This window comes from Triticum aestivum, chromosome 1D, assembly GCF_018294505.1.
Source record: "Triticum aestivum cultivar Chinese Spring chromosome 1D, IWGSC CS RefSeq v2.1, whole genome shotgun sequence".
Taxonomy (NCBI): Eukaryota; Viridiplantae; Streptophyta; class Magnoliopsida; order Poales; family Poaceae; genus Triticum; species Triticum aestivum.
Window position 1 is genome coordinate 10,947,232 of NC_057796.1, and position 72,089 is coordinate 11,019,320.

At 43.2% G+C, this 72,089-nt stretch overlaps 2 protein-coding genes, 1 long non-coding RNA gene and 1 pseudogene across 3 annotated transcripts; 2 read left to right on the plus strand and 2 right to left on the minus strand.

Annotated features, from left to right (window-relative positions):
* Positions 1 to 8,257: 8,257 nt before the first annotated feature.
* On the minus strand, positions 8,258 to 11,890 carry LOC123156944 (DEAD-box ATP-dependent RNA helicase 41-like; annotated as a pseudogene).
* A 9,262-nt stretch (positions 11,891 to 21,152) lies between these two features.
* LOC123162813 (uncharacterized) lies at positions 21,153 to 21,993 on the minus strand. The gene is made up of 3 exons (XR_006481481.1): positions 21,654 to 21,993; positions 21,501 to 21,559; positions 21,153 to 21,407 (listed from the first exon to the last, which is right to left on the minus strand). It is a non-coding gene; the product is annotated as an uncharacterized lncRNA (long non-coding RNA).
* Positions 21,994 to 50,437: 28,444 nt separating this feature from the next.
* On the plus strand, positions 50,438 to 51,346 carry LOC123156952 (ankyrin-1-like). The gene has a single exon (XM_044575152.1). It carries the CDS (start codon positions 50,438 to 50,440, stop codon positions 51,344 to 51,346), a length of 909 nt encoding a protein of 302 aa, XP_044431087.1.
* A 10,269-nt stretch (positions 51,347 to 61,615) lies between these two features.
* LOC123162820 (protein ACCELERATED CELL DEATH 6-like) lies at positions 61,616 to 63,027 on the plus strand. The gene is made up of 2 exons (XM_044580582.1): positions 61,616 to 62,138; positions 62,251 to 63,027. Exons 1-2 carry the CDS (start codon positions 61,797 to 61,799, stop codon positions 62,965 to 62,967), a joined length of 1,059 nt encoding a protein of 352 aa, XP_044436517.1. The 5' UTR covers positions 61,616 to 61,796; the 3' UTR covers positions 62,968 to 63,027.
* The last annotated feature ends 9,062 nt before the right edge of the window (positions 63,028 to 72,089 follow it).

Consider the following 72,089-nt stretch of genomic DNA (forward strand, 5'->3'; position numbering starts at 1 on the left):
CGTATTCGTCCATCTGATAACAATTTCTGATTGTGCTTCTTGCCTTCCTCATTAACTAAAAAACAACAGATTTCTTCATTTTCTAAGGCCCATATTTTGCTCGGTCACTCATTTCCCCTGCTTTGTCTTATATCATCTTCTTCTCATCCAAAAAAATTAATAATAGAAGTTTGTCTTAGATCATCCGGTTTATTCCCCCTCAAACACAAAAACAAAAGAGGTTTACTCTATATAGTACTCTATATATTAATCCGGCTTAGTTCAAATTTGAACTAAAGCCACAACACCTTTTTTGAATCGGAGGGAGTAATTTTTATGTCATGCATTTATCCCAATGGCATTACCACTCTCTGGTTTACTTTTTAAGAAGGTTTACCGTTCCGTTGCATTCATAAGACATGAAATAGCTAAGAATATTTTTAGAAAGAAAACTAGATGTAAATGGTTCGATGAACCCCCTAACGTAGTTTATGGTGTACTTGTGGATGTATCTACATTTGATTATTATAGTAACATGCGCCATGATAGCTTTCAAAAAATAAGAATAAGGTCAATTTCCAGTTTGCTCTTTGAGGAGGTACGTTCTAATCATTTATACCATTTCCCGAGAAGCCCAGGGCCATATTTAAAATTGTCCCACCTTTAGAAGAACATCCTTACATAAACAAAAAATTATCACACAAGTCGTTTTGTATATCGATGTCGTCTTACTCCCACACTCATCAGCGGCGCGTCGTGAGTAAATCTTGATGCCACTTCTATATTGTAGAAACAACCTTGGAGTCAGACTAATGTAGTTGACGCACTGCTCGGGAAGTCGCCGATCGTACCTAGAAGAAGCAGGCAAAGGAGGCAATGAAAGGGGCTAGACAACCATCGCAGATCCGACCAGACAGAACCTGAGAGGCGTGACCTCACTAGCTTCCTGATGAAGAGCAAGCTGCTCGTGCATCGCTGAACAGAGAAGAAGCCAGAAGACCAAAACACGAACCTACAAAAATGAAGCTTCAACAGAGTCATGGTAAAAAAGATAAGAGCCCTTGCTATTGCACGTATCTCATAAATGACTGAGTGATTAGTCCTTCCATTTCCAACGTCATATTTGAAACGAAAGGGAGAACACATAGAAACTTAGTGAATAGTACTTATGAAACTAAAGCATTCCGACACATAAAACCTAATTTATTAATTGGAATCGTACCAAAATGCTCAGCAAAATCAACAGGAAGTAGCACCCAGAATGCTCTATCAAACGACAATGGGTGATTAGTGGCAGAGGACGGATTAAAAAATTTGCTATCACAAAAACAATAGCATAAACAGAGCATTACTATGCAAAAAGTTGAATTGCATGTACTGCATTCAGTTGTTCAGTAAAAATATTATCCACGCAAAGCAATGTCCCTTGTGACCAATGATTATCATACTAATCCAGTGCACATCACAAATAATTACTAACTAAGCATCTCGTATACTGACTAAGCTTAATGAGAGTATGAAACACAATACACGTACTTTTGGCATGTCCTTACCAGAAAATCTACTCAAACAACCTGTGAATGAATCAATCCAAGTTCAGACACTCCAGACTGCCACAAAATTCGGCTTAGCATGAAATCAAAATCAGTAGACTGAAAATTAGCAAAATTGGAAAATAAACCATGTTTTAGCTAGTCCAGTAGACTCAATAGAGCATAATTTCTCGGCAAAAGAATAATAATAAAGCATAATTTGTATTTGGATGGTTATTAGTCCAACATCATGCTTAGAAGAATGGTTGTTCAAATTATAACTAACAAACTATTGTTCAACTGAAAGAACAAATAAAAACAAAGGTGACTTCGAAGAATTTCCAGTGGTCCACTCAAATGGGAATTGTTAAAATCACACGGCTAGTTTTTGTAATAAGAAAATGTGCAGTCAGTTATTGTAGTAGTTAAAATGGAACCACACTACGGTTGTAATAAGGTGCCATGGCAGGACATATTGAAGTACTTGTGGTTGAAGGATGCCTATAGAGAATGCCATACTACTTTGGATTACGCTAATTTGTTTATATGGTTGGTTTGGTTCAACAATATAGTTGCACTATTGAGCTAGTGAATGTTTTCAAAGTAAAGAAAACAAACAAGAACAAGAAAACCATCAGTGTAATGTTGCAAAAATGAATCAAGGAAAATGCAAACCATGCCATTATGACATCAATCGCACCATGTGTTTGACTAACATTTTGCTGGAATCTACACATGAGGTAGCTTGTTTTTGTTTTCTGCATGATCTGATTATTTCCAGAAACATGCTATGAGGAATCGCCTTTAGACTCATTGGTAAAGCTGTGAAGTTGCCATATATTTCAGGAGTTACAAATTCCGATATATTTTCAGGACTGTCTTTGTACAAAACTTTAACCTTAACTAACAAACAACAAAGCCATATAATCGATACAGTACATGCGTACAGGCGTTTCCTCTAGGGTTTTCCTAGAGTCCACCTCTTCCTCCGACGGCGACATCGAAGTCCACCAAAAAACCCTACCATCGTGTGCCTGGCCCTGACCGGCGATCGTTAGGCCTAGGGTTCGTGAGCAAGAGTGCGTGATCCCATGGAGGATCCGGTGCAACTTGAGGCAGGAGGGGGTAAGCAGGGAGACCAGATGGATTTAGGGCATCTAGGGGAGGAAACAAATCGGGGAGTAGTTCGAGGGGGAGGATCTTCGTCCAACAATCCGATCTTGGACGAATCTGCAAAGGAAGCGAGGGAGGAGGAGGAGGCGGATGTTCACCAGGAGGAGCAGAAGTGGGATCAACTTGGCCACGATCCGGCCCTGGAGGATGTTTTTGAGGGTCTAAACCTTCATGGGGAGGAGGAAGACTTGGATCTGTAAGGGGAAGTGGAAGAACTGATCAAAGAGGTTCGGTGGCTGTGTCTATTTAGGGTACATATGATGAGGCCGTTTAGCCATGCGGCGCTGTTGAACTCGATGAGGAACGCGTGGTCCTGTGCCCAAGGCGTAACATTCAACATCAAAGGACCAAATCTCTTCCTAGCTCAGTGCCATTGCTTGGGGGATTGGAAACGGGTGATGGAAGGGGGGCCTTCGCAATTCTGTATAGATCCGGTCGTCATTGTGGAGTATGATGGTTTCACTAATGTTGCCGAGTATGCTTTGGATATGTATCCTTTATGGGCTAGAGTCAAAGGCCTACCGGATGGCCTTACGAGGAAGAAGGAGTTGGCTGAGAAGTTGGCTAAGAAGATGGGCATGCCGCCATTTACTGTTGCTGTCAATGAGGGGAGGATCAATCCCTCGAGCTTTTTGAGGGTCAGAGTTTTTGTTAATGTTCATAAACCCTTGGTGAGATTTGTACCAATCACGTTGAAAGAATACAAGAGGTACCCTGTTAGCTATGAGAAATTGCCGGACTTCTGCTATTATTGTGGGTGCATGGGGCATGTGGTTGAAGAATGTGGGGATGGCGTACACGATCCGACAGTATGTGAGTGGGGTGACTGGTTGCACTGGAGTAGTGAGCCGCCTATGGGAGGTGCTGGGGGCGGACGAGGAGGAGGGTGGTCAGCGGGAGGCAGAGGTAGAGGTGGGACTGGCGGAGCTAGTAGGGGAGGGGTTGGAGGTAGAGGAGGAACCACAACACGTACAGGGGGGCGGGGTGTGGATGTTGTACCTACGGTTGTTGTTGGCCACGACATGGTGTTTCAGGAGCAAAACTTGGGTGATGATGATCTTCTTTCAACGTGCAAAATACTTATTGTTGGGGATGGTATAGTAAGCGTACGTGGACAGCCGGTCCCAAATCTCGCGGGCAAGGTTTCTAGTACTGTTCTCTTGCTGGAAGGAGGGAGCGCATCAGAAGTTAATGGAGTTGGTCCCTCCTCTTCCACCCCAGGGAAAGTGCCGATTGTCAAAAGGAGGAAACAAGGTGATGATGGTGCAGATGTGGATACAGATATGACATCCGAGGCGGCCTCTGACAGGGAAGGCCGCCAAGCCCAATGAATGTGTTAAGATGGAACACCGGGGAGGGGGGAATTCCCGGACAGTTCGCGAGTTAGCGACTATCTCTCAGTCGCATTCCCCCAGTATGGTGTTCTTATGTGAGACTAGACAGAAAGCAGATAAGATGAGGAGAATTCGTGGACGTCTTGGCTTGAAGGGGTTCACAGGAGTTGATACTAATGAGATGAGTGGTGGGTTGGCTTTGTTCTGGCACGAGTCATATGAGGTGGAAATATTGGAAAAAGAGGAGCGTTATATTGATGCCCTTGTGCGTGTCCAGGAGGGTGCGTCTCAGTGGAGGATTACTTGTGTGTACGGAGAACCGCGAGTGAAGAATAGACATGTCATGTGGGAGAAGTTGCAAAGTTTGAAGAACACAAATGATCTACCTTGGCTAGTGGTGGGCCATTTCAACGAGGCAATGTGGAACTATGAATACCTGTCAGTTACACCGCGTGCTGAACCACAAATGATTGCCTTCCGGGACGCCTTGGAGATTTGTGGTCTAGTGGACTTGGGTTTTGTCGGTATACCTTTCACGTATGATAACAAAAGAGGAGGGTCGGGTAATGTGCAGGTCCGTTTGGATAGAGCGGTGGCCACAAATGCATGGAGGAATATGTTCGCGTTTTCTTCAGTCCTCCATGTTCCCTCAAATTGTTCTGACCATGTGGCTTTAATAGTAAAAGGAGCAGCAGACCCAGGGCCGAGTGGAGGCAAACAAAGGCGATAGGAGATGTTCTGGGAGAGGGATTCTACGTTCCCAGAAGTGATTAAAGAGGTATGGGAGGCGGTGGGAAATGTTCAGAGGCCCAATTGCGGGATGCTTTGTATAAAACAATGTTAGCCTTAAGTACTTGGAGCAAGAAATTTGGCAATGTAACCCGTGAGTTGGCTAAATCGCATACCCAGTTGGAAGAACTGATGCATATGAATGTGGATAGAAAGAATATTAGACGGGTGACTGATAAAATGAATGAACTACTCTATCAGGAAGAAATGCTTTGGCTGCAAAGATCTAGGATCACTTGGTTGAAAGAAGGGGATAGAAATACCAAATATTTTCAGAGCAAGGCCGTGTGGAGGGCGAGGAAAAAAAATACGCGAGCTTACAGATAGTATTGGTGTGGTACATTCTGATTTTGCAACTATGGGGAATATGGTAAATGAGTATTTTCAGAACATCCTTTTGGCTGACACCTCCCTAGTTGCATCGCCTGTCCTCGTTCTTCTTGATTCTAAAGTGTCGTAAGAGGATAATATCAAACTTTGTGCGCCCTTTACTGACGAGGAGATATCTGATGCGTTGTTTCAAATCGCACCGCTCAAGTCCCCGGGTCCGGATGGTCTCCCGGCCAGGTTTTTTCAGTGTAATTGGAGTACCCTCAAGGAGGGTGTTTTGGCGGCAGTAAAGGATTTCTTCCACATGGGTATTATGCCGGAGAGAGTAAACTCTACATCTATTGTCCTTATCCCTAAAGTTTCGAGTCCCTCCAATTTGTCTGATTATAGGCCTATAAGCCTTTGTGATGTGATTTATAAAGTTATCTCGAAGTGTTTGGCGAACAGGTTGCAGCCTCTTTTGGACGATCTTATTTCTCCGGAGCAGAGTGCTTTCATCCATGGGAGGATGATTACAGATAATGCACTTGTGGCCTTCGAGTGCATTAATCACATTAAGCAAGAGAAGGATCCGGCAAAGAGTTTTTGTGCTTATAAGTTAGATCTCTCCAGGGCTTATGACAGGGTGGATTGGGTCTTCTTGAGGCAAGTGATGCAAAAGTTGGGTTTCTCTCAGCGATGGGTTGACTGAATAATGTCATGTGTCACGTCGGTGAGATACTCTGTTAAATTCAATGGAACTCTCTTGGATTCGTTTACGCCGTCGCGTGGTCTTCGGCAAGGTGACCCTTTATCACCGTTCTTATTTTTGTTTGTGGCGGATGGTTTGTTAGCGATACTGAAAAACAAAGTGGCATCGGGTGAGATCACCCCGGTTAAAGTTTCTAGAAGAGGCCCGGGCATCTCACACTTATTGTTTGCTGATGATACTCTATTGTTCTTTAAGGTGTCTAGAACACAGGCAGAAAAGGTGAAAGCAGTGTTGGATTTATACGGTAGTGCCACAGGTCAAAGTCTCAACTACAACAAGTGCTCAATGCTTTTTGGGGAGGCCTTCCTAGGTCCGGTCCAGGAAGAAGTCCAGGATGCATTACATGTCACTAGTTTACCCTTTGAGGAGAAGTACTTGGGGTTGCAACCCCGGAGGGGCTTATGTCAAAAGGTCGTTTTCAGAATTTGCAAACAAGCCTCACAAAATGCTTAGTGCAGTGGGGTGATGGACATTTGGCACAGCCGGGACGAGAGGTTTTGATCAAGTCCGTAGCTCGGGCATTGCCAACATATATAATGGGTGTTTTCAGGGACCTTTCTCGGTGTGTGATGATCTTACACGCATGGTAAGAAACTTCTACTGGGTTCAGCGGAAGGCAAAAGGAAAGTTCATTGGCGGGGTTGGGGTTATTTGCTTCAGCCCAAGGATAAGTGAGGAGCGGGTTTCCGTGATTTCCACATGTTTAATCAAGCGTTATTAGTACGTCAAGCATGGAGATTATTAACCAAACCTGATAGTTTGTGTGCTCAAGTATTAAAGGTGAGGTATTACCCTGCGGGTAAGTTGGAGGATACAGTTTTTTCGGGGAATGCTTCGTCGTCATGGCAAGCTATCAGTTATGGTTTGGAGCTATTGAAGAAGGCATTGGTGTGAAGAGTTGGTAATGGGAGAACTATTCGAGTTTGGCGTGATAACTGGATCCCTAGACCATTTTTCGTATAAGCCAATATCCCCCCAGGGAAGGTGTCGTATCCATTTGGTATCTGACTTGCTAAATGAGAATGGTTCGTGGAACATTGGGCTTCTCACTGAATATTTTGTTGATGCGGATGTGCAAGAAATAGTGAAGATCCAAGCTTCCCCTAGGTTGGAGGATGATGTGATTGCTTGGGGCACAGGCAAATATGGTGTTTTCACCGTTAAATCAGCATATACATTGGCTTTTGAGGAGGCTCGCCGCGGTACTGATGTATCTTCAAGTTCATCACCGTCAGGGCGCAGAAAAATGTTGGAACTTTATTTGGAGGAGTTTGGCACCGCCCACGGTACGTAATTTTGCTTGGCGGCTGGCTACTAACTCACTCCCTACCAGGCAGAGGAAACATAGAATTGGTCTCGAAGTCATGAGCAGGTGCCCGGTATGTGGGGTCGAGGAAGAAGATAACTACCACCCTTCCGTTCGGTGCCAGTTTGGTCGCGACCTTTATCTAGCCATGGCCAAAGTGTGGATGATTCCAGAGTTAGATTCTATGGTGAATAATGGCAAGGAATGGCTCCTTCATGTCCTGGCTCCTTTGAATGATGTGGGTCGGATGATGGTACTGATGATATTTTGAAGGATTTGGTTTGTCCGGAATGAAGTGGTTCATTGTAAACCTGCACCACCTATGGAGGCCTCTATTAGATTTCTACGGAGTTACGTCGATTCCCTAATTGGCATCAAACTGAATCCCCACGCGGATCTGGCCAAAGGTAAATCATGCATAGTTTACGAAATACCGGCTCCAGCTGTGAGATGCACTTCTGTGACAGATATGAAGAGATGGTGCCCACCGGTGTTGGGATGGAACAAGCTGAATACGGATGGCTCATTTGTTTCCACGAGTAGCTGGTGTTGGGATGATTATGCTTAACCACCAAGGGATCATCAACTTTTCAGCTTGTAGAGCTTTGCTCTCATGTAGAGATGCTTTGGAGGCGGAGCTTTGTGCATGTATGGAAGGGTTTTCCCTGGCAATTCAACGCAGTGATCTTCCGGTAGTTGTGGAGCTGGATTCTCTTGAGGCAATAACCATGATTTCATGTGCGGACATCGACCGCTCAATTTATGCCTCTGTTGTGAAGGAGATTAAACACCTGCTGTCTCTTAGACAAACTTGCATTACTCATGTTTCTAGTCCTCAAAATAAAGCTAGTGATAGTTTAGCGCATTTTGCTAGAACTCGAGGTAGGACCATGACCTGGCTTGGGGCTGGTCCTGTAGAAGTGATGGAGATAGCTTCTGATGATTGTAAGGACATTTTGGTTGAGTGATACAAGTTTTTCACCCGCAAAAAAAGCCATATAACCGGTAGCGCATACAGTTGACATCTTAAGAAAATTGACCACCTCCCTGGCATGCATGCTGGTCAAGAAGGTGGCAGAGAATTCAGTTTTCTCTTCCCAAGAGAAATACTGCTGGTGAATTTTGAATTAGAGAGTTCCTGGGGAATTGGAGCTCCTGCAGTCTTCAGAACCTGAACAAGCTCTCTAAAAAGTTTCCGATCCTTCTCATTCACAAAGACAATAGGCACACCCTCCTCACCCATCCGAGACGCTCTTCCAACTTGGTGAATATATTCATCAATGGAAATTGGCATGTCAAACAAAATCACATGATGTACTTTTAGAAGATACATTCCACGTCCCAAGACCCCTGTACAAACAACAACAGATACTTCCCCTATGAGAAACCGTCTCAATCTTTCTCTTCTCTCTTTCATTGTTTTCACGCCATGAATAGAAACAACCTCCAACCCAGTAGCGGCAGTAATTGCTTCAGACAAGAGACCAGCACCAACTCTGGAACTCACAAAATACAACATCAGGAGATTTAAACTGCTTCTTACTCTTCATTATCTCAAAAAACTTCTGCTTCTTGTGCTTAGACTCCACCCAGACTACCACTTGCCCAACTGATTTGTTTGGTTTACCTGGGTTCCCGCAAGAAATGTGTATCAAGTTGTTAGACAGTGAGTTTGACAATTCCTCAATTTCTGGATGTACTGTTGCTGAAAACATCATAACCTGTGGACATGAGAGCGTGCGAAAGATCTGCATGGCCTGATCTCTGAATCCTCTCTCTAGCAAGCAGTCCACTTGATCCAAAACAAACATAGAAACATCTTTAAGGTCAACATTGTGTTTCATCAGAAGATCAATTAGTCTCCCAAGGGTGCCAACAATTAGCTCGACACCATTTTCAATTCTATATATTTGGTGAGCCAAGGGGTCTCCACCAACAACTAGAGCAGTTTTAAATGGTAAACCCTTTCCAAGCACATTTGATTGATCCTCCACCTGTAGGCGCAGCTCTCTAGTTGGAGCAAGGACTATAGCCAAGGGCCCACGCTTGCTTGTACATTGCTCTCTCTGTGAACAACGTGCAATTATAGGAACTAGAAAATAAGCTATTCTCCCTGAACCAGTATCTCTAGAGACAAGTAGGCTTCTATTACTTATTGATGAAGGAATGACTTGCATCTGCACCGGAGTAGGCATAGTATATCCTGCAGCCTCAAGATTGTCCCCAAGCTTCTCAGGAAGACCACATGATTGGGTTAAGAATTGCTTCACCCTTGACATACATGTCAAGTTTATTTCTCGGTGAAGCGATCTGGCTCGCATGCAAACTTAGTATATCAGGAAAATTATTGTCTGACACAGAAGCTCTCATCACAAAAAGGGACTTATACGCGTGCTGGTGCTTTTACTTGTATCTTCGTATCAGCGGCAATTCTAGCAAGAAGAGCAATCTTGGATTCCACACTTCAGATGTCATCATCAGTTTGATCACATATATATTCGCCGTATCGAGCACATATAACGAAGCGAGGCTCCCCAAGAAGAGCTTCTCTCTGCTCAGAGCATCTTTCCTTCACACATAGATCTGTAAGAGTCAGCTAGTATTCTCAAGAAAGATAAGATGTCATGTATGAGCTAACACTATTCAATAAATAACAAAATGACAGAATCAGTGGTTCAAGCATTCAGGAAGTGTACCTACTAATATCAAACATATAAACTACTGGAATTTCACACTACGCCGAGTGCCAGAAACACCCCAGCAAAGGGCCAAATAAACTCGGCTAGTACTTTGCCAAGAATTGTTCTTAGCAAAGACTACCCGGTGTACACCTTTCAGGCAAATAGAACTTTACCGTGAACCAACCGTCGGGCACTCAGCATAGAGTTTGCGAGAGCCAAACATTGCATCTTGACAAACAAAAGTGACTTCACTGACGCTGGTTCCATCAAGTCTTTGCCGAGAGCTCCCACTCGGCAAACTCACGCAAATTGCCGAGAGCGTACACTCGGCTTAACTGAAACAAGCAGCCCCAACAACTCTCCTTTACCGAGTGACTTTATCAGTGAATCGGCAAAATCACAACCAAGTGCCACATTTCTGAATTGAACCGCGGTCCTGTTTTGAGTAAATATAGAAAAAAGTTTTGTTTTTGCAGAAAACCCGCCAACCTTTCGACTAATCGACCCGCCCTCCTACTTAAGTCAGTCCAGAAAACCTTTCGTACGTGTTTTGCAAAAAAACCCTGATATTTTTGTTAATAAACCCGCAGTCCATGGACAGATTAAAATACTTTTCAAAAATGTCCATATCTTTTAAACCCCAACTCCAATTTGGACAAATTATGTGAATTGATTAGAAAAATGTGTAGAATCTGAATATGATGTTGTTTTACCTGTTTTTTTTGTACCAGTGTAGATCCGTATTGGAAATCAACACCTCACCAAAACCACATCGGAGATCTATAACCTCGCATGCACGCCTTGGCGCAAGGGGAAAAAGAAAGTAGATTTCTCATCTTATGATGAGAGCGACACACATCTTAGGCTTGATAACATACAAAAGCGTTATAATTGTGTGAGCACAGAGGCCACCATCAGGGAGGGTGGGAAGGAGGACAAGTCACAGCACTGATGGGATGCACATGGACCTATTGTGGTCTTGTGTCAAAATTATTGGATTAGGAGCGTGTGGTATTATTTTTTCATCATGTTGCAACGCGCAGACTCTTTTGCTAATGCCATGTTGAAATAAAAGATGTGGACCTATTGTAGTCTTGAGCAATGTTATTGTATTAAGGGCGTGTGATATCTTATTCTCCTGTTGCAATGCTCTTTTGCTAGTAACTACGAAAGTGAGGAGATTGCAGGCACGCCTGGTGCACCAAATAACTAGTTAGGAAATTTTGGTGATTTTCAGCCCAATAGGAAAAAGCCTCTAAAAGCCCCCCAAATTCATGCCTAGCAAGCAAGGCCTGGCATGGCCTTTCCAAGGGGGGTATATTTGGAAACTATAGGGGGGGGGGGGGGGGGGGGGGTTGACATTTATGTGCTAACATTGGGCAAAGGGTTAGTTTAGATAAACACACATGCATCCTTCCTTGATTTGTTCGGTGCCCAATGAGCAGAACCAAACCTTGTCGTACCTATTGTTTCAAGGAACAAGTTCATCCAATGGTTGCAACACGACCATCTTAGCCCTGAACTAATAAGTAGCTCTCTTGTTGAGCTGCTAGAAAGACAAATATTATGGTACAGAGGGAGTGCATCAGTAGAGTATAAGGCCCAATAACCCTAGAAAAAGTAGAGGAAGGCACAACACGGACACACATATGTAGTAACGAGCTCACAGTGTTATGAACGTGTACAGTCAATAAGTAAGTGCTGACGTTTTGTATCACTAGTACGTAAGTGCTGACATTTTGTATCACTAGTACGCTAAATGCTGAAGTTAGATGGTTGTCCCAACAAAAGCATTAAATCCATGCCCTCGGGGAGTGGCACGTCATCACCAACACCGTGTCGAAGCATTCTGTAACCAGGTTGCCTTCGTAGCGAAGCATTTTGTTGCATGTGTCGCCCAGTTTCTCTTCCTCATCCTTCCTTGATTTGACGCTGGTGCCCAATGAGCAGAACCAGACCTTGTCATACCCACTGTTTTGAGGAACAAGTTCATCCGATGGTTGCAACACGACCATGTTAGCCCTAAACTAATAAGTAGCTCTTTTGTAAATCAGTAGAGTAAGGCCCAATAACCCTAAAAAAAGTAGAAGGCACAACACGGACACACATATGTAATAAAGGCAATGTACAATGCATAGCCCGGGAAGATGCGAGAGGCAATGTATAATGCATAGCCCGGGAAGATGCCTCGCATGTCATGTAGGATCGGATATCAGATAACGTAGGTTCGGATAGGGAAGCGGGATCCTCTGCAGGAGGCGGGTGCTTGGAGAGAAAAAATATGGTCCTGTGTCAAAAACTGAAAAGGTTGGAGTGAAAAGTAGAGATCCATGTGCACTAGAGTCTTTATTTTTTATTTTTGTTAATGAAGCCCACTAACGATAGCTTGCATTAGTGAGAAAAAATGTAGATGCCTCAAACTAATTTTTGTCGTGGGCATCTGTGTCCATATGCCATCATTATACATGCCTTAAGGAGCTCAAAATGTTATGCACGTGTACTTACAGTCAATACGTAAGTGCTGACGTTTTGTATCAGTAGTACGTAAGTGCTGACGTTTTGTACCACTAGTACGTAAATGCTGACATTAAATGGATCTCCCCAACACAAGATCCCCTCTCCTATAAGTATCCCCTTCTCTCTTTTTCGTCTCCCAAAAATTATGTCGCCGCCGTCGGCCACTTCCAACATAGCCACCAACCGGCACGGCCTCCCCAGGCTACCTATCTCTAATCCCCACTATTGCCTAGTTGTTCTGTTCCCAACATGCATCTTGTAGGTAGCCCTAGCCACCTCGACTGCCGATGCGGTTGCATGACGGCTAACCGTGTCGTCTCCGGTGGACTCTTGTGGTGTGTACTAGAGGGACTGCTGTGCCTCAACAACCGAGACCCAGTGGCGATTTGCTGCTAATTGTTGCCTCTTAGACTGGAGCTCATCAAGGTCACCCGTCACCAGTGGCGGAGCCAGAACTTTTGTGGAGCCTGGGCAAACTAAGCCTAAGGGTATAATCTAGAAATCAAAAATCAGGTATTCGAATACACAACATATAATATACCGCCATGCTTCGGCATCAGAAATTCGCATTAATAATGAAGTGAAAACGTAACTAATAATAGTCACACAAATTTTAATTTTGAAGTGAGCTAATATATAAATATCCACTTCATATAGACCAAATAAAGTTGAGACATGACAACAAAAGATACATAGCCAACCTTGCTGAGGCAAACTCACCATGTTGCCAACAAAAGTAAAGCTATACCATATGTCACCAGATGTGATCATGCAATTTCTTCCACCATGGTCAGAAGCATCTCGTTCATTTTTTGCCAAAAGAAAGACATACAATCAGTTGCGTATAGGCAAACTCGCCATGTTCCCAAATTCCTAGAAGGCAGTATAATATAAAAATGGACTTCTATTTAAAAAAATTAGTTGTGAGATTTGAAGTCAAAAGCTTGCAACAATAGAGATGTCCAGATGGAACATACCAACAATGCACTAAAGAAAATCACGAGGCAGATGCCCTTTCCGAGATCTCATTGCAGTAAATGTTTGAATAATATCCTTGTCGTCAACTGACTTGAATAACTCCCACTCGGTGTAACATATCATCAAGTCATTGAACCATTCATTATTGATCTTGCTATGCAATTTAGTCTTGATAATCTTCATTGCTGAAAAAGCTCTCTCAACAAATGCTGTTGACACCGGCAATATCAAACTCAACTCAATAAGTTTGTATACCGATGGAAATACCAAATGTTTCTCAGTTTCAGCCATCTTCACGGCCAAACTTTGAACATCATCACAAGAAGAAAAAGAAGCATGCCTTTTCACTTGACTTATATAAGTGAGAAGTCGCTCTCTTATTGTTCCACGATCATCATTGGAAAAGTATCATGATAAATTTCAGCAAGACGTGCAAGCTTATCAACATTAAACTTGGAGAAAAATTATTGGGGTCAAGACATGAGAAGCAATCAAGCACACCATTAGCTCCTTCACTAAAGCGGTGATCCATCTCCACACATATTTTGTCAATAGCAACATAAAAACTCTCTAGCCATGAATTCATGATCACCCCCAAGTATTATCCCCCTAAAATTAAGCCCTACCTTGAATTCTCACGGGCCAATAGCTCCTGTGCGACGTTTTTCATGCGAATTGGAAGGAGTGCGACGTTGTTGGAATGAATGGCTGTGATGCGATGTTTTAGAAGCAAACAATAGCTCCAATGCGACATGGCTCTGTTTAACCATGAAATGAAAAACACGAGGGGTTAGCGATTCGAGTTATGACATGCGGGCCCTAGCAGTTACTCGCATGCGGGTGGGACCCACAACTTATCCACGCAAGCATGCCCGTGCTCATCAGCGTGCCCCGACCCAAGCCAGCCACGAGCCCGAGCCAGCCCACCCCCGCCCTCCATTGCTTGCCCTGCCCCTTTCCTTTCCCACCTTCTTCTTCCTCTGCTCCGGCAACGAAGCGCGCCGCCAGCGAGTGATGTCTAGCTCGACTTCGGCCTCCCGCCAATCATGGACGCAGTACGGTCCACTGCCGTTGACAAGATGCCCCGATTGCCCGCGCATGGAGCCTCTGAAGCGTTTGACTTGTGTGAGGGAAGAAAATGGCAATTGTGGGCGCGAGTTTGTGAAATGCTTGAGCAAGCCACAGCCGGGGCAGGTTAGATCTGTGTTCTTGACCAATCCTATGGTCTAATTTCTCCCGATTTCTTTCTTTTTTTCCTCGAATTAGGGCGGTGGATCTGGGTGGTGGATCTAGGATTCATGCGCCGCCGGCCCCTTGTTTTTCAGGTTCTGAAGAAATGTGGGCATTTTGAGTGGCTCGATGACTATGTTGAAAGGTTGAAATTGGAGGCATCAACCGGAACCCAAGAGCTCAATTTTGGGGGGCGGCTTGCCGTGGAACAAGCCCCCAATTTGGCGGACAGAGCCGATCCGATGATGCACAGTGCAGAACTGAAGTGTGAATTGAAGAAAATTGGCAAGCAACTAAAGCATCTGATCGATTTGAAGCAGCAAGCAAATATGATGGCTGGAGCATTTTATGGTTGTGTCATTGCTATGGGTTTATTTTACTTGATGTTCATCAATCGCTAGAATTTGCTAGAGTTTCAGTTAGTGTGTCAATTAGTTTCAGGGGTGCCCAGTAGTTTGAGTTAGCCAGGGATCATTTGTTAGATGAATTTGAATTAGTGTGAAGCAAAACTTGCTTGAATTATTGTAATGATATTCTCAGGGGCCCTATTCAGTGTTCATGCTCTGTTTCCTCTGTTTTTGTTCTTCAGTTAACAGAGTACACACCCAAATTCAGTTTCTAGTAAAAAACAAAACTGGGCTGCCGAATAGATGTTGGGTCGTAAGAAAATGGGCCCTGAGAAAATAACCATGGCCAAGACCAGCCCACCCGCGTAGGGGCACCAGCCCACCTCTAACTCCGGCAAATAAAATGGGGCCCAATAAAATGTTACTTGTTTTTATTTTGGCCTTTTTCTTGCACTAAATTTTGTGATGGATCATTTTTTGATGCACTAAAACTAAATGTTAATTGTTTTTATGCATGTCTACGGTTCCATGAACTAAATGAGTTGCATGCTTGCATGAAGTGCCCGAAGTAAATTAGTTTGCATTTCCTAGTTGCACCCATGTCCATAGTGGATTTGCAAGGGGCTCCTAGTTGCATGTCCATGGTTTGGCCAATATTTTGAAGATGGTGTGTGTGGTGATTGGGGTGTAGCAACCCGGGCCCGTAGCAACCCATAGCAATACACGAATAATAAGCAAGAACAACCCATAGCAATCCACAAATAATAGCACGAAACACACAATATATATAGTAGCATAACGATTATATAGAAGCATAACGATTAGCAAACCCATAGTTCCACGATAAGCCTTACAACTCCATGATAGCCTTACAACTTAAAGTACTAATAAAACTTAATAATAGTAGCATAACGATTACAACTTAAAAAAACTAATACAACAGATCTATAGCAAGCTAGATAGATAGATAGGGGGGCACCAAACGCGGGTTCTTCGGGTTCTTCTTGTCCTCCTCCTCTGGGGCCAGCTCGCTCCTCCGGGCGCCGCCCTTCACTCCTCCCCGTTGTTGATGGGGTACGGGAGCGTGTGCATAACGCCGTTGTTGGGGAAGATGCCGTTGAAGTCGGTGAAGATATTGTAGGTTGTGAAAGCTATGAACTCACAACCAACCCAATACGCTCGCCCGAGGAGATGGAAAGCATTGAAAGGGTTAGTGAACGTGGCGAGGAGCCCAACCACAACGCCGTTGTGGTTGACCTCCTCAAGATGGTACATCCGAGGAGAGCCGCGGGGGAGGTGGTGGAAGCCGGCCGCAAGGAAGAACTCCGTTAAGTCCCTTGCGCCCCTCCACCTCGAGATCGCCCAAACCCTAAGGGTTCTCTCTACATACACTCCGGCCGGGTAGAGCCTTTCCGGCACAGTTGGGGGGAAGCGGTAGGTGGGGCCGTTGTACTGCATGGTGGCGGGGTGGCTCGAGGGCTCGATCGGGTTTGATGGAGAAGAAGGAAGAAGGAGGGCAGAGGAGGCAGAGGATGGGGTGTGGATGAGGAGGGAGAGGAAGACGATAGTGCCCGGCTTAAATAGCCCAAGTGCGACATGGTTTCACCCCGTAGAATTAATGGGCGGGCGGCGTTTGGTGGCGCCCCATGAAAGTGTGTACACGAGCGTGGGAAACGGGCTGCGATCCTTCTGTGCAACCGGTCGCGGGTCAAGGGGGACGGGCTCACGGACGCGTCTGTGCCGTCATGGGTCAAGGGGACACGCCTGCATGAAGTTCTCTGCGTGTGCCGCCCATGCATTCATGCCGTAGCCCATTAATTTGCACATCTTGCTAGGGCCTGGCTAGAGGGCAACGTTTGGTCGATGGGAGACGTGACAATAATGGACGCCTTCATTTGCCCATCTTGTAACGGGCAGCACGCCGTTTGAACTGGGCATCGATACCCACATCGATACCCCATGCCAGTATTGCGTCCTCAAAGAGGAGCACGCCATGTACAGCACGCAATGCAACGTTGGCTTTTTGGTTGTCTTCATCGGGCTGCTGCGTTGTGGCCGGGCGCATGCTTTCATGCGACGATGCATCAATTGTAATGGTAGGCATGCGACAGGTTACTGCGTCGATAGGGGTGGCGGAACAGGGCTACGTCGAGGGCATGCATGCAACGCACGGGCGCAGTTCTGTGGGTGGGCATGCATGCTGCGGGTAGGCACGGGCACGCATGCAACGATGGAAAGGGCACTGCGTAGGCTTGGTCCATGCACCGCGTCAACTCTTGCCGTTGGATTCAAATGAACGGTCCTGATGCCCCAACGAGAGAGGCTGATCCAAACCCCACTGATTCAACCAATCAGCGCGTCTCATGCGGATCGATGCACACTGTAGCTAACCCTAGCGCCTGATCTCAACCGTCCACGCACAACGATCGACGACCCGGTAGTGTGCGGGGTTTTGAGGGGTTTTGAGAGGGGTTTTGAGGGGTTTTGACTGATTAGGGTTGAGCATAACTAATTCAAAAAAAATCAAAAAAATATAAAACTTGCGCACATAGTCTTATTATGTCGTATAGTAACGAGAAAAAAATATAAATGTGGTTTACATACATTTTTACGAAAAATCCTTCACAAAATTGTCATTCCTCGAACAATGTAGTATGGAGTTCAAGGGAGAGAGTAGTGGGCACCCGAGAGTAGGTGGGGTTTTGAAAATGAATAGTGTGAAAACCTCACCAAAACTTCATTTTGTATTGACTAAGAAAGATCTTAACTTAATTTTCTCATTTTCATGTTTTAAACTTGTTTTATATATAATTTTCTATTAAACCTTGTTTTTTCAAAAAAAAGAAAATAATAGAAAATTAATTCAATAAATAGTGAGACTTTAGATTTACACTATATAGGTAGAATAGATGTGTAGAAAAATTATTTGGCTGGTTTAGACAAGGTGCCAAAAAAACTTGCTTAAATATGAGGTCGTTTATCCTACCTTTGGAGGTCATTTGAGACACACTTTTCATGACTATGAGTTCAACTTGCCAAAAGGGCTCGGAATGATCAGCAAGCAAACATATTTCAGTTGAGGTACTTTAGATAGCATTAAAACATTAATACCCCATCCCTAATTCAAATTTGAGTCCAAATTTGAATTTAAATTTTAATTTTATTTGGCTGGTTTAGACAAGGTACCAACAAACAAGTTCGAATAGAAATACGGGGATACATAGTGACTACCAGTACGCACCAAGTTACAAATATTATTACATGCCCCAAATTTTCAAACTGTTCTCCGTTCTACCTCTTCCTACCACGTCGCGTGCCCTTCTTCACCTTAGCACTTCTTGTTTTTGGTTCTACTACACACACAAGTTCACTGATCATCTTGGTTTTCTTCACTGGTCTTTTCAACACCTCGCCAACACCCTCGTGATCAGTGTCTTCAGTCACAATGTTGACAGCAGTTTCAGTTTCTTCGGTGTGTACCCCAACATGGGTTTCTTCAGTCTGAACCTCGACACGCTCAGGTTCAGTTTCTTCGGTGTGTACCTCAACATGGGTTTCTTCAGTTTGAACCTCGACACGCTCAGGTTCAGTTTCTTCGGTGTGTACCTCAACATGGGTTCTTCAGTATGAACCTCGACACGCTCAGGTTCAGTTTCAACCTCGAGAGCAGTTTCTTCAGTCTGAATGTTGACTGCAGCAAGATTTTCTTCAGTCTGCTCAGGCTCAGGCACACTTCTCTTCTTTCTACCGCCATTGACTCTTGCTTTTTTTGTTGGCCAACACTGTTCAACAACAAGGGGCTGACTTGCTCGCTTCCTCCTGGCCATTGGGAAAATGTTATAGATATAGTAATTGGAAAAAAGCACCAAATCAAAACACAAAAAAATACACAAGAACATACTTTGGCTTATCAGGAGTGTAACGGCATTTGACAGATCCCACTCTGTGCCCAAGTTCCTGGCACAACTTGCATCTGTTTTTGTTACCTTTTTGGGCCCTTTTTGGCTTTCCATCTTCCTTTCCCTTCTTACTACTCCCACCTTTCTCAAACCATGCCTTGAATCTACTCTGTTTAGGCCTGCCAGCCTTTCTTTTCGTCAAGGGAGGACACATGGAAAATTCAATGTCCACTTCAGGCCACTGAGACTGATCTGTAAGTGCTGGAATTGGAGTAGCATATGCAGCTTTGAATCTTGCTACCGAATAATATTCATGCAAATATGGGTGCATGTTTATCTTCGGTTGGGATGCTAAGAAGAGAATGGCATGCTCACATGGTTTACCAGTGTGTTGCCACTCGAGGCAAGTGCAATCATGCAATTCAGTGTTAACAACATGTCTCCTTCCAGTTTTGTTATCTCTAACTTCAGCACCCCAAGGTGAAGATTTTTCAACAAACAAATGTGAAAGACATCTGCTCCTATTGACCACCTGTTGTACCACTGCTGGAAGCTTATCACCTTGCAGACAATCACCTATCCTTCTTCTCAACTCCCACAACCGCATGAGCATGATCCTGATTTGGTCAACCATGTCATGCACAGGCAAATCTTTTAACTCCTTCACCTTGTTGTTGAAACTCTCTGCCAAATTGTTGTTGATGTGGTCACACTTGATGGCAGTGTTGAATGCAGACCTGTACCATAACAAAGAATGGTAGGTGTTCAGCCATGGACCAAACTCATCACATGCTGCCATTATCTTATCAAGATGATATTTGTGTGTTTGTCTAGTGTAAGATCTTGCTGCTGGCCACATGCGCCCAAATTCTTCTCCTCTAAATTTTTTGATCAAATTCATCCACAAATGACCGAAGCACTCCCTCTGCTCTGCATGTTGGAAAACATTTTTCACTGAATTTTCAAGCCCCTTACATGCATCTGTGTGTATAGCCAAAGGTGACACTGGCCCTAGGCATCTTTTCAACTGGATCATGAACCATGTCCATGAAGCCTCTGTTTCTGACTGAAACAAGCCAACAGCAATAGGAAACATCCAGTTGTGTCCATCTAGAGCATTGCATGCTGCCAACTGACCATTCCACTTGCCTGTCAAAAATGATGAGTCTATGCTCAAATATGGACGGCACCCTGCTTTGAACCCATCGATGCAAGGCTTCAAAGCCATAAAAAACTTGGAGAACTTGACTTCACCTTCGGCTGATACCTCTGTATCTATCTCCACAACACTGCCAGGTGACCTCTTTTCCACCTCTGCTTTGAAGTTGTAAAGCATCCTAAATGTATTTGCCCAATCACCATATAAATTTTTCATTGCCCTTTGTTTTGCCTTCCACACTGTGGTATATTTCAGTTTAATGGGGTACATCTTTTCCAAGTCTACTTTGAGTTTCTTGGCAGTAGTGTTTGGTGTTTTGGCTAAAATTGGGGTGATCTTTTCTGCAACCCAAAGTTGTGATGTCATGGTTGATACTCTCTGTGAACTTGTAATACAAGTATGTTGATTGGGGATTTGGTTAACCCTGACAGTACTTCCATCAGGTTGCAGTCTAGCAGATATGTACCACTTGCAAGGCTTCACACTACCATCAAATCCTCTGCACCTCGCATAAAACTTCTTTCTATCAGTCCAAACAGTCTTGGCATCAAACTCATGTTTCACTGCATAAGTCTTGAAACACATCCTAAACTCCTTCATGCTTGGGAACAACTTGCCTACTTCAATGACAGGGTTTTCTTTGTCATACACATGCACCAGCTCATCATCATGTGCATCATCTACTTCATCCGCAGCTTGTTCCATCAACTGTCCATCTACTTCTTCATCAGCATTAGCAGGCAAACTAGATTCGCCCCTCTCCTGCTTATCTCTGTCATCGACTGGAATGCCAAAAAGTTTGGCCATCTCAATGTCAGGCATTGGTGCAATGACCAAATCAGTAGGCTCATCTAATTCAACTACATTCCAATCAACAGTTGCTGCAGTTTCAGTTTCAGTTCCAGTCACCTGTCCCTCTTCGGCTATTACTGTAAGTTCAGTACACATGGGAATCAATGGCCTCTGTGTAGCCCAATCATCATCTACCATCTGCGCAGCCAATTGTGATGGCACATATCCAACCTTCGAAAAAATGTTCAGATCAACGAGCTCAGCAAAAAAATTAGCCCGTTTGCTTGTCCAGCCGTTTTGCCGATCGATTTCTTCAACAATCTGTTCACCATCTTCTATTCTCACATACTCTCCTTTCCAATCATCAAACCGCAACAGTGATACTTCTTGCTCTGGACCCCAAACTATATTCTCCCCAATTTTTTCCACCCATTTCTTCACTGCCGTCTCTCCCATGTTCTGTAGAACTTGTGGATCAATCTCTGTAAACTCAACCTCCCATTTAACAATTGTGTCTCTCTCAATGTTCTGTATGCTACCATCAACTAATTTTGCCTTTGATGGAAAGAAATTGACTATCAATTCGAAGGTCCGAGCGGCAGCATCCCCTCTGTCAGTGGCGGACAGTGTGAGCCCGTGAGAAAGAGCAGACGAGGCTACCCCCTAATTGCATGCAAAATTGGATCGGAGAGAGGCGCATTACCTATTCGAAGTTGAATCTGGCGGCTCCATCTCAGTATGCCCACGGACTCCCCTCACAACCTATCGATTCCGCAAGTGAAAACAGAGGAAACGAGCTGAGATCTACGGGCCCGAGAGAGGAACGGGAGGGCGACTAGGGTTTGAATTCACTCACCATTTTCTTATGATGAAGGCTCCGCTGCCGTTGAGAACGAGGGCTCCGCCGCCGCCACCGAGAACGCAAGATCCGCCGCCACCGGAGAAGAAGGGGGGCAGAGTGGCGGGCCCAGCACGGTCGGGCGGCAGGGCACGGTCAGCTGTTTTGAGGAACAATTAAGTTGGACCCACATGTCCTAACATAAACGGGCGGGCTTGGTTGACGACCAATTTAACCACATTTAACACCCCATGTGGCCCTGGGCTATTTACACGCTCAAATGTGTTGCACCACAGCCATTCGCTCGAACAACGTCGCACTTTTGCCAATTCACCTCAAAAACGTCGCACGGGAGCTATTGGCCCGAATTCTCACACCATGAGTTGCATATCACACACCATAGCCTTCATATGTATACTTAGTGGGGTGTGTGTACCTCGATCCGTACTTTGCATCAATCCTACTTCTGTGACCAATTATTCAGACTTCAGACATGAGAGATCGTTGGCCCTAATTTCGACAGAGATTTCGTACCAAAGGAAATCGAAGCCGGATGAGAGGAAGGAGGGGCTGCGGAATGACCGGACAAATAAACTGTGCGGGATCCTGGGGTCGCTTGCCGCCGGCAGTGCATCTAGCCGTCTAGGGCTCAGCCTCAAGGCCAGCCGCCAGCGCCCCTCTGTCGCCCAGTCCCTGCGCCCGTGCGTGAGAAACGAAGAGACATGAGAGAATTGGATCGATCGATCCGTCGTAGCCTCGTACGTATTCCCTGCGCTGTTTTCTTTTGTTTCGGCCGGGGCTGAATTTGACTGCCAGTACTACTCGTTTGTTGGGCTGTGAACTTGTGGAAACGAAGGCCCAATGTGTTTTGCCCGGGTAAAGCAAGTTATCCATCAGTTTTAGCCCTTTATTTAATCTATCGATCGCTACTGTTACGACCGAGCGAGCCCGGGCAAGTGCCCAGGGTCGCTGAGCCACTGCCCGTCACCCATCGTCTCCTCCACCCCGATCTGCCGCCACCAACCTCAGTAGGGATCTAGATCCAATGGGACCATAATTGATGATGATTTGTCTATAGATGGATTACAGGTAACCGTCCAAATGCGTCTCTTTCCTTTCTCTCCCACTATATCTCTCTCCCATTTGTCCTTTCTCCTTCCTTTCACCCTTCGGGAAGCAATTTCTTCTCCATAAGGAGCAAGCCATGGATGACTTAGGGGATGCTAGGATTTGGAATCACAAGGCATGGCAATTTGGATTGGAGATTGGCAAAGCGAGGGTTCTACACCAAGGTGAATTAACACCAACCTCTTGCTCGATCTTGTTTCAGGAAAGAAGCATAACCCACCTAATGAAACTTTTGTTGCCTATGTGGACAGTCTAGAATCAATACTCACGTGCCTAGCTTTGCAATCTACAATGTTATTTTGAAGTTCTCATGCTTGCACCACTTCTCAGGTAGGAAAATTGACATTTCAAAATCTTTGATTATGGGTAACGAAAGTAAATTCTTTACCATTTGAAATCTTGGCCACAGTTAGGCAAAGAAATGTCACTTTCAATACTTTTGAGATAAATGCCTAAGTCAGGAAATTTGATGTGTTTCATTAGATAGAGAAAACTTGTATCATTCAACACAAAATTGTTTCTTCGTGATAGTACCCTGCAAATAAGGCCCACCAAATTAATATTACGTTAATTGTAGTTTTCTCAAAGGTGTCTCACTTTTGTTCATTTTAGAAATAACATAGTTATGAAACTTCTTGCATTACATTTAAGAAAACTCTCCCCAATTTGCACTCTGTTTGCAAGTTTTTTCCTTTTGCGCCCTGACTATTTACATAGAGTGTGTACATGGCAGGAAATCAGTAGTGGTTAATTAATCTAAAGTTATGCCATTACTATAGAAATGGTGTGTCTGTAATGTTATTGGGAAGAATTTTAGTTTGTGTATGAAATAAAGAATTCTTCTCAAGATGTTGAAGTTAACCAATGTTCACTTACTAGATGACTATCATGACAACCATGGATTCTCATGAAGCTTTTTACAAGAATGGTACTACCCACAAGCACTTGCACTGATCTTCCCCACAACATTGGTAAGATATAGAAAATATATCATTTCTCATGAGGTGTAGAACACATTATCATCAGGACCGAGTGATAGGGAAATAGTTGAGTTTGGTAAGATGACCTAGTAGACAATAGCACAATCTGAAATATGGAAACTGTAATTCCCATATTTTGCACACCCAATTTTAACCTTACTTGGCATGAACCGCGGTATCTTGCAACTCATGAAGAACCATGTTACATTTAATATATTAGTGATGTGAAATCTGTTAGATCCATTGGATCGGAGTAGGCTAGTAATCCGGTAAACCTACCTTCTCCAGCGGTTGATGAACTCGAGCCGGAGGCCATCGTGGAGAGGGCGATGGTGGCGATGGCAGAGAGAGGTGAGGTAGTGGCGACGGGGAATGTGTGTGCAGTGGCAGCGGTGGAGCTTCCCATCGCTTCAGTGCCTCCCTCTGGATCGGATAGGGTTAGGAGTGGGGAACAGTGGCGGTGACGAACCTCGTACCCCGTGCCCCTGGTCCCCACCTCCTCTTTATAGCACTGCGCGACAGGGGCCCACCAGCCTTGCTTGGGCTGGACGCCCCCGATCAGGGCGTGGGTCAAGGGCCCAATGAGCCGTTGGGCCCATTGGTGGAGAGATCAACCTAACATTCTCCCCCTTGATCTCATCATTATACTTTTAACTTTATACTTTGAAATAACTCTTTTCAAAGTACTTGTTCCATCACAGATTTGCATGTAGAGCATGTCTCATCATCACGGTTCATTCCCGATAGAATCAACACCTACAACACACTCCTCTGTTTTGAAACAGATTCTTTAACCTTGGGCCCTTTTATTGTCCGGAAATCTTAGACTATACCATAAAACCCATGTCGACTGTGTGTTCTCCGAACACACTGGGCGGCAAGCCTTTAATAAGCAGATCTGCAAACACTTGTCTGTTGCTTTTATGCTTCAAGCATTTCTACATGATTCCGGACTTTCTCCTTTACAACGCATAACTCTGTGTCAGTGTGTTTGGCATCAACACTTGACTCGTTGTCATAGGAGCGAAAAACTTAAAATGGTTATCGCTGTTGTCAACCATTATCAATTCCGGGTACTTGTTTCTTTAACCTTTTTGCCTGTCCCTCAGCCTCATATCATGTTGTACATTATCTTTACATCATATTAATGATAATTGATTTATTCTTTAGAGTTTTTCCACACAAAAACTCCAAGTGTGAAAGTCAGCGACAATTGTGGATTTCGCTGTATATTTCACGAGTCCTGTCTTTGTACTCACAATCTTTTGAGAGCACTTATTTCTTTCAGCATGAGGCCGATATCCTTGACTCCATTCCAGTGATCTATATCTGGACTGGACATTACCAAAACAACCCGGTTACGTGAACTGTGTCACTGTAATGTTATACTTTTGCATTCATTAAGCTTCCAACAGTTGAAGCATATGGTACCATATTCATTTGGTCTATTTCGTATTGACTTTTGGAACACTAAAGTTCCCAAAATCATTACCCTTTACTATAAGAATAGGCGTAGGTTTCCTCGCATGCATACTTTAGAAACTTTCCTTAGCATGCCCATGCGACACACCTAATACCCCTTTTATGCTTTTCTCGGTGAATCTCGATCCTTATAACGAGAGACATTCTTTTAAACTTTGAGGACAAGAACTTCTTTTCCTCCTGCAGTCGAATTAACATCACTACTAACAAGCAGAATGTTATCCGCATGTACAAGATATAGGAAATGAAATTCCCATTCTATAACTTTATACAAACACAATTGTCCTCTCATTTTCTTTAACCCAAAACAACATTTGATTGCTTTAGTCCATAAAAGACTTCTTCAGGCAGTATCCCCTGTGTTCTTTACTTTCATCTGATGTAACTCAGATCATAATATCTTTCATCTGATGTAACTCAGATCATGATGTGCTACCAACACTCATTGTAATCTATTCAGTGTAAAATGCGCAAAAAACCTTTCGATTTTAGTCGTGTTTTACACCTTTACATATTTCCTTTGGAGTCACATTGTCCTTGTAGACTCTTTACAGCCTACTGTTTTGGCTCCATTGGAAATTACTCATGAGTCCCGAACATCGTCAGAATTCACCAATTTCATTTCATCTCACATAGTCTCTTATCATTTAGATAAGCAGACACTTCTCAAAACTCGATTGAGCGCTTTAAATGAGGTGGGATCAACCTCCATTTGAATTTCACTAACATAGACTTTATAGTAATCAGAAGTATCTGATTTTCTCATTCCTTGAGACCATCTGTGTCTCAGGTACTGGCACATCTTTCATATGGGGCTGTTGTTGCTCTGTCATTGCCAAGAGGCAAATTAATTGTAGTCTTTCACTTCCAAGAGGCAATAGGTTTTACAGGGACCTCCTGTTTAATCATTCCTCCTTTATAGAGCTAACAACGGGTGTTGTATAGGTCATACAACATGCTCCCCCAGATACAATCTATTTGAGTCTTAGGTATCTTCATACCATGCTCCCCCAGATTACTCCATCTTCACTAAGAATGGCGTATCTTTAAACTTTATTATTTGGGTTTATTCTGTTAAAATTTTCTTCTTTATGGCACTTTAAGCACTGTCTTAGTATTCCTTAGTCTGCTTTCGGAACTGTAAAAGATCCAGGAATACATCTATTTATTTTCTTTAGTGGTATTATTATGATCGTCGTACTCCCCCAGATGATCACATTCTTCATTAATGGATATCTCATATTTCTTTCTCCCCCTCGAAATGTGGCAAGAACTTTTCTGCCAGAATTTCGAAAAACCATTCACAACTCTTGTGAATTGAGGAAACTTTGAGTATCTACTTCATGTATCTGATTACTTCATATGTAATGAAGTTATCTGTTAACGGTATGGGAGTACTTTTTCCTTATTCCTCATTCCATTTCGGAAACTCAAAATAGTTCTTTATCATTAGTACTTTTGCAAGTCACACTTGCATATCATTCCTATCTTTAGGTTCGTCTGTAACTTTTATTCTCTTTGGATGACCGTTGCACATAAGGTGTACGGTCGATACTAGGAAAGCATAATAGCTACTCCATACTTTCTCCCGGAGTGGGACACATTAAACGCACATGAGTCATCATATCTTTCTCCTGTCACACAGGATAAGTCTTAGCCAAAATTTCTCCTGACGTATAGGATTTTTGACATAATACTATGTCAACTTTACCCAGTTACGCAGGTATTTTCCCAGGGTTTCCCCACCATGCGGGTTTTATCATAATCCTCTTTTCCCGCTGTGCGGGTAATTCCCTGTAAGGAACATAAATGCCAGAATTGGCTCTTTTGACTGCATATGCAATCATGAAATTCAGAAATAAATCCGAATGCTCTTTGACACACATGCTTAATCCGACGTTGGTCAAATTAAACACGCATGTTGCTTGTTTCATCTCAAATCGTGTTGACTGAAAAATCTTCTTCATGTAGAATACATGAAAGACATTCGTCAACCAAGACTCTCAATGATCTATTTGTTTTCTTTTCTTGGATTAATATCCAAGAATTCTTTTCTTTTGAAGCCATTCTTTAGAGAGAACATACTCCCTCACGTTATGACCTTTCTTGGTCATCGTTCGGGTCACAAGTACCCAGCCATTCGCTTTCACGAATGAAAGCATGGAAAACTTTTAGTCTGAGAAAACTTAGCCAATAATCAACAATAATGAGCATAGAAAATAACCCTACGTTGGTCTGGTTAAAAAAATATGCACATTAAACTTTTTAAAACATTTTTTTTATACTCTAAATCACCGTTGTGATAGAATTAGAATAAAACTCGTTCTTCTACATTAATTCCATATCACCGTTGGGCGGAAATGGAAATAATGCATATAACTCATAAACAATGTGATGATAGTATTTCTATTAAACAACTTTGCTAAGAAATAATCATCATCGTCAACTTTATTGGAGCGGAAACAAGAAATATGCATTTCTCTAGTTCAAGAGCATTTCTTCATCTTTAACTGTTCTCTGAAAATTGATCACTTTGACACAAAATTTATCAGAGTTTAAGCTTTGAACATTAGACTCATAGAATTATAGTATTGTTATCATCAACGTTAGTCAGAAAATAACAATACCATATTTTAACTTTAAAACAAATATCTTTCTTTTGTCATAGCGGAAACTATCTGCATCTTAATTCACCTGCATCTTATTTCACCCACAGGTGAAAAACAATGCTAAGAACAGTTCTTCCAATTAAATTTTCCCGTTGGTTCCAATTTAATTGGAGGATAAAACTTTTACTTTGCAGCGGAAACTTTACAATATTCTATTCGAAAACAATTTTCTTTTTCTTTTAAAAGAGCACTTTTCTTTATTTTGCAGCGGAAAACATGAATAAAAAATTCATGGACTTTATATTCTTTATAGAAACTTTTATTTGACCGAATAAACAAAATCATGAACTTTTTAATTTTCTTTATAAAATTCATGAACTTTTCTTTTTCTGAAAATTTTCTATTTGCATTTTCAGAAACTTTTTCTGTCACTTTTCTATTTTCTAGACAAAATTTTCGTTGGAAAAAATTGCATAGGAAAGCTATTTAAAATCTGCCCAGAAACTGGACAAAATCTGCAGCAGCAACGGCGTGCGGCTAAGGCCTCGGCCCAGCGCGCGGCCCAGCCGGCCTGGACCCGCCTCTACTTTCGGCCCAAGAAGCCCGATGTGCACTAGGGTTTTGATCCTGGCCGTTCACCGCGATCTGACGGCCACGCGCGCGATGCGATCGAATGAAACAACCAACCGCGCCGCTCGGGACGAACCCTAGGCCATTTCGCCCCCTTCCTGTGTCGCTCGCCCGCACGGTGTTCTCGCCGGCCACTCGGCCGCCGCGCCACGCCTATCGCTGGCGACGGCGACGAAAACGGCGCACCGTGCCAGCCTCCTCTTCTTCCCCTTTGTTTCCCCCCGCGCGCACCGCTCTGCCTGGCCTCCACCGCGGCGGATCTGACCAGCGGCCCTGTCGCGCCACCGGCAAGCCGGTTACGGCGTCGTACGCCGCGGCCGTGTGAGCCTTTTTCCTTTTTTTTCACCCCAACCTCCTGTACGCGAGAGAGAGGGAGAGCAGAGAGGTGCGGCGACATCCGATGCGGCGCCCCCGCGGACCCCTTGAGTGTTCGCTCGCAGCGGCGCAACAGAGGGTCCGATCGCGACAGCCGCCGGCGACGGCGTCGAGCGGACACGGCACGGCGTCCGGCCGCCGGCTCTTTCTCCTTCCCCATTCCTTTCTTCATCTTCTTCTCCTTTTTCTCCCTCCACCACCATGTAAAGCTTCGAGCAGTGGAGAGTCAGAGAAGAACGGCACCCCTTTGGCCCCCTTGCCGGCGTGTGCGTGCACTCGTAGATGGGCGCACGGCCGTCAAGCGGTTCAGCGGCGGCGCCCTGTTTCGGCGATACTCTTGGTTTCTTTGGCCCCAAAAAGGGGATGTTGTTCTTCTTCTCGATGCCTCGGCTTGCCGATGCGCATCGAGATCGAGAGGAACGGCGCGGCCGGGGCGGCGGCGCTCTTTTCTGCTAGATTTCTTTGCCCTCTTTTTTGCTGTTAGGGTTCTTGAGGAAGGGGATCTCTTTTTCTTTTTCTGTTTTGTTTCTTTGTACCGAAATCAACTAGCCCGATCTGGCTGATACCATTGTTAGATCCATTGGATCGGAGTAGGCTAGTAATCCGGTAAACCTACCTTCTCCAGCGGTTGATGAACTCGAGCCGGAGGCCATCGTGGAGAGGGCGATGGTGGCGATGGCAGAGAGAGGTGAGGTAGTGGCGACGGGGAATGTGTGTGCAGTGGCAGCGGTGGAGCTTCCCATCGCTTCAGTGCCTCCCTCTGGATCGGATAGGGTTAGGAGTGGGGAACAGTGGCGGGGACGAACCTCGTACCCCGTGCCCCTGGTCCCCACCTCCTCTTTATAGCACTGCGCGACAGGGGCCCACCAGCCTTGCTTGGGCTGGACGCCCCCGATCAGGGCGTGGGTCAAGGGCCCAATGAGCCGTTGGGCCCATTGGTGGAGAGATCAACCTAACAAAATCTGCATGGTGATATTATTAGTGATATATGTGCTCGTTTGATCAAAGAACTGGCTTTAAGCTCTTGACTCCCATGCAAAGTTTTTTCTTCTTGTCAATTAACTATATGGGTATTGAGAAATCAAAACTCGTTATTGTTGATCCTAGCCGGAAAAGTGGTGACGGTGGATTTTATTGGAAAAGGCTATCATCTTTGGCAAGGTAAAGTGGTCAAAAATATATATTCGTTTGTATCATAACTCATTGGTCTAATTTATGAGGTTTCTCACTATATTTTGAGCCAATGGCAACTCCTCATGTTTCATGATGTTCTAATTTATGAGTTTTGTAATACTTCATCATCTGCATATGAAACTTCTGAACTTATATGAGATCCATGCATTTTGTATTACCAGTATGCAAGTTCTATTAGCCATACAGTTTAACATTTTTTGTTTTATCTTAATCATGTCGCTTACACGCAATTTACTTAGAGATATTTTGTTAGAGTCTCCAATATATAGAGGAGCATGAGAGAAAGACTAACCTCTAAATGATCTTACATGCAATATATTTTTGCTCAACAATGCATTATTATGTACTAAATATATTCATGCCCGAATAATGCAGCTAGAAGCATTTCTGAACTGAGCTGCATTACCCTTTTGCAAGTTGTATTAGGCACATTGTTCAACATTTTTTGTTTTATCTTAATCATATCGCTCATAGGCAATATACTTAGAGATATCGTGTTCTGAGTCTCCAATATATCGAGGAGCCTGAGAGAAAGACTAACCACTACATGAGCATACATGCAATATATTTTTTGCTCCACAATGCATTATTATGTACTAAATATATTCATGCCTGATTAATGCAGCCAGAAGCATTTCTGAACTGAGCTGCATTACCCTTCTACAAGTTTTATTAGCCACATTGTTCAACTTTGTTTGTTTTATCTTAATCATATCGCTTAGAGGCAATATACTTAGAGATATCGTGTCCGGAGTCTCCATATATCGAGGAGCCTGAGAGAAAGACTAACCATTACATGAGCGTACATGCAATATATTTTTGCTCCACAATGCATTATTATGTACTGCATATAATCATGTCCGAATAATGCATCCAGGAGCGATAGAAAGTGTTCATTCAGATGATTTTCTTACTAAACGAATATATTTTGAGGCTTGGAAAATAATGCCTTGCTCAGGAGAGAGCAATTATACATGGTAAGTAATTTTGCATTCCTTCATAGTTTTTCTGTCTCTTGTCTTTGAGTTCCGCTCTCCATGGAAATTCATTTGAGCACTTGCATTAACTTTATGGGGTACCTTCAGTTAACTTTACTTGCACTATATTGATGTTCTTTTCATAGTGAACAGAATCGGGAACATGTACATTCTATGACGTTAACATGGATTTGAGACTGCATTTCTTAAGTAAGTCTGATGATCTTCTTACTAGTGTGTACATGCATAGATAATTTTCTTTTATGTACTTGCCGAGCTGATGTGAAACGGTGAAAAAGATGACACCAAAAATGACATGTCCATCATCTTTTAGCATATTTTTCGCTTATATGATTATAAGTCACCATTAGGTACATTAACTTCAAGTAGTAGTTTTGGATTTTTAGTATTAATAAATAAGTAATTTAGCCCCTGCAAACTATAAACCTCTTAAAAATAGCATTGTTATATATTTCTATCGAACTCACTTAAATCAGTACTTTGCCTTCCTTTTTGACTACTTACCATATCTGTAATACCATTCGTTGTTACATCGACTACTAGCTATAATGTATTTGAACTCCTAAAACTTAATTACAGATATATTAAAATAGCATATTTGTGGTACCTTTGCTTCCTAACATATGTGAAACCATGGATCAAACAAGCGATCCAAATTGGCTTAGACAACATAGCCATATGAACCTCTCATGAGATGCGCCAACAATGCTCCCATCCCTAGCTAGTACACCATAAAGCCAATCATCAAGGAAAGACACCGACAACAATAACATCACATATGATACCCATGTTACCTCCATAGTTGGGTACAAAGGGATGAGAAGCACTCTGCTCGTGAGCATAATATCTATTCTCAACGGTGTCAAAATTTTGATGCAGAGATATACATAAGAAAGCAATGTTCTTAGATGGGATGGAATGACTGAGTGTCAAATTAAACAATACGATTTTGACAGATATCGGCTCGCTGATGTTTGGGGTGGCGGGTTAATAGCCCTGTGTGTATACAAATGGCTCTTGCTCATTTCCCGCGGATTTCTTGAGCGACAATGGAAGTGGTGGAACCACATCAGCACAGGAAAAAAGAGTTGGGGTTACTACTCTTGGAGTACAAATAGGAGAACCAGGATCGTACGACATATTACGAAGATCTTTCCCTTCCTTTCTCCTTTGATAGCCATACAGAGCTTGCGAGTGAGAGAGAATGATAATGTGACGCCTCGATAATTAAGCTACAGTAATTCCCTGCTAATGATGCCATGTCACCACGGTTACTGTTGTCGATCTCGCGATGGTTCAAAATCGGTACAAATTTAAATTTAAAATTGAGGCAAACAACAAAAGTTTTTCAAACTTTAAAACTAAATTGTTCTAGAGGTGCCAGAGAATGCATAGGTAATATCGGTGGAGAAACCACACTTATATAAAATCTTTAAATACTCGAAGGTGAATAAAACAGTAGCAAAAACAATTATGAAATGCCTTTTATAATTAATAAAATGTTAAACTATTCTATTTATGGGTTAAACTTCTTATGGCAGTGGGTTTAGTGGTAGTATTAATTTAGGGATCATTTTTGTACTTTACAAAACTAATAAAGTGAGGAACAAAATAAAACAGAAAAGAAATAAAATACAAAAAATAAAAGGAAACTAAAATACAAAAAAAAGCACATGCCCCCTCGCCAACTGGGCCAATGGCCCAGCCGGCCAGCCCACTAGTCCAACCGGCCCCTCACCCCTGCTTAACCTCCCACCGACGGAAACCCTAACCCCCATCCCCCACTTCTCACTTCCCACCCCCACTCCTCGCTCCCCCACTCCCCGATCCCCTTCTGGATCGGGGCAACAACCTCAGCGCCAGGCACCCCGCTGCCTACCCCGCCGTCCCCCGTCGCCAAGCGCTCGCCGGACCCCGTCGGCGCCGTCCCGTCGTCTCTCCCTCACCCTTTCCCCTTGCTCAAGATCGTGCCCGAAGGCCGCAGACGCTGCGGCCATCGCCGCCCCGCCTGGACCTCGCCGGAGCCACCTCGCCGGCCTGCCTCCTCCTCCCCGCCGGTCTGCCTCCTCCCCGTCGCGGCGTCCCCGTCCCCCACCACGATCCCCACTGCCACGTGCCCAACATCGTCCGTGAGCTCCCTCCGTTCCCCTCTCTGTCCCGCGCGGCCGTCACCGCATCCGGGCCGCACTCACCGCGCCCGGTCGTGTCCCGCAGCTCCGCTCGACGCGAGCCCCGCACCTAGTGCGCCCCCGCTCGTCCGCCCGCGGTCTGCTGGCACCGCCCGCTTGAGCGCTCGCCCCCCCCCCCCGGCCGCCCTTCGCAGCCACTCGGGCCTGCTCGTGCGTGCCCTGCCGCGTCTTCCTTCCACCCCCGCTCGGCGCTGCTGCCACTCGTCGTCGCCTGCGTGCTCCAGTAGGTTCGCCCGAACCTCGCCTCGACAGCGCGTCGACCTCGCCTTGCCTCTACTCCGCCGCCGCTACCCTCTGCCGCCCGCGCTCGACCACCGCAGCTCCGCCCCTTCAGCGCCACTGCCTCAGTGCTCCGCCGCGGCCTCGAGCAGCCCCGCGTGCCCCCGATGCAGTCGCTCACCGGCCAGACCGCTCCATGCCGCCTCGCGCGCTGGCCACCGCGCCTGTTCGGGCCACGCCCGCTAACCATGGCCCGGCGCCCGTGCGCCCGTTTGCCCGCTATGGCCCCTCTGGGCCACTGACACAAGGGCCCCACGCCCAGATAACGTAAAAAAATAGATTAATAATAATAATAATGAAATTTATTTATTTAATTAAGATAATTAATTAACTTAACTAATCTTGTTAATTAATCTAATTATCCCTGTTAATTAACCTTAATTATCTGATTAGATAAACAGTCTATGAAAATGGGACCCACCCGTCAGCTTGACTGGTCAACGGTCAAAGCTGACCGCTGACATCACCCTGACATCATGCTGATGTCGTAATTGCGTCTTCCAATTTAATTAATTCTGTTAATTCTAAAAATATTTTAAATCTTTAAAAATTAATATAAAATGATCCGTAACCTGGATGAAAATACTTTGTACATGAAAGTTGCTCAGAACGACGAGACGAATCCGAATACGCAGCCCGTTCGTCCGCCACACATCCCTAAGATAGAGAACACACAACTTTCCCCCTCCGGTTCATCTGTCCAAAAACGCGAAACACCGGGGAAACTTTCCCGGTTGTTTCCCCCTTCGCAGGTATCACCTCCTACTGCGTTAGGGCACACCTGACACCGTCACTTGTCTTGTCATGCATCGTTATGCATCTATTTGCATTATATTCATTGTTTCTTCCCCCTCTTCTCTCCGGTAGACTACGAGACTGACGCCGCTGCTGGTGCCCCGATCGACTACATTGTTGACGACTCCCCTTCTTGCCAGAGCAACCAGGCAAGCCCCCCCTTGATCACCAGATATCGCCTATTCTTCTCTCTACTGCTTGCATTAGAGTAGTGTAGCATGTTACTGCTTTCGGTTAATCCTATTCTGCTGCATAGCCTGTCATTGTTGCTACAGCTGTTACTGAAGGAAATATGCCCTAGAGGCAATAATAAAGTTATTATTTATTTCCTTATATCATGATAAATTTTTATTATTCATGCTAGAATTGTATTAACCGGAAACATAATACTTGTGTGAATACATAGACAAACAGAGTGTCACTAGTATGCCTCTACTTGACTAGCTCGTTGATCAAAGATGGTTATGTTTCCTAGCCATTGCCATGAGTTGTCATTTGATTAACGGGATCACATCATTAGGAGAATGATGTGATTGACTTGACCCATTCCGTTAGCTTAGCACACAATCGTTTAGTATTCTGCTATTGCTTTCTTCATGACTTATACATGTTCCTATGACTATGAGATTATGCAACTCCCGTTTACCGGAGGAACACTTTGTGTGTTACCAAACGTCACAACGTAACTGGGTGATTATAAAGGTGCTCTACAGGTGTCTCCGAAGGTACTTGTTGGGTTGGCGTATTTCGAGATTAGGATTTGTCACTCCGATTGTCGGAGAGGTATCTCTGGGCCCACTCGGTAATGCACATCACTATAAGCCTTGCAAGCATTGCAACTAATGAGTTAGTTGCGGGATGATGTATTACGGAACAAGTAAAGAGACTTGCCGGTAACGAGATTGAACTAGGTATTGAGATACCGACGATCGAATCTCGGGCAAGTAACATACCGATGACAAAGGGAACAACGTATGTTGTTATGCGGTCTGACCGATAAAGATCTTCGTAGAATATGTGGGAGCCAATATGAGCATCCAGGTTCCGCTATTGGTTATTGGCCGGAGACGTGTCTCGGTCATGTCTACATAGTTCTCGAACCCGTAGGGTCCGCACGCTTAAAGTTTCGATGACAGTTATATTATGAGTTTATATGTTTTGATGTATCGAAGGTTGTTCGGAGTCCCGAATGTGATCACGGACATGACGAGGAGTCTCGAAATGGTCGAGACGTAAAGATCGATATATTGGACGACTATGTTTGGACACCGGAAAGGTTCCGGAAAGTTTCGGACATTTATCGGAGTACCGGGGGTTTCTGGAACACCCCCCCCCCCCGGGAACTAATGGGCCTTGTTGGGCCCTAGTGGAGAGAGAGGGGACGGCCAGGGCAAGAGGCGCGCCCCCTCCCCTTGAGTCCAAATAGGACAAGGAAGGGGGGGCGCCCCTGCCTTTCCCCTCTCCCACTCCTTCCTTCCCCCTCCTTCTTGGACTAGGAAAGGGAGGGGCAAACCTACTTGGAGTAGGTTTCCCCCTCCTAGGGTGCGCCATCCCCTTGGCCGGCCCCCTCCTCCTCCCCCCTTTATATACGAAGGAGGGGGCACCCCATAGACACAACAATTGATCTCTTGATCTCTTAACCGTGTGCGGTGGCCCCCTCCACCATAATCCACCTCGATAATATCGTAGCGGTGCTTAGGCGAAGGCCTGCGTCGGTAGAACATCATCGTCGTCACCACGCCGTCGTGCTGACGGAACTCTCCCTCAAAGCTCGGCTGGATCGGAGTTCGAGGGACGTCATCGAGCTGAATGTGTGCTGAACTCGGAGGTGCCGTACGTTCGGTACTTGATCGATCGGATCGTGAAGACGTACGACTACATCAACCGCGTTGTGCTAACGCTTCCGCTTTCGGTCTACGAGGGTACGTGGACAACACTCTCCCCTCTCGTTTCTATGCATCACTATGATCCTGTGTGTGCGTAGGAATTTTTTTGAAATTACTACGTTCCCCAACAGTTACCCTTACCTGCAATCCTAAATGCTTAGTATAGGATGCTAGTATCCATCAGTGGCCCTACATTCTTGTTCGTCTGCCATGCTATACTATCGGGCCGTGATCACCCGGGAGGTGATCACGGGTATATACATATATACATACGTACTATACATGTGGTGACTAAAGTCAGGTCGGCTCATTGAGTATCCGCATGTGATTCCGATGTGGGGGCTGAAAGGACAGGTGGCTCCATCCCGGTACTGGTGGGCCTGGGTTCCTGACGGCCCCCGACAGTTACTTTGTGTCGGAGCGACAGGGCAGGTTGAGACCACGTAGGAGAGAGGTGGTCCTGGTCCTGGTCGGCGTCCGCGGTTACTTCATAATAACACGCTTAACGAGATCTTGGTATTTGATCTAAGTTGGGTCGTTGACCTTATACACACTAAGCGTCGCGTGGGACAAGATATGGGCAACCGGTGTCGTGGTATCAGCCGAAGCTCTTTTTGACGTCAGCGATTGAGGCATTGGACCGTAAGCCCGCGCTTGTATTAAGGGGGCTAGGTCTGCTTCCGGCCGCGTACGCAACGTGCAGGTGTGCAATGGGCGATGGGCCCAGACCCCTGCGTGCATAGGATTTAGACCGGTGTGCTGACCTCTCTGTTGAGCCTAGGTAGGGCTGCGACGTGTTGATCTCCCGAGGCCGGACATGACCCATGAAAGTGTGCTCGGCCAGAGGGATTGAGCGTGTCGGGTAATGTGGTGCACCCCTGCAGGGATGTTGATCTATTCGAATAGCCGTGTCCACGGTAACAGGCGACCCGGAGTTGTACCTTGACCTTATGACAACTAGAACCGGATACTTAATAAAACACAACCTTCCAAGTGCCAGATATAAACCGGTGATCGCTCTCACACAGGGCGACGAGGGGAGGATTGCCGGGTAGGATTATGCTATGCGATGCTACTTGGTGAACTTACCATCTACTCTCTTCTACATGCTGCAAGATGGAGGCTGCCAGAAGCGTAGTCTTCGACTAGCTATCCCCCTCTTATTCTGGCTTTCTGCAGTTCAGTCCACCAATATTGCCCTTTACACAGATACCCATGCATAAGTAGTGTAGATCCTTGCTTGCGAGTACTTTGGAGGAGTACTCACGGTTGCTTTTCTCCCTCTTTCCCCCCTTTCCTTTTTACCTGGTTGTCGCAACCAGAGGTTGGAGCCCAGGAGCCAGACGCCACTGTCGACGACGACCCCTACTACGCAGAGGGTGCCTACTACTACGTTCAGGCCGCCGACGACCAGGAGTAGTCAGGAGGATCCCAGGTAGGAGGCCTGCGCCTCTTTCGATCTATATCCCAGTTTGTGCTAGCCATCTTATGGCAACTTGTTTAACTTATGTCTGTACTCAGATATTGTTGCTTCCGCTGACTCGTCTATGATCGAGCACTTGTATTCGAGCCCTCGAGGCCCCTGGCTTGTATTATGATGCTTGTATGACTTATGATATTTTAGAGTTGTGTTGTGATATCTTTCCGTGAGTCCCTGATCTTGATCCTACACGTTTGCGTGTATGATTAGTGTACGATTGAATCGGGGACGTCACAGGTAACCATTTATTTTGGTGATGAACATGAGGGAGTCTATGAGAGCCGGCAGTAGTAGCTACACCAGAAGCATTTCGCCTACACACTCAAAACAAGGTTTAGAATCTCAAGGCATATGCTCTAGCCATACTCCATTTCTATCGTCCTTGTTTCTTTATTTCCGGTGTGATGTGTTGTTTGATCTTCATGGTGATCGATGGAAATTAATCATGTTTGTGGTCATGAAATGCCACCACTCCCATGAGATCCAGCGTGATAGGCTGTATCGCGAGCTTGGCCTAGAGGCACGGAAGATCAAGTTCTATTTCTAGAACCACCGTACCTAGATGAAGGTATAGACAGAATCTCCTTGATTGCTCTAAAGTATCTAATTTTCCATGGTTTTTCGGTCATTTCTTTGGTGATGGAACATAATGGTATATGAGTCTTTTCCCACTCGAGCTATTCCTGTCATGCTATCTAGATTACATTCTCTTCCATCACCCACAAAAAGATCAAAAACCATGGAAAGTTAGAAATTTTAAAGCAACCAGGGAGATTCAGTCCATACCTTCATCTGGGTATGGCAGTTCTTGAACATGGACTTGATCTGCTGTGTCTCCAGGCCAAACCTGCGGCCCATCCTAGCATGTTGGATCTCAACAGGGTGGGGATACTCCATGAACAACCTGCACAGGCTGGCACAAACACACAGACATACTTGACTAATTTCTATCGATCACCACGAAGATCGAACAACACATGACATGGTACATAAACAACATGGAAGTTATTCATGGCGTATATTTAGAGCTTATGCATATCAAGCTTCTAAATCTGGTTTAGTGTGTGGCGGTGGCGGCACTTCTGGTGGTGTTGCTGGCTCTCCAGCCTTCGTCCTGTCAATCGCCAAAATCCATTGTTACCAACGCGTCTCTCGCTCACAAGCTTTCGATGTATATAGGAGGAGTAAGGAAGGAAGAGATATTCCTAATGTGTCGTGTGCTGCTATTTATACTCCAGGAGTAGTAACCCCGCCTTGCGTTGATGCGGTTTGACCACTTCCATTCTTGCTCAAGAAAACTCCAGAAGATGAGTGATAGCTAATAGTATATATACCGGATTAGTAATTAACCCTCTAGCTCAAAGAGTAGTAAGACGACATCTATCGAAATCTTGTTGTTTAATTCGCCACTCGATCATGACCCATTCTAATAACATCGTTTCCTTATACATATCATATGAGTGTAGTTATGAAGACACACACATGTAGTAAATCTTGGGCTAATTACAATTCATTCCTTAACTCGAACCCAAACTCAGATATACCCCTAATACCTAAGTTTGCTCAAATATGCTTCTCTACCGTTAGATTCCTTATAGAAATGCCCATCCACGCCGTTTAGGTTTGGTCAAAGGGATTTGACCATCTATGGGAAGTTTTCTGGACATTTTTACCCCTCTTTTCATATGTCATATACGTGTGGGACCCACCCATAGAAAAGAAAAGGTAAAAGCTCTCTCTTGCACTCTTTGTATGTCTCACTTACACGTGGGACCCAACCGACAAAAAGAAAAAGAAAACTTGCTTCCTCCCACTGTTTGTCTGACTTGCACATGGGACCGAACTGAAAAAACTCTCAATTTCTTTCTCCCCTCTCTACCTCTATCACTAGACCACGACGATACTCTTCGGAGAGCATGTGACCACCGGGCATGGTGGTGCCGCTCAACTACACGGGGATGGCTGAAAGTGAAAACTAGCCTCTCCTTCGAATCCCTGCCCCTCTCACCTCTGAATCCTAGCTCATACTGACGACATTGTTGTTCCTCACCCACGCAACCAATGCCTCCTCCTGGCCTTAAAACCTTGTCCTAGGGATCCACCTCACATACTTGGTTAATCTGACCGAGCGAGTTGGATGGAGACATAAAAAATCGGTGCCCTATTCTTTGTCTTCTCTAGAAAGCTCAGTTGAGCCTCACCCTACTATAAGTCACCACAACAACCTTCTTCTCAAATCTACGAAAACGGAATCTATACCCAATTTCCATCAACATGCAAACATCAACAACATCATCAAAACCTTGTATATGCATCACCGCGTTGTCCAATACATTCGTGTGCATGGGGATGTAAAACTTCGTTGAAGTCGTCGATGCATAACCATGGGAGAGTGCTGGAAGTCTTATGTCTTTTAACACACCCCAAGTTTTGGGGCCTCAAATGCATTTGTGCCTCTCTATACACACAACTTGATCTCCACGCCTCCTCTCCGGGATCCAACACACACAGAGCAATAAACATGATAAACCAATACCATAAAATCTCAATCTTTACTGGATTGTTCCATAAGATACCAATTCCTGCTCCTACCTTGGCTATCAATAGCATAAGTTATATCATAACCTAGAGTTCCTATCAATTATACAGAGGATGGTAGGGGCAAACTTCTTTGCTAGCTCGTGAATTGTTGCAGCGTTGCCCACACCGTGGCAGTTCGAACATAGCATATTCATTGTGCCCGATGACCCTCAAAGCTGGAGGACGTCGTTTTTGCATCTAGGGTATTTTTACAGCAACAATGTTCGTTGGAGGTAGCTTCTCTTATTTGGTAATGGTCTTTATCTGGGGCGCTGACTTCGCCGCGCTCCTCTTGGCGACCTCATGGGGGCATGGGTGAGTTGCCAGGCAAAAGCTCAGTGCCATGGCACCAACGACGACGACACCCATGGGTGTCATGCTCTTCTTGAAGACGTCGTTGTGGTTCTTCTCCTCGTGCCCGGGCTGTGGGTGAAGACCTTTGTTAGTATGGACTCGGCATCAATGATGCTCTTCGTCATCTTCCCTCTTAGGGGAGTTTTCTTGGATCTTATGTGTGCTAGGTTGTGGTGTGTGGGTGTTTAGTGCTTGCGGTGCAATAGCTGGTATCATCGCCGCGTGCGTTTGCCAGATATCTTAGGATCAATTTTGTAAGAGGGCTACCTCACCATCTTGTATCGTTCGGCTATGTACATTTGTGGTTGTTGCTTTATATATAAAGCGGGGCGAAAGCCTGTTTCGAGATGGTCTTTGTCCGCTTCAGGTCTTGCTTCGAGCTTGGGCTTGGGGAACCATAGGCGCAAGGAGCAACATAATGTTGTTCCCCTGTGTATGCCTTGGTATAGCTGGTGTTGTGGCTGTCGAAGTGTTTGCAGCCAAAGGGGTAATCTCCTTCTGCTCCTTTTTTTAGGGATTCTCCTTCTCCTCCTTGGATCTCCTGCTCAGATCTCGCGTCAGAGAGCCAGCAGCCAATCTCCTTCTAGGCTCCCATGTCCCACCTTTGGCCCTTTCCTAGTCGCACAAATCGCATAGCCTCCTCGCTGCTAAACACACGCTTCCTACTGCCTGCTCCACGGCTCCGCCCGCCTTATCGTGACCTCACCATGGCGCCATCCTCCCTTCGGCCCTTCTTTCCAGGCTCCGGCCTCCACACCGGCCAGTTCTGGCTCCGGCCGTCGGGATGCTGCCATTGTGCCACCCAGATGCCTCCGACCCTTGCCTCCTCTGACCACTGTAGTACACTGTGCTACCAACCAACTAGGTTCGCCGGTCCACTGTCGAGTGCCGATGCCGAGTAGAGCTCAACTCTATGTTCACCTCCTGATGACGTTGTCGTTGGGTAGTTTCTAATTATATCTAGAGCAGCATGCTTTTGTTATGAATTGAGCATCATTAATGCATTTTATTTTCAATTCATAGAATGACACGATAAAGAGATACTTTCCTTTGTGCCTGACCCGTAACATTTTTTGAGAAGTGCATCTTAGTATAGGAAGATCACTGAAACAAGGCATAATAAGGTAGAAGATGAGTCTCTTAGTAGTAACTTGTTTGCTAACATACAGTGTGAAAATTGAACTAGAACAAAAGGGACCGACTAGTGATTAATGCCTACAAAAATTCGGGCTCTTCCTTAGCTTGGCCCGCCCAGCTTTTTTTTTTCCAAGCTCCGCCACTGCTGGGCCAGCCCATTGATGATGCAAATGGGAGACCCAACCAAATGTACTGTAACACCCTGACCTGATGCACACTAGCAAATGGACCAATGAACTATAGCGATGCGGGCCCAATATATTGTAGCACCCTAACCTGATGCACTCTAGCAAATGAACTGTAGCAAAAAAGGACAATGATGTAATGTAGCCCCATTACTGTATCAAACATGAAAAACGAGCACTTTTTGAAATCAGATCGTTTTTCAAAAGTTTGAACAACTATTTAACAAAATGTTTGTCAAACGTGAACAATTTTTAAAAATATTTGAACAAAATTTGAAATTATTGTCATTTTTAAAAAGTGCAGTTTTTTTCTTCAAAATTCCATGCAATTTCTAGAAATTAGCAAAATTTATAAATTAAGATTTTTGAAAAAGAGAACAAAGTTCAAATCAAAACAAATCGGAATTTAAAAAAATTCAAATAAAATTGGAAAGGAAAAACATTTTCTCAAATTCCTGCACATTTTTCAAACAAGTAAGCATTTTTTTAAAACATGAAAAAAATTAAGAACATTTTCTTGATTTTTGAACAAATTATGAAAACGGGATACTTAAAAAAATCATTTTTTTTCACAATTGTGAACGAATTTGAAAACAGGACAGTTTTTGTAATTCCTGATTTTTTTCAAAAAAACAAATAGTTTTTTTTTTAATATGTGAACAACTTTTGAAAACTCAAACACTTCTTTGTGGTTACACTCGCTGCAACAACCGATAGGGGCTACGTGCTCTTTGTATTTGGTTTTCGCATGATTTTTTCCCCATCAACTAGATAACTTTTAGTGAATGAACCCTTTCCTTCTGGAGGTGTTGCTAAGAAAACAAAAGTGGAAACTTACAGTGTTTTGATTTATTTTTTCGTTTTCACTTACAGGACAACAAACAGATGTGGCACCAAGTGGTTTGAGAGAAGGACGTGGCTACAGAGCGCCACGGCACCCGTTAGTTGTCCAGAGCACACCCTCCGTATTAGGAAAATGATGTGACATGTCATCTTAGCCTACCAAAAAAGGAAAGTATGCAGTCTCACATCGTCAGGTTACCTCAGCCGAGAGAACACGTGCAATTATTTATGGTTTCAAAAAATTTAAGAAGTCATAACTTTTGATTCGAGTGTCGGAATTTAGATCCGTTTTCACTATTGGGTTTCTCCCGACGAGTTCTTCAAAACTAGATCCTATATGAGTAGGTTTCGATAAACATTTTTTCCGAGCAACTTTGTGTGCTACAGAGGCAACTTCAGTGCTATAGGAAAGCAACTCCTTTTTTTTCATCTACTATCATCGGAGGATTCTTCTAAGTTGGTTACCATGACTACCAATTAGCTAACTTCACCTCTAAATTTCCTACCATAAGGACACTCAATCACGCCAAATTTCAGGATCGGCCTCTCCAGACACCTTTAACCAGCCAATGATGGTCACCTAATTTGTTTGAACAAGTCTGTACGTCTGAAATCCTCCAAACCGAACAACGAGGCGACGTTCTCAAGGCCCCTCAGCATCCGTTGCTCCCTCCGACATTAAGTTGGATCCCATCTCCCAAGGCATCAGAGGAGAAAATTCCGCCAAGTAGTTTCGATCGTATCAAGGGATCCGACCCAGAGGAGATAAATTGTTGACGCATCTCTATGACACAAACTTGAAAGGTATCTAAAATCTTTACATATTAGCCAAGTTATGGTCTTGGTAATGTGTCTGTTCATGAGGATTGGGCAATTGGACATGATTTTAGACAACTGTATGGTTGATTGTTGGCAACCACATACATGGTTTTAGACAATTGTATGATTGATTGTGGGCAACTGGATACATGCATGGTTTTAGAGAACTGTATGGTTGATTGTTGGCAACTGGATACATGGTTTTAGGCAACAGTATCGTTGATTGTGGGCAACCGGATACATGGATTTAAACAACTGTATGGCTGATCATGGGCAACTGGATACATGGTTTTAGACAACTGTATGGTTGATTGTGGGCAACTGGATACATGGTTTTAGGCAACAGTATCGTTGATTGTAGGCAACGATGACACCTGAAAAAGGTTGGGTGGGGCCTCACCATAACTTCGGTCACCACACTAGACAGGAAAACACCAACGCACGATTTGTGCCAAATCGAATGGCTTGGGATGGTGCGCTCGACGTCTCCAAATATTACAGCAGTACTAATAAGCATTTGGGGACAACTTATATGTGAATTTAGTGAACAAGATAGTCATGTGAGGCAGCTTATAATGACTTCTCGTTGATAGGCAATCATAGTAGGTAAATTAAGAAGAAGTTACTTTTCTATAGCACTAAAGTTGCCTTTTTAGCACGCAAAGTTGCTCAAAACAGAAAGTTTGTCGAAACATATCCATATGTGATCTACTTTTGAAGAACTCGTCCCGAGAAACCCAACGGTGAAAACGAATCTGAATTCCGATACTTGAATCAAAAGTTATGGCTTTTTAAAATTTTATTAAGCCCAATTAAATGCACGTACATGTCCTTTCTTGACTCATTTGTGTAAAGTAGGCAGCATCAACGAGATCATGAACAGATACTTTCTTTTTTCATAGTGTAATGATGACACAAAATGTTAATTACTATTTTTGTAAAATGAGTTTTTTGTCGTGTACTGCGTGCGCTCGTGACGCCCGAGTAGCGCAACTGCACTTTGAAGTATTTAGGTTGAGAGAATCGCAAAAGCGGGAGACCAAGTGCTTCAACTTGGCATCTATACATGCTGATTGCTTTGCGTGAGAGTTGAAACGAACCTTGGTTTCTTTCTAGAGAAAAACGTACGAGAGACCCACACTTTCTTTCCGGCCGTGGAGGAACGTGCGCCATAGGGGTACCCCGTGGTTTGATACTTAGACACCTGATGAAAGCAACCACGACACATGACTGAAAGCCATAGACCTTCCGCCCTCTTCTCCAAGAAGCATATAAACGTGCTGTGAGTGGTGGTTAGCTAATATGCTTGGCCAACTGCTCTAATTACCCGACGCGGCGCAGCAGCTTGCTTGGTGGCCGGCCGGCCGGTTGTAGCGGAGTTCCAGCTCCGGCGGCTCGATTGATCCGGGGGAAAGTGGCCGCGTCAGTTCGAGGTGAGAGATCGATATCTATTCCTCCCCATGAGTTTCAGCTTCATCTGTCTCTTTACTAGGTCGATCACCGCTGCTATTCTGTCGTGAGACTATATCTATATCTATATCTAGTAGTGCTCCTCGCGCTTATATACTTTCATGCTCTCGTGTTTAAAAAACCATATTTAATGTTTCTAAAACTTCTTTTTTTATTAATGTTCGCAAAATATGTGTCAAAGGCTACTAAAAGTTTCAAATCCAAATTCGAAATACACGATAGAGAAACATAAAAGTACAAACCCAAATGTGAATACGACACTAGCTAGGCATAGGACGCGAAGCCATCAGGAAACAAAGACCTCATCTTTGAAAAATTAATAGAAATTAAAGAAAACAGACCGTATTTTGATTTATTATTTGGTGTCACAAGGCCCGGCCTATGATACTTTTTACAATGCAATTAGGAAATCAATGAGGCAACTAGTTGAGGAGCTCTCTCGCAGCCCCCCAAAGGGTCACTTGCGGGTGGGCTGAGAGCGTGCCATGTGTCGCACTCTGGATGCTCCCTCCGGATTCTTTTTGCGCATGCGTTTTTGGCTTTTTAGATGATTTTTTCCGGTTATTGTCAGCACTTCGGTTTTCCACCGATCTTTCTTAGCTTTTCGATAACAAAAATTTGAAGCATGGCTGTGCCTCTCGGAAACAGAAAAAACGCATTTTTTCTCCTTCCACGAGAGGCACGGTTTTACTTTCGCGGGTGATTTTGCTTCCGGGAGAGGGATGGCCGTGCCTCTAGGAAACAGAAAAAACACATTTTTTTTCTTCTGCAAGAGGCATGGTTTTGCTTTCATGAGAGGCACAGTTTTGCTTCCGCGAGAGGCATGGCCGTGCCTCTCGTAAATTAAAAAAACATGTTTTTTTCCTTCCGCGAGAGGCACAACCGTGGTTTTTTCATCCTTGTTTTCATGAAAAAGTCGTCAAAACATATCAATGTGGAATCTAGTATTGAAGACCTCGACGTGAGGAATCCAACGGTGAAAAGGGTTCGAGATTTGGACGCACGGTGAGATAAAACGATTTGAATTAACGGATCTACAAAAAATGGAAAACTCTCATGTTGCGACAAGTGACGCACATGCAGGGCACCACTTGTTGAAACCTTGGGAGACGGGGTGATCTTTGGAAGGAGTACTTCTTAATTAGTTATTTCGGGAAATCATCGTGTTATTACAAACCAACACATGTTACCATTGACCGAATCATGGTCCAGTAAGGCAACCGGGGCAAGCCCAATAAAGACATTTTTTATTTCTCTTTTTTAGACAAATGTAGTAAAACGAACATAGTCTTGGAAAAAGCACATATAATTTATATGTACTAGCAAAAAATGAATAATGTATAGAAATGTTCATAATACTGACATCTATATATTCGTGAAATTTGCATGCACATGAAACGTGGCATTTAATATGTTTCTAACAAAAAAGTGTAACTGAAGATTCCAAATAGAAATTAAATAAGCCTAACATCCATTTGAATTTATATATTTATTTTTAATATGATGTATAGAGTTGTGGAGGAACTTAAATATGAATTGTGTTTCCATTGAGATACATGTAGTTAAATTTGAAATTATATCTAGTTTATAGCTAGAAATTCATTTAATGCCCAAATAATACGAGCAATTTAATGAATTGAGGAAAATAGTTAATGTTTATATGAACAATATAATCAACTATGTTCCATGTAAAAAAACATTGGAGCATTTTAGATAAATATTTTCTACGGTACTACGGTAGCACCTTAACTTGGTATTTAAAATACAAATTATTACTCTCTCTGTTCCAAAATAAGTTTCTCAACTTAAGTGTCTCAACTTTGTACTAACTTTAGTATAAAGCTATGCTAAAGTTGAGACAATTATTTTGGGACAGAGGGAGTACATAACAAGTTGGAACATGAACGTTTGAAGTTGTCTGAATTTCACGTGCAAACGGTAAAAAGGAAGTATAATTGGATCAAATCAAGTTGTTGTCCAAATCTCAAATGCAAATGATGAAGGAAATGTTTCTTGGAGTTCAAACATTTTAGGTTAGCTTTGAATGCTATGGTAATTCTTGCATGATGAATATAAGGTTAGAACATGAACGTTATTGGAACATTATATTTTTAGAACACATTTATTTTTTATATATTACAAACAATAAGAATCATGTAAATGTCTGGACTTTCTTAGCAAATGTTTGTAATTTTGTATACTTTCTAGACACGGGTTAAAGAGTTTTGATTCCAGATGCATCAACCATGGAGTCTTCATGGTTGTTGTACGTGTTTATAGTGGGTTACAACATAGACACTTTAGCCAGTGTAGCTGGTTTTTTGAAAAGAATTTACCAGCATATAGTGTTGATGTTGTCACCATACTGGTTAGTATTAGTTACCACCATGCCGATGCTATATTTGCTAGACTTTTTAGCACAAGATAACACCATAATGACAATCACTAGTAGAAAAAGGGCCTAATGTGAAGCTCATTAGTCCCGGTTTGTAATTGAACCGGCACTAATGTAACCATTAGTGCCGGTTCCAACGGCTAGGCGGGCAGTGCTCATTAGTACCGGTTCGTGGCGAACCATTAGTACCGATTCGTGCCACAAACCAATACTAAAGACGTGGTGTCCTTTAGTACGGGTTGGTGGCTCCAACCGGTACTAAAGACCCCCCCTTTAGTATGGGTTCGTGCCACCAACCGGTACTAAAGGGGTGCGCTGCCACCAGCAGTGCACAATGTTTAGTCCCACCTCGTTAGTTGAGAGGAGCTCGCACCGGTTTATAAGCCCCGCCGCGGCTACTGTGTCGAGCTCCTCTCTAAGCAGGCCTTTGTGGGCCTATTGCAAGTCTTCTACCCTGTGGGGCCTACTGGGCCATACGGGCCTGCATCCTGGCCCAACTAGAGGTTGGGTTTCTAGTCGTATGCAGGCCGTGCCGGCCCAGTAGGTGGGCTGTTTTTGCTTTATTTCAAAAAAAGATTCAAAAAAAAATCCTTTAGTCCCGGTTGGTGTGTTACCAACCGGGACTAAAGGTCCCCCGGACCACAGTGCGCCTCGTGCCACTTGGTGGCCCTTTAGTGGCGGTTCGTGTTGAACCGGTACTAAGGGGGGGGGCTTTAGTCCCCACACTTTAGTGCCGGTTGCAGAACCGGCACTAAAGGGCCTTACGAACCGGTGCTAAAGCCCGGTTTTGCACTAGTGAATGTACATATCATGCTTCACGATAACTTATTATGAAAATGGTATAATAATTGCATTGGTTATCACCATATAGGTATGAGGTATTTACTATAGAATTTGTGAACATAGTAATGCCTATGTGTGGTCCTTAATATTATCACCACCATGGTGGTTACCTAACATATTGATGCTTAAGTGTGGGCATTGTATTAGTTAACACCATGGTGGTCATGTACTTTCCAGACAATCCAGTAATAGCTACCATCACGATTGGTATCATACTTACCAGCATGACAATATACAATATGAAGGTGTTTATTGGATGAAAAAATTAGAGCACATATATCCTAGTGAGGTGTAGATAACAAAATCAAAACTATATTATGCAACAATCGTAAAGTGCAACAAAAAACTACAAAAGAATACGAGGAGAAAAGAATGAAATACACGTTTTTTAATGAAATGCCACAAATTGAAGCATAGAATTCCAAAATTTTGTATGCTCGATAAAAAATGCAGCTAATTCCGTCCTAAAGTGAAATGCATTATGTTAGGAATGTATCATGCCCCGTCCAAAAAATACAGTTGACTCTGACGAATAATGCAGTACACTCTCTCCAAATTCCAGTATGTATCATCTAACCCTAGTTGAGTTTATTTATTTGTTCTTCTTTTAGAAAACGGAAACCACCTGCTGGCATGTTTACAACTTCTAAGAGTGTTTAGCTCAATAACTTCCCATACGCACAAATGTTCTTCCTCCTTCATCACCAAATCAACCCCGAGCCCTTCTTTCCACTCACTCAGACATCCATGGCGGTCTCGGCGAACCCGTCATGGATGTGCACTGGCGGTCAAAAAGTAGGTATTGTTTGGAAGGAACTATTCCTTTCTCTGCTTCCTATTCGTTGTCTCACTGTCATCATTGCCAGGGCCCTCCACCCCTCCTCCATCTTTGCCTCGACTCTCTCTATGCATATATATGTGCTGCAGGCGGTGTCTGCTGGCTAGCTAGTACCTACCGCTCTGATGCTTCTGGCAAGCTAACCAGTTGATTGCTCCAAGGCCGTGGAGGTGGTGAGAAGCACAGAGATTAACTAGTGATCCTAGTCCAAGCTTATATTTGGTATTTTTTTACTTCTAATGTCTCTTGGTTTATCCCTTTTTATATCCTTTTTACTTCTTTTTGATGTCATACTATCTTACTAGTCACTTATTAGTATAATTAAGTACACTTTGCTATTCGTCAGTTGCAGAACTTTTTTCATTTTAGTCAATTTGTTCCTTTGCATTCAGTCATTTTTTAGGTGTGTTAGTCATTTTTCCCTGTGTGCTCAGTTGTGTGTGTGTGTGTGAGAGAGAGAGAGAGAGAGAGAGAGAGAGAGAGAGAGAGAGAAAGAGAGAGAGAGAGGGGGGGGAGTCAAGGCACTGACATGAGATTCATCTTTGACGTCGGGCCAGGACAGTTAATCTCCAACATTGTTGTTATGTTATTTGAACACCGAGTATAATATGGATGTATACATACACACAAATCATACTGTTGTTTGAAAGTTACACCACTATATGTTTGTTCTTGCTTATTGTTGAATAATATAAATTCTATGTAATTTGCATGCAAATTTCTAGTATGGGCTAATATGGTTCTTTTTCCTTCTTGTGTTCATTGCCTATATGATTGTTTTAGTTTCTGTATTTGCTTGATTAATTGTTTCCTTGATTTGATTTTATTTATTTCATAGTAACACCAATGCTCTATCTTAGAATAACTTTAAAAAATATATTATATACAAAAACCCTTTAAGCAATATGTATTATATTTGTCTCTTAGTTAATGTTTATGTTTACTGCTAACAAAAAACATAACTCACATGAAAAAGTGTACTCCCTCCGTTCCCAAATATAAGTCTTTCTAGAGATTAAAACAATGACTACATACGGAGCAAAATAAGTGAATCTACACCCTAAAATATGTCTACATACATCCGTATGATGTAGTCCATTTGAATTGTATAAAAAGACTTATATTTAGGAACGGAGGGACTAGTAAGCCTCAATCCTTTTTAAGCATTTTCTTAATAGTATCTTTCTTACTCTTTGTCTATATATGACTTTAGTTATTAGTTGTTACACTTTGTATTACTACTCCATACTTGGAGGGTCAAACTAACTAACTTATACAGGAAGTGCAGGGGAAAGGTTGACCTGATCTTGGTGATGGCGTCGAGCACCAGCGTTGCACCTCCTAGCTCGCCAAATGCTCTGGCGGTAAGACATGCAGATGGCCAGCAGTTACAGGTGATCGACGGCAAGACTTCACGAAGGGGTGGGGATACAACACCGGAGTCCATAAACCCCCTGCTGCTGGCATCTGTGTGCTATGGCTCGGCCGGTGCATTGAATTTCCTTTTCAACAGGGAAGATGCAAAAGTGGCACCAATGATAATGCCTACTCAGGCATTTCTTGACTTGTTAGTGGGATACACCCCTAGTAGGAGCACCAGAAGGAGACTGACCGTGCTGCATGCTTCTGGCGGTGTAGAAGATGTCGTTGATCAACTTGATTTGCAAGCAGCAACTCCGCTTCTCAAGGGCATCACGGCCGAGGGGGATACCGCGCTACATGTGGTCGCTAGCCATGGGGACAACCTGGAGTTTTTGGAGTGTGCTAGAATCATCGTCAAGAGGTACCAAGCACTATTATTTTCTCTAAATAATAAGGATGACACGCCCTTGCATTGTGCTGCTAGAGCCGGCCATTCCAAGATGCTTTCTTGTCTCATTGAAGTTGCTACAAGTCACAAGAGGCTGCATGAACTATTGAGACAGGAGAATATGTGTAAGGAGACGGCCTTGCATGATGCTGTACGGATTGGAAGTAACGATATTGTCATGCGTTTGTTGGCAGCTGATTCTGACTTGGCTAATTATCCTAAAGAAGGCACTTCACCATTGTACCTAGCAATTTCACTGCAAAAGGACATCATTGCAAGGACACTACATGAGAAGAGCGACGGGAATCTTTCATATTTCGGACCAAAAGGGGGAAATGCGCTACATGCTGCAATTCTTCGAGGCACAGGTACCAAAAGTTCTATTCTAAAACTTATTAGTGCACCTGATTAAACATGGGTTTAGATGTAACAATTCTTCAAGCTTAAACATATATCCATTGGTCGTCTATCAATTCTGTACACCCCCTTTTTTTGGCGGGAATACACTTCTTTTTGTTGTGTCAATGTACTTACTTTTCATGATGTGTGGCACAACACTTTCTCACACTTTTTCTCCCTTCTGTTGAAATAGCAGTGAGACTCAAACTATCTAGACATCTAATGTTTTCAAGAGAACCTGCATGGAAATGTGTCAGTATACCTATTTTAAGTTATTTTGTGGAACGGGCTTGCTAAAAATCAGTCGACTGAGATTTAACGAAGTCTCAGTCGACCTTGCAGCATTTTGGTCCAGCGTTTGCAACATTTTTTTCTGCCGGTTGCAACATACGTCTTGCTGGTTGTAGCATGTCGTTCCTCTTCGATTGCAGCACATCATCTCGCCGGTCGCAACCTCCTTCTTTGACGGTTGTAGCATTTTTACCAGAACGGTTGTTACATATGTTGTTGTTGCTTGAAGTATCGTTGCAACATTTTTCATCGCCGTTTGCAACATCCAGCCATGCTGCTTGCAGCACCACAACTACGCTGACGTCACTCGACTAAGACTTGGTTAAGTCTCAGTCGACTGAGTTCTAGACAGACCCTTTGTGGAAATATGTCATTAACCCCCATATGTAAATGGCACCCCTGAAGTTCCGTGATCAGTTCATAGCAGAATCCATTCATGGTACGGAAAAATGATAATAGACCTAGCCGTAAGGTCATGTAAAAAATGAGGCAAATGTTTGATACTTTTTTCATCCATAATCCCCTGTCCGTCATGTTGCTTTACATAGCTTAGACTAAGGGACAAATATCTCATTTTCAGGGATCACGGAAGATCTGTTGAAGTGGAACAATAGCCTTACCACACTCGTGGACAGAGATGGGAGTACGCCTCTTCACTTGGCTTCATCTTTCTTGGTTTCCACTGGATTCAGGAAATTATTCCAAGCTAACCCAGCACCGGTGTATCAAGCAGACAACAATGGACTGTTTCCCATACATATTGCTGCCTCCATTGGTGCGGAAGTTACCATTAGATTTATTCTTGAAAAGTGCCCTAATAGTGCCCGATTGCGCACTGCTCAAGGACGGACATTCCTTCATGTTGCCGTTGAGGAAAGAAGATTGAACATAGTATCCTTTGTTTGTCAAACTCCATCTTTAGCTTGGATCCTGAATATGCAAGACAATGATGGGAACACTGCATTGCATTTAGCTGTCCAAGCTGGGAAGCTTCGAATGTTTTGTTCTCTATACCGGAATAAGGAAGTGCACTTAAATTTACCAAATAATAATGGACAAACTCCCGTTGATTTATCCAGAAGCTTGGTTCTACCGGGGATGCATTATATTGAGGTAATATACCCTTGTTACTACTATTTATCAAGGCTTGGGCACTTCAAGCTTAACAAAAATAATCCATGGCTAATATCTTCGTATGGTGTTCATAATACCCTTTTTTCAGAACAATGAACGGAAGATACACATGGCACTCACAATGATTGATGTTAAACATATTAGTCTTCGCTGGAATGAGTTTTATGAAATGTATAATCGTCCACTTAAACCAGAGGACGCGGTCAAAGAAGCAGAGAAGGTGAAAGATTTAAGCCAAATGCTAGGAATTGGTTCAGTTTTAGTAGCAACTGTGACCTTTGGTGCAACTTTTGCTGTTCCGGGAGGTTTCGTAGCGGATGATCATAAAAATAAAGGCACACCAACACTTGCCGGGACGTTTACCTTTGACGCGTTCATGATGGCCAATGCATTAGCTTTCATTTGCTCCTCAATGGCTATGATTGGTCTCATGTTCTCTGGATCTTCTATGGTTGACTTGAGGATCCGCAAATTTAACTTGGGTGCATCCGTGTTGTTAATGGCGAGTTCAGTAACAAGCTTTTCTGTTGCTTTTGCATTGGGCATGTATATAGTGCTAGCGCCCGTAGCTTTTCCTACAGCCATTGCGGTCTCTATGCTCGTTCCTCTTGTAGTGCTATATGGAAATTTTGAATACTTGGTAAAATGGGCTATTCTTATAGAACCGCTCTACGTTAGGATGAGTTACTTGGCACATTGGAAGTTAGCATGCTTGGTTGTTGCTCAAATGGTCATGGCAGTCTGGCCCTTCATAGTTATCTTCGGTTGGGCCACAATTGCATGGAAGCTGCAGAACCACTGATGATAAGAAGCACCAAATATGTGACGAGTTGAATAAATGAAGTGGGTCTGTTCATAAGCATCTGTTTGTTCAAAAGCTATACTATGTATAGTTTAATTTTGTGTGTGTTCTTGACATGGCTTGTACCTTTTCTTTCTTCAGAGTACTTGTGTTTGTATATAAGAAGTAAACAATGTTACTCCCCCCGATCCAAATTAATTGACACTCTTTTAGTACAACTTTGTACTATATCTTCCAACAACTACATGCTGAATGGTTGTGTGACTGATTGACGCTTCTGCCAAGTATCCATCACCTATCGGGTTGTGGCTCTCCGACAGCCCGCTTCATCTAGGCATCTAGCTGTGCCATGGCCACTGGTCAGGCTGAGTGGATAGATGCTTCTGCCATTGACGAGGACTCTGCTCTCGACACTAAACAGTACACTGCAGGACACTAAACAGTACATAATACGATTACTGCAGCGACAGATACAATATGTCTTTTAAGATCTGACTAGCTACCAATGCTTGGGAGATAGTTGACTGGTGGACACCGTTGGTGGTGATCTAGATCAGGAGGTGGTGCGGTGTCGCATCTACCGCACCGGTGACGGCGGGTCTCGGTGGTGTGGTGTAGTGGAATCTCGGTGATGGGCGTATGTTGATGGACAAGCGTAGGGTGGTGGCGTTGTCTGACGTCGTGATGGCATCGACCGTAGCTGAGCCTGACAAGGTCAATACGTTGATATCTACTGAAGTTGAGATAGCAGAAGATGGCAGCGGCGGATTCTGAAGCATGCGCATGGAATGCGCATTGATGGTGCTCTTGGCTCACCGTGGAGCAGCTTGATGAGACTGCCAAATTATATGGCGTGTGTTGATGCGATGTCAGGGCGCACTTAATAAATTAGTAGGTGTAGCGACATTAAATGCCAGAAAGATGGCTTTGCATTGATCTATGTATTTGTTTGTCGGACTCTGTTGAATAATATAATAAAGATGACTGTGTTGCAAATTTGGACCATCAAGTTCAATCTCATGAATAAACTTACTAAATCACACAAAATCTTATTTTTATCAGGGGGAAACTAATCATCAGAAGAAGTTGGAGCAGATATATGACCTGGCCTGAAGAATCGGTTCCCGTCTCCATCAGCAGCTCCGTCTGTTTCCGTCTGTTCCCGCCAACCAATTTTTGTGAGCCTGCTTTTACATTTCCCTGTTCTATCTTTGGATTCAGATCTGCCAACAAGAGCACAAAAAAAAGGCATATGCATATTCAGAAACTGAACCAAATTGGTAACAGAAAGTACAGAACAAAACACCACAGTGGTACTCTATAACATACACATAAGCTATTTATCACAACCCAGTGTAGCGTATCAAGTATATTATTTATTCCAGAGTTGCACTACTACTGCTACCAATAGGGAATCAAATAAACTACCATACAGAACTTAAAGAATCATCATCACACATATCTGAATGTAAAACAGTGCAATTAGCTGGTACCGAAAATGCCCTGATTTTAATCATCCTCACTGTAATTAGTCTATGCTTCTAAGTTCTAAACACATAGAAGAGCATTTTGTTCTAGTAGCTGCAAATGAAAATAGACGAATTTGTCTATGTGGAACTCTGGCCCTCACGGTCCAACATGTTAATCCAATATCACACAAAACAAGCTACATTCATACTAGAAGTCTAGAACCCAAGTACTCAGAACCTAGCATACTGGTTGAATTAACACAAAACATAACCAGATTTCAGACTCAAAACGTAACAACCCAGTCTGCAAACAAAATTTGGTAGAAAACCAACAAAATCGGGCAGGAGATATTCAAGATTTCTATCTCACACACGAATGTAGTACAGTCACTGACCATGAACTAATCGGATGCAAAGGTTCTCTGATTCAGCGGCGTGGTTGCAGCTTCTCCTCTTCCTTCAGTCCTGAAGCCTATAAATTACCAGGTATGCCTTTTTTAGTTGCTCCGACACAGAAACAACTGCTGCTAGCTCCGCCACGACACCACCGCCCTTTTGTAGAGATGTTCTTCGTCTTTGTGTACAAATGTTGACGAACACAACACAGTCGCGCGCTAATTTAAACATGTAAAGATGACCCAAAAAAATACAAATTATTTTCTATGTGTGTTAATTTTAGTATGTAAATATATTTTATATAATACTATTCATCACAAAGGGTGTGGAATAAGTTATTCTTCACCCGACGTAATCTTACGATCTTTTCATAAATAAATTACATTTGAAATACAAATAGTTACGTTTATATTGATTCACTATGTAAAATTTGGCATAAGAAAACAAATATATAGGTCCTTAGACTAGAAAAATTGCATTTTATCTGTATTTTACACAATGGTTTCATGTTTGTAATTTTATATAACATAAATATTTTTTCTGGCGATTATATATTTTTAGGTTCTCTTTTTACGTCTGAATAAGAAAAAAATATGGAACATAAAATTACCATGCATTGATGTTAAAATAGAGGGTGTGAAGAATAACTATTAGTCACCAGTGTGACGAATAGTCGGTAATACTTTTCATCACACAAGGTGCAGTATATATATTCACAAACACACACGCACACCCCTTGTCCTATACAAGTCTACTCTTCAAAGTTTTGCACTCGTAGTTCCAGGACAGTGCAGATAAACAAGGAAATAATCGCAGCCCTCAAGTCATTGTTTGACCGTAGAGAAGAAAGCGCACTGGAGGCCCTCAAGTCATACTACTTTGAGCATAGCGTCAGTCATGTGTTCTTACGCATCTCAAGACATTGGGAAGATAGATTATGTCCACTTCATCGGTCGGCGAGTAGTAAAAACACAAGAGCAGACAATTGACAGCCATATGCTCCGATTTAAGAATTAAGAGCCACCATCTCACCACCAAGAAACAAGACAAAGGGAGGAGACTTTAGTCTTCAGCATACCACTCACTACGTCTTCAACTAAAGGAGTAAGCATGGCTGCATTTTTCTTGCAGGTTTGTATACTACATAATAAGGGTGTACCCGGACAGATGTAGAGCACAAAATAACTAACTAGACCCATCCATACGTAGAGAGGGCTGACCCGCTGTTGGCGATGGCGTCGAGCACCGGCAATGTTGGAGAGAGCTCGTCAAATGCTCTGGCGGTTGGCCTTTGGGATGCACAGCAGTTGGAGATGATGCCGTCCGGCAGCAATGATTTGCCTTCTGCCGCTGGCCGGGAAAGGAAGCCGGTGCCTATAAATCCCTTGCTGCTTGCATCGGCGAGTTTTGGCTCCTGGACGGCATTGAATTATCTTTTCAGCAAGGAAGATCAAAAATCAGCACCAATGATCCAGCCTACTCAGGTATTTCTTGACTTGCTAGTGGGATACCCTGCAAGAAGCAGCAGCACCACAGGAAGATTGACGGTGCAGCAACCTTCTGTAGACATAGAAAATGTCGTTGATGAGCCTGCTTCACCCATGGCTTCTCTGCTTCTCAAGGGCATCACTGCCAAGGGAGACAACGCACTACATGCGGTTGCAAGCAACGGGGACAGCAAGAAATTCTTGAAGTGTGCAATCATCATCTTCAGGTGGGACCAAGACCTCCTATTTGCAGTGACTTAAAAGGGTCACACACCCTTGCATTATGCTGCCAGAGCCGGTAGATCCCAAATGGTCTCTTGTCTAATACAAGTGTACAACTTGCCGAAAGTTGCAAGAGGTTGCATGAGCTCCTGAGGAAGGAGAATGTGCTTCAGGAGACGGCCTTGCATGATGCTGTCCGCATTGGAAATGAGGATATTGTGGAGCGTATATTGAAGTCTGATTCCGACTTGGCTAATTATCCCAAAGAAGGCATTTCCCCATTGTACCTCGCAATTTCACTGCGAAGATCTACTATCACACAGACTTTACATGACAAGAGCAATGGAAATCTCTCTTATTTCGGGCCAGATGGGCAAAATGCGCTACATGCTGCGAGTATTCGAGCCAGAGGTATTTATTTTCAATCTGAGGTAATTTTATGATCTTTTCTCAAATAAATTACATTTGAAATACAAATAGTTACATTTATATTGATTCACTACGTAAAATTTGGCATAAGAAAACAAATATATAGGTCCTAAGGCTTGAAAAATTGCATTTTATGTATATTTTACACAATGTTTTTACGTTTGTAATTTTACATGACATAAAATATTTTTATGGCGATTATATTTTTTTATGTTCTCTTTTTACGTTTGAAATGCATAAAATTACCGTCCATTGATGTTAAGATAGAAGGGGTGAAGAATAACTATTACTCGCCTAGGGTGATGAATAGTCAGTAATACTATTCATCATACAGGGTGCAGTATATATATATATTCATGAACACACACGCACACCCCTTGTCCTGTACATGTCTTTTGCCCTACATCAAGCACCCCAGTCTACTCTCGAAAGTTTGGTGCTCCTAGTTCCACGACAATGAAGATAAACAAGGAAACAATCCCCGCTTTTTCAAGTCATTGTTTGACCGCAGAAAAGAAAGCGCACTGGATGCCCTCAACTCACACTTTTAGAGCGTAGCATCAGTCATGTGCTCTTCCGCATCTCCAGGTCATTGGGAAGATAGATTATGTCCACTTCATCGATCGACGATCGACGAGTACTAAAAACACAAAGAGCAGACAATTGATAGCTATGTGCTTCGATTTAAGAGCCACCAGCTCACCACCAAGAAACAAGACAAACGGAGGAGACTTTAGTCAGCATACCGTTCACTATCTACGTCTTTAACTAATGGAGGAGGCTTGGCTGCATTTCTTACAGGTTTTGTATACTTAAGGGTGTACCTGAATAGTAGTAGAGCACACAAACTAGCTCGAGCCATACCTTGAGTAGTTCCTAAGCATAGAGTGCAATGGAGAGGGCTGACCCAATGTTGGCGATGTCGTCGAGCACAGGCGTCGTAGCTAATAGCTCGTCAAATGCTCTGGCGGTTGGTCTTTGGGATGCCCAGCAGTTGGGGGTGATGTCTTCCAGCAATGTTTCCCCTGCTGCCACTGGCGGGGACACAAAGCCGGCGCCCATAAATCCCCTGCTACTGGCATCGGCGAGTGTTGGCTCCTGGACGGCACTGAATTATCTTCTCAGCAAGGAAGACAAACAAGCATCACCAATGGTCCAGCCTACTCAGGTATTTCTTGACTTGCTCGTGGGATATCCTACCAGCAATAGCACCAAGGGAAGATTCACGGTGCAACAAGCTTCTGAAGATGTAGAAAATGTGGTTGATCAGCCTGCTTCAACCACGGCTGGTCTGCTTCTCAACGGCGTCACCGCCGAGGGGGACACCGCACTGCATGTGGTTGCCAGCCATGGGGACGACAAGAAATTCTTGAAGTGTGCAATCATCATCTTCAAAAGGGACCAAGACCTCCTGTTTGCAGTGAATAATAAGGGTGACACGCCCTTGCATTGTGCCGCCAGAGCCGGTAAGTTCCAAATGCTCTCTATTCTTGTTGAACTTGCTGAAAGTTGCAACAGGTTCCACGAGTTCCTGAGAAAGGAGAATGTGCTTAAGGAGACAGCCTTGCATGATGCTGTCCGTATTGGAAATCAGGATATTGTGGAAGGTCTGTTGAAGGCTGATCCTGACTTGGCCAATTATCCTAAAGAAGGCACTTCCCCATTGTACCTAGCAATTTCACTTCAAAGATATAGTATCGCACGGACCCTACATGACAAGAGCAATGGAAATCTCTCATACAGTGGACCCCATGGCCAAAATGCGCTACATGCTGCGACTTTTCGAACCATAGGTATTAATTAATTTTATTTTGGAAGTTAGGTATTTCAAATTACCAATTGAGTTTATATGCATAAATTATTAAACTTCGCATATATTTTTGTTGTATGCGCGTATGTTTAATAGATGATGGGAGGGATCATTCAAGACTTCCTGACACTTTTGCTATTAAGGTAGAATATAAGCAAGATCAAAACGGTCCAGTTGGTTCCGGTAGTCTATGGGGAAATATGACCGTATACCCCGATTAAGTTATATGTTCACATTTTTATTATGGGTTTTTATCATTTATGCCACTGGTTGTGTCCCACTACTCAGTTTTGCCACTAGGATTTTCAACTGCTCAAAAATGTCATCGCTTCATTAGGGGCATGCTCAAAATGCCACTCGACACCATGATTGTCAGCTCAAATATCGTTTGCCATGTTATAATGACCAAAATACCTATAGACAAACATGTCAGCTCTCCCTCTATCTCACTACAATAAAGTGTGGATGCCACTTGATCCAAGGGCGTTCTTATTTTCTCTAAAATTATTTGCTTGCTTACTCCTAACAATTGGGGTCCACACTTATCATTGTGAGATAGAGAGAGCTGACATGCGGGTATAGGGGTATGTTTGTCATATAACATGGTCAACGAGTTTGACCTGACAATAACGATGTCTAATGGCATTTCTGAGCAAACATCTAATGGAACGATGGCATTTTTGAGATATCTAATTGCATTTTTGAGAAAACATCTCAGGGAACGATGGCATTTTTGAGCAGTTGTAATTTCTAATAGCAAAACTGAGTAGTGAGACACAAATAGTGGCATAAATGATAAAAACCCTTTTATTAAGCACCCCTCCTACCCAAAAAGTGAATGTCTTGATGTTCCGTGTTAATGGAACTAGATGATACCCCGCACGTTGTTCGATAATGTCGTGAAAAGAAGTGCATAATTAGGTGTTATGTAAACAATGATAACTAATGAAAATAAAATGTAAGAGTATTCTTGAATTACACTTTAAAACATTAAAAAATTATGAAGCTTAAACCAAAATTATGTATACATGAGAAAAAAATAGATTAAATTAAAATAGGGTCATTTCTAAAGAAAAATGTGAAGGATCAACTATATGTGTATGCTCCAAGCGCCAAACACATATTACGTGTCCATGAGAGCACAAAACTTAATGCAGAAAATCAATGATGACTTGCATGCATGGACCGGTGATGTGGCAAGGAAACGTTGCATGGATATACTAATGAAAAAATTGCAACTTATAACTTGCATGCATGACTTGCTGAAGTGGCATGGTTACATGTCTAGAAAAAAAATAGGTAGTGGGTTGTAGTGTATCTCTGATTTAAAATCCAATTAAAATGCACTAGTGCATGTTGCATGGTAGAGGATTCATACTTACATCGGGCGGATGCTAGTGGATAAGCTAGTAAGGTTGAGATAATTAGAAGTAGTGGAGATCACAATAATCTGACAGCTTATGATTATGCTAATGTGGATAAGCTAGTAACGTGGGGATAATTATATCTAAGAGTGGGGATCACAAAAATTAGATTAAATTAAAAGTGGATAAGCTAGATTAAACTATAATGGATAATCTGACGAAAATACAAAGGTGAACAAGGGTGCGCGCGCACCCACGTGAATAGTAAATTCATAAAAATACTAGAAAAAATAAAAAATTCTGAAATTTCGCGGTATGAACCTTAGTCGATCATTCTACTCAAGTGTGAAGTTTCATGATGTAGTGACACCCGTGGTATTCTTAGTGAAGAAAATACAAATGCGACCATACTATTCATTAAATAGTGTCTTTTAATATAGCTTCGATTAGTTTTGATTTTGTCATTTTTGCCCAGATTACCATGGATGTGATTTCTTCATGAAACTTCATATGCGAGTATACCAGTTGACTATGTATATTACAAAAATAAATTCAGATTTTTTTAAATTTTCTAGCATTTTTTTGAATTTATTATTCATAAAGGGTGCCCGCGCACCCATGTTCACCAAATCCGCGTCCATAATCTGACAGCTACAATAATTATGATAATGTGGAAGCATGAATGTTGAGATAATTAGAAGTAGTGGGGATCACACTCTTAGATATATAGTATATGGTCATTACTAGTAAGATTATCTGGAAAAATTGAATTTGTCAAACTCTTTTGTTGTTGATAATCTCCTGGCTGTCATGTTGTCTCACTTACCTTGGACTAATAGACAAAATGTCATATTTTCAGGGATCACAAAACATATTTTGAACTGGAATAATAGCCTAACCACTCATGGGGACGGAGATGGGAATACACCTCTTCACTTTGCTTCAGTTTTCGAGCATCCTGATGGAGTCAGACTATTCAGACAATTATTAGAAGCTAATCCGTCACCAGTATATCAAGCAAACAACAGCGGATCATTCCCCATACATGTTGCTGCCACCATGGGTGCGAAAGATGTCCTAAACATTATACTTGAGAAGTTTCCTAGTAGTGCTGGCTTGCGCACTGCTCAAGGACGGACATTCCTTCATGTCGCCATTGAGAAAAAAAGACTGAACATAGTCTCCTTTGCTTGCCAAACTCCATCACTAAAGTGGATTTTGAATATGCAAGACAGTGATGGGAACAGTGCACTGCATTTAGCAGTCAAGAATGCAATGTTTCATAATTTATGTTCTCTATGTGGTAATATGGAAGTGGACTTAAGTTTAGCAAACAACAATAAGCAGACTCCTATTGATTTATCCAGAAGCTTGTTTCCTCGTGGACTGAATCATGTTTGGGTAATATATTTTCGCCCTTATTAATTTACAATGCTTGGCCCTTTTAAGTGAAACAAAATAATTCATGTCTAGTATCTCCATACGGTACTCATATTTCTGTTTGCTCTTTCAGAATAGTGACCAGATGATATATGTGGCACTCAACTTGGTTGGTGCTAAAAATAGTTCCGTTCTCTTGGATCATATTGTAGAAAGGGACAGTTTTCGAGTAAAACCAGAGGATGAGGTCAAAGAAGCACAGAAGATGAAAGAGGCAAGCCAAATGCTAGGCATTGGTTCAGTTTTAATAGCAACTGTATCATTCGGTGCAACTTTTGCTGTCCCTGGAGGTTTCATAGCAGATGATCATACAAATCGAGGCACACCAACACTTGCTGGAAGGTATACGTTTGATGCATTCATGATGGCAAACGCATTAGCTTTTCTTTGCTCCTCAATAGCTACTATTGCTCCAATGTTCACTGGATCTCCTTTGGTTAACTTGGTGACTCGCCAAATAAACTATTGCGCATCTATTTTCTTCATGTCGAGTTCGCTCACATGCTTGGCTACTGCTTTTGCACTGGGTGTGTGTATGGTGCTAGCTCCGGTTGCTAATGCTACTGGCATTGCGATCTGTGTACTCAGTCCTCTCGTGATGCTATATAGAAATTTTGAATACTTACTAAAGCTGGTTATTCTTGCACGGCCATTATGCCTTCGAATGGGACTATATCGTGCATTAAAACAGTTAGCAATGATGATGCTTGACATAATTGTCTTTGAACTCTGGCCTTTCGTACTTATCTTCGGTTGGGCCGCAATTGCTCGGAAGCTCCGAAACCTCTGATGACAAGAAGCATGAAATGTATGATGAGCTACGGAAGCTAAACGAAATGTCTGTGTGTTAAGCCTGTCACTAATAGTTTGTAAGCATATGTTCGCTCGGAATAGCAGTGTTACTGGAAACTTATGTGTGTTTTCTTGGCTTGTAAGTCGCTAACTTTATTTGTTTAGAGCACTTGTGCTTGTAATAAAGTAAACAATGTTTACCATGTCTTTCGAAATCTTTTTCTAGAAAAGGAGGATTACCCCGGGCCAGTGCATCCAAATGATGCATGCAGCCCCGATGTCTTTCGAAGATTGTTGTTCGAATGGTTGTGTTTTTTTATTTGCGAAAAGTAGGGTAAAACTCCAGCCTCTACAGCAAGTGACGCACACAACCATTCCAAAGAGTCACCGGGGTCGATGCAGAGTAGAAAAGCAAAGATCTGTACGAGATCAATGGGAATAGCATGTGAACGCATGCGTGTGTCCTTTCTCTATTCTCCTCTACATATGCTAATCAAGGACGACATAATGAGTGATTTGTTTATCGTTCTAGTCCCTTTCGCACTAACCTTGCTTTTCATTGGGATGCCTACGGATAGATGTGAATTGAGGAGAGAGATCAGAGTGCACGCACATGCGTAGGCATGGTCAAATCGCGCTGACCGTACACTAGTGCAGAACCAGGCTTTAGTCCCGGTTCGTAATGGCCTTTACTGCTGGTTCCGTAGCCCCCCTCCTTTCCTCCTTTAGTACCGGTTCGGCACGAACCGGCGCTAACGTGCCACCACGTGGCGCGAGGCAGGCCCGGGTGCGTGTAGGACATTAGTACCGGTTGGTAACACCAACCGGTACTAAATATTTGGGGGTGTTTTGATTTTATTTTTTATTTTCTTTAATTTTGTGTTTTCAATTTAATTTAGTGATTGTTTTACATTATAATGAATTGTTAAATCATTAGGTGAAAGTACCGCAGATTAGTTTTGACTGGATGGCATGTGGATCTTAAGTGATCAAGTAATATGGATATGGCATATACTTGATCACTTAGCTAGGATCCATCCAGTTGAAACTAATCTGCGGTTTCTTTCAGAAAAGGTATAATAACTCATATCATCATCATCATCATCATCATATTAATATAAAAACTCTTGCATCATATCATCACTAACAACAGTATACTAGCTAGCTAAAAATCATCATAGTCGTCATTACCACTATTTAATCATCATAGTCATTACCGCTATCTAATCACCACCAACACTAGCTTAAAGAAGAAACATTCACTTGTACCAGAAGCAAAGATATCATCGAGTTCAACATGGTCATGATATTATAAGCGTTCATAACACCACAAAAGCAAATCACTCTTTGAGATTAAGTTCAGGACGAAGAACACGGACATGAGAGGACAAGTACTAAGAGCATGAACTAGCTAAATCGCTCCTGCTGCTCTCTCTCAGGTAAAATAGCATAGAACCTGTATAGCTCTCCTGATTCATCATATTGGAGCATGCAGATGAACCTGTATCCTAATCGTGGGCTGCGCTTCTGCTTGCTGCCCCTTAATACTTCTCTGTGATCGTTAACAATTTTGCTCCAATCTTTCACTATTAAGTATTCCTCGCTTTTAGAAATCCTGAATGCACCCATGTGCAATGTAGGATATCTTGGCCGTAAGTTAACCATTGACATGCCATCTTTAGTCTCGATCCACTCAGGCACAACTGTCATCAGGAGTCCCTATTGAAGAACATTGTATAGTAATTAATATACTTAGCAATGAAAGTTTAGCTTGAAAAATAACGTATGCAAAAGATGCACTGAGGACAAATAGTTAAAATCTTACCATCTTTCCTAAATAGATGTGACCGTAGTTCAATACGATCACTATTGGTCGCACGTTTTGAGTACTAAGATTTTCAAATTCAGGAAAATAATTTGTCTTGAGAGCATCAAGATCCTCAAGCCATGAAACATAATGATTTATCTCCTCGCAGTTTAGTTCAGCCCCGGGACAGTGGACGGTCCTGTCTACCAAGCGCCAGACATGTTTGCTTGAATGGAAATAAGTTGTCCATAGAAATTAGTTGTCAACTATTTTTGAATAAACAATATCGAAGACATAAATATGGTTGAGAAACTCACATAATGGTAGAACTGGAGGCGTCTGCACATCGACCCAGATGTCTCTATTACCTTCAATATCATCTTCCGGACGAATATCAAAGGTGATAACCATATCAGGCTCAAATGCATAAGTCTTGCATAGTGCTTGCCAAGTTTTGCATTCAAAATAGGTGTATGTGTCTGCATTGTATAATTTGACGTTGAAAGTATAATCATGCTCGGTCTTCAGGTAAACTCTCTTTACCTCCATAGTTTCCATAGCACTGAAACCTATCTTATCCAAGACAAAAATTCTTGCATGGCAGGGGATGCGCTAGTAGAATAGTGAAAATTTAAAATTATAAGTTGAAGCAAATGAAGCATATATAAGTCATGCTTAATTACGAAAAAAGACTTGTCGTTGTGACTTACTGTATCCACTTCGAAGGTCTCATCCAGCTTGATGCTGAAGCGCCTATCACCAACAAGGAAATTTCTGTCGCACAGGCCGCGCTGGTCTTCACAGTATTCGCACTTAATGAAATCTTTTTCGTCGTCAGACGACATTTCCCATGTTCATATAGGTGAAACATTAAACACTTACTAGTTCTATTAATTCAACTACTTCTATTAGTTCAATTAGTTCTATTAATTCAACTAATTCAACTAAGCATTTAATAAAAATAAACTTTATTAATTTTTTGACTAAAATAAAGTAGCTAGTTCTATATAGTAATATTTTAATTAGATCATCAAATCTCAGATATCTAAATTTTCTTACTAAAAATAAACTAGTTCTATTAATTCAACTAAGAATTTACTAAAAATAAACTAGTTCTATTAATTTTCTTACTAAAATATATAAAGTAGCTATATATATAGTAATATTTTAATTAGATCATCAAATCTCATATACCTAAATTTTCTTACTAAAAATAAACTAGTTCTATTAATTCAACTAGTTCAACTAAGCATTTACTAAAAATAAACTAGTTATATTAATTCAACTAGTTCAAATCTCATATACCTAATTCATCTAACATTAACATTCTAACATTCTTATCTACATAATTCATCTAATTCTATCATCTAATTAACAATTTGACATGCATTAATCTAAACAACAGAAAACAGAAAATAAGTAAAAAAATATGTGTGTGTGTGTGTATGTGTGTGTGTGTGTACGTGTACGAGAGCGAGGGGCGGTGGTGTACGGGCGGCGGCGCGAGACGGCGACGGCGCGACGGGTGGCGGGCGGTGGGCCAGGGGCGACGATGCGAGACGGCGACGTACGGGGCGACAGCGCGAGACGGCAACGTACGGCCGGGGCGGCGGCGCGAGACGGCGACGACAGGCGGCGGGAGCGGGGGCGGAGAGGGGCGCGAGATGGGCGACGGCGCGGGGGCGGCGGCGATGTCACGTGAAGCAGTTGAAGAAGTGGGGAGATGAAACTGAATTTTTCGTAAGTGCTATATATATAGGAGGGGCGTCTAGTACCGGTTGGAGCCACCAACCGGTACTAAAGGCCAATTTTGGCAGGCCAAGCAGCGGGAAACGGCCACCTTTAGTACCGGTTCGTGGCTCGAACCAGTACTAAAGTCTACCCTTTAATACCGGTTGGAGCCACAAACCGGTACTAAAGGTGCGCGCTGCGGTGCACAAAGTTTTTTTTGGTGTATTTAGTTTCTTTGTGAATATTTTTGCTTTAGGTACAAAAATTACAAACTTTCTGTTAGTGCCAGTAGTTTTCAAATTTGAATAGTTTAAATTTTATAGTGATACTCTGAAAGAGATTGTCCAGTTTCAACATTTCAGAGTTCATTTTGTAGTGATTTTCAATTTCACAGTCATTTAGCTCTCTAAACAAATCGGTAAATGAATGAAAAACAGCAAATGATGTCAGAACGGGTTGAAAATTGATGACGTCGCTTTGAATGCTGCATACCAAACGCAAAAAAAGTCTGGAGTTCAAATAAGTTTAAAAAAATGAAGTGCCGTGTAACAGACGAGTTCTCGTCCGAAACCCTGATACTCCGAAAGAGATTGTCCAGTTTCTATATGAAGTGCGTCTAGTTTTTGCCGTAACCCTCTCTACTCTTTTGCACATGCTATGTGGGTGAAATGATTATACCATGCCAAGTTTCAACATTTTCAGAGTTCATTTTGTAGTGATTTTCAATTTCACGGTCATTTAGCTCTCTAAACAAATCGGTAAATGAATGAAAAAAAGACCAAAAAAAATGTCAGAACGGGTTGAAAATTGATGACGTCGCTTTGAATGTTGCATACCGAATGCAAAAAAAGTCTGGAGTTCAAATAAGTTTAAAAAACTGAAGTGGTCGTGTACCAGACGAGTTCTCGTCCGAAACCCTGATACTCCGAAAAAGATTGTCTAGTTTCTACATGAAGTGCGTCCAGTTTTTGCCGTAACCCTCTCTACTCTTTTGCACATGCTATGTGGGTGAAATGATGATACCATGCCAAGTTTCAATATTTTCAGAGTTCATTTTGTAGTGATTTTCAATTTCACAGTCATTTAGCTCTCTAAACAAATCGGTAAATGAATGAAAAACAGCAAATGATGTCAGAACGGGTTGAAAATTGATGACGTCGCTTTGAATGCTGCATATGGAACGCAAAAAAGTCTGGAGTTTAAATAAGTTTAAAAAAATGAAGTGCCCGTGTAACAGACGAGTTCTCGTCCGAAACCCTGATACTCCGAAAGAGATTGCCCAGTTTCTACACGAACTGCGTCCAGTTTTTGCTGTAACACTCTCTACTCTTTTGCACATGCTATGTGGGTGAAATGATGATACCATGCCAAGTTTCAACATTTTCAGAGTTCATTTTGTAGTGATTTTCAATTTCACGGTCGTTTAGCTCTCTAAACAAATCGGTAAATGAATGAAAAACAGCAAATAATGTCAGAACGGGTTGAAAATTGATGACGTCGCTTTGAATGCTGCATACCGAACGCAAAAAAAGTCTGGAGTTCAACTAAGTTTAAAAAAATGAAGTGGCCGTGTAACAGACGAGTTCTCGTCCGAAACCCTGATACTCCGAAAGAGATTGTCCAGTTTCTACACGAAGTGCGTCCAGTTTTTGCCGTAACTCTCTCTACTCTTTTGCACATGCTATCTGGGTGAAATGATGATACCATGCCAAGTTTCAACATTTTCAGAGTTAATTTTGTAGCGATTTTCAATTTCACGATCATTTAGCTCTCTAAACAAATCGGTAAATGAATGAAAAACAGCAAATGATGTCAGAACGGGTTGAAAATTGATGACGTTGCTTTGAATGATGCATACTGAACGCAAAATAGGCTGGAGTTCAAATAAGTTTAAAAAACATTGAAGTGCCCGTGTAACAGATGAGTTCTCGTCCGAAACCCTGATACTCCGAAGGAGATTGTACAGGTTGTACACGAGGTGCGTCCAGTTTTTGCCGTACCCCTCTCTACTCTTCTGCACATGCTATGTGGGTGAAACGATGATACCATGCCAAGTTTCAACATTTTCAGAGTTCATTTTGTAGTGATTTTCAATTTCACGGTCATTTAGCTCTCTAAACAAATCGGTAAATGAATGAAAAACAGCAAATGATGTCAGAACGTGATGAAAATTGATGACTTCGCTTTGAATGCTGCATACGGAACACAAAAAAAGTCTGGACAATCTGAATTATCAACATGAGTGAGTGGAGAGAGTGAGGGCGTAAACATGTAAAAATATACATAAAAAATACATTGATTATCAATGATCTTTTTGTGTACAATCTGAATTGTCAACATGAGTCCTCAACGGTTTACAAACCGGTGAAGACTCATATTGCGACCACAAATTCTACACATAGAGTTCAATGAAGATCAAGTGCTTGTGATAGATTGAGAAGTAACATATTTAAGGTGGTAAAAATCCTGCTAGGGGAGCGAGGTGGGACTAAAAACAGCCTGCCACAACCTCTTTACTGCCGTTCATGCCACAAACCGGGTACTAAAGGGGCTGGTTGGGCCCCAGCCTGACAACATCTTGCCACTGCTTCTTTAGTACTGGTTGGTGTCATAAACCGGTACTAAAGGTTCGCTCCGAACCGGTACTAAAGATCTCCTCCCGCCTAGCCATTTGAACCGGCACTAATGGACACATTAGTGCCGGCTCAAATTCAAACCGGGACTAATGTGTCTCAAATTTGACCCTTTTTCTACTAGTGGTACCTACGTGGGGCAGTGGCAGTGATGTCGCCTCGTACAGAGGTCCGCAGGGTGCAGTTGGGCACATGCGCCATATACTTAAAACGTTTCTTTTTACTTTTTTAGAAATGGAGGAGGACCTACGGCCTCTGCATCTGGACGATGCATGCAACCACTTTATTAACTATTCACACAAGACCTTACAAAGTCATACAATAGTAAGACTAAAGCCACCGTCTAGGCAACATCTGTCGCTACTCTTATCCAGTTGATGTAGGGATGCTGATAGTCTGGGCCAAATACCAAACAGACCTCGCGGCCAAATCTAACATCTAAGACCTGATGTCCCAACCAGGATGTCTGCCGGGTATGGGGCACCCACCAGTCCGGCGCACTCCTCAACCAGGACGCCTGCCGGGTATGAGGCCGCCGCAGCCACCTGCCATCAATCCATCTTCAGTGATGATTGCATCTACATTGCCCGGTCTATCTGCCGTCAACGCCACCACGACGCCAGACAACGCCACCATCCTGCGCTCGTCCATCATACACGCCCACCGGCGAGACCCCGCCGCTCCATGCCGCCGAGACCACTGTCGTCGACACGAGAGAAGGCAAGCCACACTACCTCACGCCTCTTCCATCCGGCGCCGCTCCACAGACGATGCCCCCGATAGGGAACACGACACCGCAGCGCCGCCATCATCCGATCCGGAGATCTTAGGATTTCTCCCGGAGCGGCACGAGCAAGTTGACAATAGTTGCTTGACGATGCCTTCATCAAGGTAACGACGTAGACGCTGCCATCGCCTGCCGTGACCGGAGTTGGCTCGGTTTTCACCAGCGACTGTGTCTCCCCAACTCGCCGCCGGTGCTAATAGTGGGATCCAAGATCCGTCACTACCAGCCTGGCCAACCGCCTTCGGTGGAGAAGGCAGCCACCACCATCATGCCCGGGCCAAGAGACTCGGACGTCCTTGTGCCGCGAAGATTACCCAGGGGATCTCCTCTTACCGCGGGCATCCCTCAAAATAACCATTTCAAGACGGATAGCGTACACTATGCCATTGAGTAGCGTGTATGATGGATTTATGGTAGATGGACTAACAATTCTTCCTTTTTAATGCATGTACGTGATGGCTAGCCTAGCTAGTGGATCAAAGATTCTTAGTGTTCACACGTGGAAAATGGATTTCCGTGGCTACATAGTGTACTCTTCAATAATTCTTAGCGAGCTCCTTAATATGACATCGAGTTCATTTTCTTTTTGCACTCGTAGTTCAATCTTGCGGTGTCTTCACCCAGTGACAACAAGGGTAGCGAGGCATGTATTTCTATTTTTGCCATTAAGTGTAAAACGACGGGGTGTACCATATTGCTTGGTTTTATTCTATCTTCATTATGTCATCTTGCTTAAAGCGTCATCTATTTGTTGTAAACTTAATACCATAGATGCAGGCAAGAGTCGGTCGATAGGTGGAGTAATAGTAGTAGATGCAGGCAGGAGTCGGTCTACTTGTCACAGACGTAATGCCTATATAAATGCTCATTGCCATGAATATCGTCATAACTATGCGTTTTTTCTATCAGTTTCCCGACAGTAAATTGTTTACTCACCGTATGCTATTTTTCGAGAGAGAAGCCACTAGTGAAAATTATGACCCCTGGGTCTACTTTTATCATATTATTACTAATACCAAAAATACATTGCTGCATTTTTTACTTTTCATTTATATATCTATTATTACCAGATTTAATCATTTCAAGTAACAAGTTCAAGGGGATTGACAACCATCTTGTATGAGTTGTGCGCAAGTATTTGCTCTTGTGTGTAGGTACTGCTTACTAGGCATTTGCGTGGTTCTCCTATTGGTTCAATAACCTTGATTCTCACAAAAGAAAAATACTATCCGTTACTATATTGCTTCACATTTTCTCTTCATGGAAAATCGAACGCAGCTCACAAGTAGCAGCCCTCGATTTATTCATTCATGGATTTCAGCTACGTAGTTTACTCTCCAATTCTTAGCAAGCTCCTCAATATGGCCTCGAGTTTTTTTTTCACACTGGTGAGCCCGGAAAATGAAGAAAAGCAAGGAAATAATAATCCCGGCCGTCTTTATTCATTCATGTCCTCTTCGACATCTCTATGCCAAATGGGAAGATAGATTATGTGTACTTTATCGATCTTGGCGTGCTAAATACACAAGCTAGAGCCGTGCAACCGACGGCTATCCTATAACCACCAAGAAACAAGACAAATGGAGAAGACAGTCTTCACCATACCATTAACAACGTCTTTAACTAAGCAAGGAAATAATAATCCCGGCCCTCACGTCATTCACCCATGTGCTCTTCCACATCACTATGACAATTGGGAAGATATATTATGTGTACTTTACCTATCGTGGTGTGCTAAAAACAAGAGCTAGCCAAGTGGTAGCCACCAGATCAGGACCAAGAAACAAGACCAACGGGAAGGAGGCTTAGTCTTCAGAACACCAACTAACTACGTCTTTAACTAAGGAGTGGGCATGACTGCATTTCTTGCAGGTTTTGTATATTCAAGGGTGAACACAACACCGCAGCGCCGCGAAGTGAGGACAGCATGACGAAGAATCGGAGCCGGGACTAGGGCAACAACACCATCGGCACGCGGGAGGGCCCCACCTCCACCGTCAGCGACGGTAGCCATTCGGACGCAAAAGCAGGAGCACACCAGGCCCGTGGGCCCACAGGCCCGGCCAAGCCCTCGTAGGCACGTAAAGCTCCCACCCTCGCGCTGCTGCCGTCACACCGTGGGCGCCGCCGCCCCACATCCGAGCCGCAGCTCCTCCTCATCG

Bases quoted from the DNA above. Each gene is read 5' to 3' on its own strand.
- LOC123156952 (XM_044575152.1), top strand. From the start codon at position 50,438: ATGGCGTCGAGCACCAGCGTTGCACCTCCTAGCTCGCCAAATGCTCTG.
- LOC123162820 (XM_044580582.1), top strand. From the start codon at position 61,797: ATGGGTGCGAAAGATGTCCTAAACATTATACTTGAGAAGTTTCCTAGT. The intron at 62,139-62,250 runs GTAATATATTTT...TTGCTCTTTCAG, and splicing joins GTGGACTGAATCATGTTTGG to AATAGTGACCAGATGATATA.